This window comes from Phaseolus vulgaris, chromosome 6 (assembly GCF_051622355.1).
Source record: "Phaseolus vulgaris cultivar YP4 chromosome 6, ASM5162235v1, whole genome shotgun sequence".
Taxonomy (NCBI): Eukaryota; Viridiplantae; Streptophyta; class Magnoliopsida; order Fabales; family Fabaceae; genus Phaseolus; species Phaseolus vulgaris.
In genome coordinates, this window is record NC_143503.1 from 20,665,765 (window position 1) to 20,717,115 (window position 51,351).

The following is a 51,351-nucleotide window of genomic DNA, read 5'->3' on the forward strand; positions in this document are numbered from 1 at the left end:
TGCCTTGATGGACAAAGAAGAATCTTTTGTTGAATCTTTCTCTTTAGAATCCAGAAAGGAGGTTTGTCTTATGACAAAAGAAGAATCTGGATCAAGTCAAGCAAGAAGGAAAAGAAAGCAAAATAAAAAAGAAGCCAATCTGTGTTTGATGGCCAAAGAAGAAGATGATGCAAGTAATGTAAGTTATTGTCCTTCTTTAAAGGCTGAAAATTATAGTCAACTTCTTCAAGTTTTTAAAGAAACACATGAGGAAGCTAACCTTTTGGCAATCTTGAACAACCAGTTAAAAGGGTTGAATAACTGGCTTGAAAACAGAGTCAAGACACTAGAAGAAGAGTTGGAGAATTCAAAAACTGATTTTGAAAATCTAGAAATGCTTTGCAAGAACTCTTCTTGCAAGTGTGACTCACTTGTTTGTGAAAATTGTGAATCTCTTGAAAAGAAGGTTCATTACCTTGTGAAAACTGTGGATAGGCTTTCAAAGGGTAAATCCAACTTTGAGACTGTCTTGGCATCTCAAAATTGTGTTTTTGGAAAAGTAGGTTTAGGTTTTAATCCACAGAGCAAGAAAACTGAGTTTTCAAAGTCTTTTTCAAAACTGCCAGAAAAACAACTGATTGAAAAATCGAAACAACCGGTTGTTACATGTTTTTATTGCATGAAGAGAGACCACTCAGTTAGATTCTGCAATATTAGGAAGTTTTCTATTCCTAAATGTATTTTGAAATGGGTTCCTAAGGTTTCTGAGGTTCCTAAGACTTCTACTAACATAATTGGACCCAAATTCATAAGGGGACAAAATCTTGCTTCTTAATCCTCTCTTGTAGGTATCCTTGGCAACCAAGAATCACTTTTGGGCTTGAAGAATGACTGTCAAAGGGAAAAGCGACAAGAGTAAAGTCAATCTTTGTACCTACACTTTCAATTGTATATGTCTTGCAAGGTTCTTTGGAAGTTAAGAGACATCTTGGCACATGCATAATGGGTGCTTAAAAGAGAAACTTCAAGAATAAAGACAATATGTGTGTTTTCATTTCTCAATTTATGTAAGTGTGCCTTGTGACCATATGAACATATCAAAGTCTTCTTTTTAAGTGAATCTATTGGGGTTCTTTGTGCAAAGGTATGAACAAATTGCATACTGCATGTTCATCAATTTAAAAGGTAATTTTTGGTTATGAAAAATGTTCTTTTTGCTGTCACAGTAAAACAACCGATTGTTTCTGCGAAACAACCGATTGTTTTTCCTCTGGCATCTTTGTATAATGCTGCCAAGTTTGCTTATGCATGATTAAACCATTCCTCTTTTTCAAATCTTGCTTTTGGACAAATATACACTGAGTGTGCCTCCGATTTTGATAATAAAAGATTATATCCACTTGTTTTTTTGAAAGCTCTATATCATTTTCTATTCTTGAAATGTCAACATTGTTTGTACTGCTGGTCTACTATATTATCATTCTGATTTCTGCTTTGTACAACCCTTCTCATTGCTTATTTGTGAGAGCAAATAGGGGGAGTTGTTTATGCTTGATTTGATTGTATAAGATAGCTTTAAAACTGATGCATTTTTTTGTTGCTTCTTTGCACTTGAAATCACTTGATTACTTCAATTTTTCTGGTTTTTTTCTACTAATTTTGTATATGCAAAAAACTAGTTTGTGTGTGTCTTGTTATCTTGGTGCTATACTTGCTTTGTATATGCATCAATTCTATGTTACAGGACCTTTCAGGTACAGGTGCTATGATGAAAAATGATCAAAGTGATGCTTATGGTTCAAAAGCATATACACTTTACTCATATTCTTGACAAGTCAAAATTCATGACCTATGTAAAGAAACTTCAAGAATAAAGAGCTTGATCTGGTGTTGTTCATGGCTTATAATTGTGGAGGAGTCTGTCCATGTGGTGTTTGATGAAATCCTTCATAGTGATCAAAGTTCTACAAAGGTTTATGCAGAAGAAGATGAGAAGAACATCCCCTTGGAGAAGCGTGAATCCTGTCCAGAAAAACAACCGATTGATTTTGTGAAACAACCGGTTGAAATTGTGCAACAGGAAGAGCTGCCAAGGGAATGGAGAATTCTAAGGGATCTTTCAGTGGAGAACATCATTGGATGCAAATGGGTTTTCATAAACAAGCTGGATGAATCTGGAGTAATTACAAGGAACAAGGCAAGGCTTGTGGCTAAAGGTTATAATGAAGAAGAAGACATAGATTATGGTGAAACCTTTGCTCCAGTTGCAAGATTAGAAGCTATAAGGTTAATAAATTAGGTCCTTTGATATGGAGGGTTGGAGAAACGGAGGTAAAGGAAGGGATAGTTGGAGAAACGGAGGAAACAGAGAGGAGGGTTGGAGGAATGGTGGGAACAGAGGACGCTCAGTTCGACATGGAGACCAGGGAGCTGCAAAAGACTGTACAACTTTTTTCTTCTCGAATTTCCCAAGCGATTATGGGGAGCTAGATATGTTTAAGGTGTTCCAAAAGTGGGCAAGAGTGAAAGAAGTCTTTATCTCACGAAGACTAAATAAATGGGGGAGGAGGTTTGGGTTTGTGAGGTTCTTTGGTGTGAGAAATGTGGGTCGTCTGGAGAGAGATCTGGACCAGTTATATGTAGGGGATCGGAAGATGTTTGTGAATGTACCAAAATACCCTAAACAGCAATCTGAACCAAGCAGGATGGAGCAGAGGGTTCCACGAGAATCAAACAGGGAAAGGAAGGATGAAACATGGAAGCAAGATCAACAGGATACTGAACTCAGCCGAAAACAGAGAAGGGAGGAGAAGTGGGTGGAGAAGAGTGGAAACAGGTCCTACGCTGAAGTTGTAACAGGTGATTCCCAAGAGCAGTGGAAGGGTCTGACTATTAAAGTGCAACAACTAATCATGCTATGGATGGAAAGAAGTGTTGTGGGGAAGCTCAGAGATGATGTGGATGTTGACCAGCTAGGGGAGGAAGTAGTGCAAGGGAGTATGAATATGGTTCAAGTGAGGCTCTTAGGGGATAACTTAGTATTGCTTACTCCAAGAGCAGGGGAGAATATGGAGGACATTATAAAGCATTACAAGGAATGAGCTGATAGAGTTTTCGTTAGTTTTAAACCTTGGTCGAATACCATTGGCCCGAGCCACAAGACAGTGTAGGTGAGGTGTTACGGGCTGCCACTCTCATTCTAGAGTAGGGATTGCTTCACTAAAGTAATAGGAATTATGGCCCCATCAGCCACGTTAAAGGCCGTTGCTGAATCAACGGTGTAATGGGAAATCTTAGATTATGCTCGTTTACAAGTGCGTATTCTAAAACTTGAGAGTGCTAAGATGGCGAAATGTGTGCGGGTCAATAACCAATTGTGCAACATTCTTATAGAGGAGGAACCTCTGGAGCTGTATGGAGATAGGAGAAAGGATAATTATCCTTCCTTCAATTCTTCTGACAGCGTTTTGTCTTCAGAAACCTACATAGAAGAAACAAATTTCTCCGTGGTCAATGGCGAGGAGGAGAACAGACTATGGGACGCGGAGGGTAGCAGTTCGAAAGGGGAGGAGGAAGAAGATGAACAGTGCCCACATAAGACAAAATTGATATTTATGGGCTCTCTGTCGAAAAGTACAAGAGGATAGTGGAAAGAAGGAAAAGCTATAACGAAAGCGGAAAAAAAGGGGTATAAGGGAAAGGAAGGAGTTGACCTGCCCCATAATTCTGATTTTGGGGGTGGAGCAGCTTTGCTAGGTAATTCTGAACAAGCTGAGTTGGCAAAAGTGGTTATGGATGTTGAGTGTCAAAATAAACTATTAGAAAATGTTGGGGTGTTGGGCCTTGAGAAAGTGGAGGCCCGTGTAGCAGAGGGACGTAGCTCAACCCAACAAGTAGTGGAAGTTAGTGGGCCTGAGCTCAGGGCAGTGGAAGAGGTTTCCCGGCGGATAGACCTCTCTCGTAACACATACGTGATGAGTGAAAGCTCCATTGGAGGCACGAAAGGGGGTGATAGTAAAGCTGTACATTTGGCAATCTTAGAAGGCAGAATTGTAGGGGACTGTGAGCCAATGAGTGGATGGTTATCATGGTCGAGGGAGATCGACGGGGTGCAGTGCGAGAATGGAGATGGTGAAGATGGTGGAGAGGTAGGAGTCAAGTTTCCAGGTACGCTACCCTTACCTAGTCCTGTAAGAGATGACGGGGCAAAGGTGAGAAGTAAGACTTGTTCTCCACCACGAAGAAGGAACAAGAAAGGGCTCGCAGATTTGGGAGACCTTTTTCTCCCAACCGAGACAGTCGTTAAGGCTAATGGGTAGACGTATCCAGACGGTTTCATCGTCCAACCATAGAATCGAAATATCCTTAGCTTCTATCTCCGATAAGGATATTCAAAATTGCAATTTTCGCATGCAATCCCCGTGTGCCATGGAGGAATCACCTAATCTATGGGTTGGCCTGTCGAGAGGAAGAAGAGGAGGTTCTTAAAGAATATGGAAGTATGGAAGCAAGAGACATGGAGGTCCGAAATTGTTATAAGGAGGGTAATGAGAAAGGTATTCCATGATAATTGTCAACCTGAATATTAGGGGTATGGGGGGAGTACCAAAGCGAGGTACATGAGGCAAATAATAGCGTGTGAGGGAGCGAAAGTCGTATGTATACAAGAAACGAAAACTAAGGAGCTATCGGATGCTAAGTGTTATTCCTTATGGGGGGACAATAAAATTGGATGGTTACATAATGAAGGTGATAATGGTAGTGGAAGCTTGTTGACGATGTGGAGTAAAGAAGATTTTAGTTATGTGAGTCACTTGATGGGGAAGGGTTTCATAGTAGTTATTGGTATCTACCTCAAATCCAATATCACATGTGCAGTGGTAAACGTTTATGCCAATTGCAATTTGAATGATAAGAAGATGCTCTGGACGGAATTGTCTAATATCAAAGCTACATCACAGGTTACGGTGTGGTGCTTGTGTGGGGATTTTAATGCCACAAGAAGTCATAGTGAAAGGAGAGGAATTCAGGACAGAGATGATCACTCAAGTGAGATTAGAGGCTTTAATACGTTCATTGATTCTAACCTACTGATTGATCTTCCTATTGTCGATAAAAAATTTGCATGGTTTAAATCTAATGGGTCGGCAAAGAGCAGACTTGACAGGGTGCTTGTCTCTATGGAGTGGATGGACAAATGGCCCATGTGCAAACAGTATGTGCAACCCAGGGAAGTTTCTGATCACTGTGCTATAGTGGTCAAGTCATTGGATAAAGATTGGGCCCGAAGCCATTCCGTACCATCGATGCCTGGCTTACAGAGAGGGGCTTCAGTGAGCTGGTGAAGAATAACTGGAACTCCTACTCTATTCGGGGGAATGCTTTTGTAAGGTTTAAAGAGAAGTTGAAGTGTCTGAAGGGTGATCTAAAAGTATGGAATATGGATGTGTTTGGCAACATTAACACAAGAAAGAGGAGGATTTTACAAGAAATTGAGGATCTTGATTGTCAAGATTGCAATACAACCCTTACGGAAGGTGATAGGGTGAAAAGGCGTGAGCTGGTAATCTGCATGAAGGAACTTGATAAAAAGCTAGACTCTCTGATATGCCAAAAAGCTAGAGCAAGCTGGTTCAAGAATGGTGACTCCTGTACCAAGTTCTATCACTCGACTCTGAGATGGAGAGGAATTAGAAATGAAGTAAAGGGTGTTGAGGTTGGAGGCCAATGGTGCGAGGAACCTAGTACTATGCGGTTAGAAGCAAAGAAGCTCTTTGAGAATAGATCCAAGGCAACAAGAGATTTTGGAGTAAGACTTGATGCGGTGGAGTTCAAATCCCTATCGGCAGAAGAGAACCTGAGTTTGATAGCTAGCTTCACGGAGGAAGAAATAAGAGATGTTGTGTGGCAGTGTGAAGGCACAAAGAGTCCAGGCCCTGATGTATTCAACTTTAACTTCCTTAAGAAAACCTGGGAAGTCATAAAGGATGAAGTTGTGACAGTAGTGTCACTTTTTTATGAAACTGGGTGTATACCGAAGGGTTGCAACGCCTCCTTTATTGCTATGATACCCAAAGTAAGGGACCCCTCCAAGCTTGAGCAATATAGACCAATCTCTTTAGTGGGTGCCATGTATAAGATCATAGCCAATGTGATGGCGGAAAGGATCAAGAAAGTCCTCCCTTCTGTAATTGACGAGAGTCAATCAGCCTTCCTGAGGGGTAGAGGAATCCTTGATAGTGTTCTCTTGGCTAATGAGGTGGTAGAGGACTTAAGGAGAGGAGGAAGAAATGGCTTGTGCTTAAAAGTGGACTTTGAAAAAGCCTATGACTCAGTCAGATGGGAATTCCTTTATGATATGCTACATAGGATGGGATTCCACTGTAGGTGGATTAAGTGGGTTCGAGGATGCCTGGAAAGTGCAACAGTATCAATGCTGGTCAATGGAAGTCCAACGGAAGAGTTTAAACCATCGAGAGGTTTGAGGCAGGGTGATCCTCTAGCACCATTCCTCTTTCTTGTGGTAGCGGAAGGCCTAGCTGGACTAGTAAGGGAGGCTGTGAAGGCCAATCTGTTAACTGGTCTTAAGGTAGGAAGAAAGAAGATTGAACTAAGCCTCCTCCCGTTTGCAGATGACACTCTGTTCCTGTGTGAGAACTCCTTCACCAATGTGGTGACTTTGAAGGCGATCCTAAGAGGCTTTGAGTTAGCTTCAGGTCTAAAAATTAACTTTCATAAGTCAAAGTTAGCAGGTTTTAACGTCCTTAGCAGAGATATTGATTGTTACACCAGGACTTTTAACTCGTTTAATTACCTGGGCCTCGAGGTAGGGGGTAATCCAAGGAAGAAAAAGTTTTGGGAGCCTGTTCTGAATAAATTGAAATCAAGATTGAGCGTCTGGAAAGGTAGATTCTTATCTATGGCAGGTAGAATATGCCTAATCAAGTCTGTCATCACCGCAGTACCACTCTACTATCTGTCCTTGTACAAAGCACCGGAGTCCGTATGTAAAAGCATTATCAGTATCCAAAGGAGGTTTCTGTGGGGATGGGGAAAGGACAACAAACCGATTTCATGGGTTAGTTAGAAAAACATATACAAACCGAGAGAGGAAGGAGGTCTCGGCATCCGAGATATTTGAAAGTTTAATGTGGCGCTCTTGGCTAAGTGGAAGTGGCGTTGTATATCTGATGAGAAAGGGAAATGGAAATAGTGTCTCGAGTCAAAGTATGGCAAAGATCAGGATGCAGATCACACACCACTGAAACTTCAATCGTGGTGGTGGAGAGATTTAATGAAGGTCTGCAGGGAGGGAGAAGGAGAAGGGTGGTTTCAAAAAGAAGTTGGATGGAATGTTGGGTGTGGAGATAAAGTGAGATTTTGGGAGGATGTGTGGGTTGGAAATGCTAATCTCAAAACTATGTATCTTAGATTGTACTATTTGTCGTTGAACAAAGGCCAAAAGGTGGGTGAGGTTGGTGTGTGGGAGGAATCAGTGTGGCAGTGGAAGTTAAGGTGGAGACGTGAGAGGTTTGCGTGGGAGGTTCCCTTAGAAACTGACCTGTGAATGCATATATCAAGGGTCACTGTAATAAAGGATGAAAATGATATGCAGGTGTGGAAATGTGATGACTCTGGGAGTTTTACGGTAAGATCCGCTTACGAATGCCTAGAAGAGTCCGGAAGGGGCCCACAAATATTGGGCTTCGGGTATCAGTGGAAGATTAAGGCGTTCCCTAACGTAATGGTTACAGCATGGAGAGTACTCCTGGGGAGAATACCAACAAGGGAGTGTCTGAGTAGGAGGGGGTGATGATGAACTCGACAATGTGCAGCCTCTGTCAGACTAAAGAGGAATCGTGTCAGCATCTCTTCTTGGAGTGTGAACATGCGCTGTGCGTCTGGGCTTTGTGCTTTAGATGGGTAGGCATTTTTGTCTGTCCAACATAATAACCTTATGATCAATTTTGAGAGCTTTCATTTGATCCAGCACACCAATAAACAAAATCTGGTTTGGAAAGGAGTGTGGGCAGCTGTTGTTCGGTGTATATGGGAGTATAGAAACTCAGTTGTGTTTAACCAAGGAGTCGTAGATGCAGAAGAAGTATTCCAAAACACTCAGCTTAAGACATGGTTATGGATGAAACATAAGGCACACAATTTTAACTATTCCTTTACAGACTGGATTTTGAACCCTTTGCCCTGCATCGATAGTTCACGTAACTGATGGGAGGTGAAGGTAGTCTGTATGAGCTTTATGCAGGAGAAAGATGGAAACAGAGGTGAAATGTACTCTGTAAGCAGTGGCAAAAACAAAGTTGATGCAATTCTTAGGAAGACCTAATGGCTGTGACAAGGATGGGGGAGTCAACGGGATGTCAAAGGGGGAGCCTAGTCAAGTTGGAAAGAGGTGAAAAGGCCAAGGTGCTTCCCCAATCCAGAATCATGGTCATGCATATCTCACCTGATGCGTTGTTGGAACTGGAGGAGGGTATATGGTGCTGAAGGGGAAATGTGGTAAGAAGAGGCCATGAAACGCTGTAGGTACTCACTGATGTGTTCAGATGGAAATCCAGCAAGGTTGGTTGGCCTAGTTAAGCCCTGCCAGGATGCTTAAGACGTTTGGGGAATTTTCTTGATATATGCTATGCTGTTTGTAGTTAGAGTATGGCCTGGAAGGTGGGCTGGGTGGTTGGCAGTTATTGTTTGTAGGCAAAAGAGACCAGCAATACACATTGTCCACAATCTATTGCACAATCCTAGCTTATAAAGATTTGTGAGTAAAACGTAGTGCTCACGGTAAAGAGGAGGGTGTGTGCCAGACCTCGAAGGATACTAAAGCTATAGGGATGTCACTGAGAAGAAGGAAGAGTGCTGCAGGTCACAACCTTTTAGCAGCTAAAGATGGAGTTAGGATGCTTGTGGGAGCTGGTCTTATGAACCTTATGCAGGTGCAGGTTTCGGGGGTTTGTAGGCGTGTGATATAACTCACATGGAAAACAATTTATGGTTCTAGGGGAAGGACCTACTACATCTCCGAAATACAAATGATGAGCTTAACATGCTTCTATACAAAAAAAAGCTATAAGGTTGCTGCTGACCATTGCTTGTATGAGTGGATTCAAATTGTTTCAAATGGATGTTAAGAGTGTTTTCCTCAATGGAATCATCAATCATGAAGTCTATGTTGAACAACCACCGGGCTTTGAAGATCATCAACATCCTAACCATGTATACAAGCTGAAAAAGGCCTTGTATGGGCTTAAGCAAGCTCCAAGGCAGTGTGGTATAAGAGGCTTAGTAAGTTGTATATGTTCATCCTTTGTAAAGTAAGTTGTATATGTTCATCCTATGTTTTTGGCTTCATAAGACCAAATGAAAATCTAAACATGTTTGAGGTAATGCAAAGGTAAGAATGTATTTCATTATGCATTTTCCATTACTTTGAAAGATGATTTGCTTTGAAAAATAACATTTTTTTACTGTCTCGGAAAAACAATCGATTGTTTTCACGAAACAACTGATTGTTTTACCTCTGGCACATTTGAATAAAGCTGTTATGATATCTTATGCATGATTACAACTATTCCTTTTCTTTCATAACCCATTATGAGTCAAATATGCATTCTTTGTGCCTCTGAATTAGATCATAAAGAGATATATTCTTTGTTTTCCTTGAAATTCAAAGCCTTTTATGAATGGCAACCACATTGGTGGTCATGGGGTTGATGAATATTTGTGAATGTAACTTTGGAACGTCTGGAAGGTTTGCTCTTAACAGAAGAGAGAATATTTCTACCAAATCCACCTCTTGAGCAATCACTTGACCAAATTGAACTGTTGGATGAAGAAAAGATAGGGGGAGAAACTTTGGTCTCGTTGCTGAAATTTCTGGGATCTATGGTACTTTGATTGTACGCTGTCATAGCTATGATACACCATAGATTTTTGCTGCAATTTTGATATGGTATCACAGGTTTGTTGCTGCAATAGTGCAGCTACACATACTGGTATTCTGGTTTTTCTTAATCCTGATTTTATCCCTTCTTTCATTCTATTTGAGAAGACAAATAGGAGGAGAATGGTGTGGTTTTATGTGTTGCATTGTTGTTGCTACACTCTGGTGTTATCTAGTTTTATCATGGTTTAAATTATGTTGCTGCCATGCTCTTATTCACCATAGTTCTGTTGCACACAAGTCTCATTTTGGCACTGGTTTTTATGGTTATTTAACTGGTTTTTCTGCTTAAAGGCTTATGCAGAAAACTAGTTTTGTGTGCCTTCGTATCCTGCTCGTATACTTGCTTTGTATATGCACAAATTCTGTTTTGTAGGACCTTTCAAGTTCAAAAACAACAACACAAAGAAACCAGGGATTTGTCTTCATCAAATAGGGGGAGATTGTTGAACAAGATGCTTTGATGTCTCCAAATCCAAGAGGAAAGCTTGAAGCCTTGCTGCTGGGTGTGTGTGTTGTCTAGTTGTTTTGAACTTTTTAATTCACTCCTTAAGATGATCCAAGTTCATTTGAATCTTTACCCTTTTGAAAAGATGAGTTTTCTAAAATGCTATTAAAATTTCAACAGGTTGTTTTTTGAAACAACAGGTTGTTTTTTGAAACAACAGGTTGTTTTACCTTAGTAGTTTTTGAAAAGCTTGACTTTGCTGTCAAGTCAATTCAACCGATTGTTTTGACAAAACAATCGATTGTTTTCCTGAAAACCTTAACAGAATTATGTTAAGTGTTTTAATATGTTTAAAATGATCCTAAGTAACTTGACTCCTTTATTAAATGCTTTTGACCACTTGGTTGGTCTATATAAAGGTGGTTTTATGCTCCTAATCTAGTAGTAAGAGAAAGAGTTTATCAAAACAATTTTTCCAAGATTTGAAAGAGCTTTGGATCATTCTTAAGTGTGTGGAATAGGATTCACTAGTACAAAAAGGTAAATTAACGACGGTTAAAATCGACATTTAAAGACGGTTCCAGAACCGTCGTTATTACAGGCGTCGTTAAAAGGTATGAATTTTAACGACGGTTCTGGGAACCGTCGTTAAAAGTGGTTCCTATTCACTCAAAAAAATTACGTGACTTTCAACGACGGTTCCTCTAGGAACCGTCGTTATAAGTGTGCCTTTCGACGACGGTTCCTCTAGGAACCGTCGTTATATGTATTGATTAAAAAAAATGAAAAATTTTATTTTTTAAAAAATCTCAAATAACCTGCATAAAGTTTTCAATTCCAAAAAATAAAAACATTTCAAATCATAATTTAAATATAAAAATTACATACAACAAATTATAACATAATACAAAAAAGTTTGGTAATATATGAAAAAATTTGTCATTGTAATGATTTATCTATACTAGAGTGTTATACATGGTTACAAAATACTTTGACCATGTTGTTCTCACATACTCCAATGCTTCTAAATCTAGCGGGTGTTGGTCGTTGAACAACTGTGACATTTGAAATATTTTGAATTAGTGCATGATTAATAAATCTCAAATTTTAAAGTGTTTATTGTATTGAGGTATTACCTTATCCCAACCTTTCTTAATTTCAGCTTGCAAAATAGTCAACATCCACTGCATAACATAATAACCGCACTCATAATTTTGAGGTTGCCTGTTGGACTGCATGTGAAAATAAATGTATTAAATGAATGAGTGAAACACATTAAATTAAGTGAACAAATATACTTTAAATACCTTAAGGTACATCCAAGTGAGTTTTTGTGCGTTTGAAGTTCTCCTCCCAGACAACATATTATATCCAGAGTAAGCACTAAAATAATAAGATTTCATGTTAGAATACATAACATTATATAATATATAAGTAATAATAAATGTTAAATGAAACTGTCGTACCTATCTATAATGTTTTTAAAATAGGCAGGAGGTTTTTTATGCAAGGAGCAAAACCATGCAGCGGTATGATCTTGAACAGATATGATCAATAGTTGCCAATGACGCCTGTATAACAAATCAGTTAATTAGTTTCTCTTATTTCAATAATTTATTAAAACTTATTTAATAAATAAGAACTTACTCATGGATGTACAGAGCAAAATAAATGTGTTTTCCACCATTCTTTAAGGCAGTGGTGATGTATGTTTGTGTTTCCGACTTCTTGTTTCCAATTGATTGAGTGATTTGAGGGTCTAAAAACCCATATATATTATGTTTCCCCTCATCAAAGCATAATCCAGAAAGATACCTAAATTTCAATAAGTTAGTACTAATATATTTAATAAATCAAAAGTATAAAGAATTTAAAATTTGAACTTACATCATCCATAATTGCAGAACTGTTATGTTAATCTCTTGATCTCCGGATGCAAGGTCCAACAAATCAGACATGTGAACGTACAACAGTAGATTACTATGCCTTCCAAAAACATTGGCATCCCATGGAACCTCTAAGACGGTTGTATCTAAAGCTGTAGCAACTTCCACCAATGCCGCCAGAGGATCATCAATGGAGACTATTTTCTTCTTTCCCAGAGGCAAATTTGTCTTAGGTTCCTGCTACTCATCAAAACAAAAAATACTTAAATTAGTTAGAATGTAATATATCATAATTGTATTAGTATTAGTGCAAATATATACCATAGAGTCTATAGGTCTGACGAGATGTCTAGGCCAGGCAACGAAAGTATGTAATGCCTCTGCCACAATTGTCACCTCTGATGTCGGCACAGGAACTGCAAGATCACCATAAAGGACCTTCTCCACCGTGACCTTCATCAAATTAGAAGGAAGAGGCACATTGTGTAACATTGTGACCCCTTCATAACACTTACCCAAGGCAACGAATCGGGTCAAAGAATTACACTCAACATATAATTCACATTGGCTAGTTGAGCCAAAGTCATCCCCTGATAGATCAACTGCCGAACAACTCCCTTTAGTGCTGACTTTCTTAATAGGAGGCGGAGGTGGTTCATCTTCTACCATAGTAGGTGGTTGCTGTGAGTGTCCTAAACCCTCCAACCGCTTTTTGAACTCCATTTCCATTCGCGCACTAAACTTCTCCATGAAGCTTTCTTTAAGCTCTTGAGTTACCTCAGCCTTTAACTGCTCACGTAGTTGTAGTAAATACTCTTGGCTAGGTTCATTGGACAATTGTTCCTTGCTGTGTGATGGAGGTCCAAAGTTTGACCGAATCCCAACCCCATATCCAGCTACACGAACACGTCCAGGGTGTTCAGGTCGTCCGAGAGCAACATTAAGAATATCATTGCGACCACATGGTTTAAAAGTCCCCTGTGTTGATTGCTCATTAAGAGAATCCTAAAACAAATGAAAAGAAATTGACAAACTTCAACACATTGAATTTAAAATAACACATAGAATTTAAAATAACACATTGAAAAGAAATTGTCAAACTTACAATGCGTTCAACTGTTTGTTCTGTAGACTTAGAACTCCATGTCCCTAATGTGTTTATACGGGCACCCTTCCACATCTCATGTCGGAGTGGTGGGGATGGAGGTCTTAAAGAATCTACACTATTCATTTCCTCAATGGAAGTAGAACGTGCTTTAATCTTTTCTTCAAGCATCCTCTGCTCTAGCAACTTATAACCACCACGAGACAATAAGTGTGGGGTATCATTATGTGCCTTATTGGCTTTTGCTTTGTTTCGAACCTCCTATCATAACACTCAAAATTTAGTAATACGTTAATATAAACTATATTCAAATATAAAAGTGATACTAACCTGCCATTTTTCAGTTTGTCGAATATTGACAAACTGCTGCCAAGTTTCTTCATCAATGGATGCATATTTTGCACAAGGATTTTCTTCTTTCCTTTTCCCATATATATAATCTGTAGTCAATTTTGATTTAAACTGACGAAACTTGACACCCACATCTGAAAGAACCTTCGCTTTCAAGGTGTCCACATTCGGGATGTTGTAATGTGTCTACATTGTTTGAAAGAATTAGTTCATAAACAAAAACAAAGTATAAAAGAACTTTAGATTTAGCAAAGTAAAAACAGTTACATACCAGAATATCTTGCCAAATCATGTTTTTCTCGTGGTCAGTCACGTGATCCCAGGACTGAGTTAAGATAGAGATCCTTTCACGAGAAAGTACTCTGAGATAACTCCTATATTTCTTTGCATGTTGCCCAGTGGGCACACCAGTGTGGATATCAATAGACAAAGGTATTTTGTCATCTTTAGTTATCTTCTTAAACATATTCTTCAATCTTGTAGGTCCTCTACCAGTTTTTGAATGGGAAACTTTATCATCTGCCATGTTCCTGTTATCAAAAAAATATAATAAGCATCAAGAATATGAAATATAATGAAAATGAAATATATTGTAAAACTAAACATGAATCACATGTACATACAAATATATATTCCTTCATCATGATCATTTCGAGTTGCATGTACAACATCAGCAACATCCTCGTACTCTTTATTGATGGTCGTTCTTGTAAGTGATTCAATCTCACAAATGTCATTGTTTGTATCTTCTGGGTCATTATGTTGTTTTTTTCCATGTAGCACAACAGACCAGTGGTCAGACGTAGGATCTTGGATATAGAAAACTTGGGAAGCTTGATGTGCCATTATAAATGGTTCGTCATGATAACCTATCTTTCGAAAGTCAACCAAAGTCATTCCTGATTCATCAACTTTGACACCAGTCTTATTGTCAACCCACTTGCATTTGAAAACAGGTACAGTAAACTTGGTATAATTAACTTCCCAAATCTCTACTATGACACCATAATAAGGCATTGATCCCACAACAGGATTTTGATCCTTTGCAGTTGAAAACTGCATAGACTCTGCCTCCAAGGTGACTCCGCTATTTTGCACTGTACTCCTATCATCTCGAGACTTTGTGTAAAACAAACAACCATTTACTTCATAGCCAGAACAACATAAAACATCAAATTTGAGACCGTTTGCAAGCCATGTTAATGTTTCAGATGCTGATGGATCATTCATTATTTGTTGCTTAAACCATGACATGAAAGTTTTGTTATGCTCAATTAACACCCATTTTTCTGATTGTCTTGGATTTTTATATTTGACAATGTCTTTGTGTGTATCTAAGTATGGTAACACTTCATCAGTGTTATTCAAGATATACAAGTGTGCTTGCAGAACCTCTTCTCTAGATTTGCTTATGACATGTACACCTCTTGAAGATTTACTTATGAATCTACGAGAGTGCCAACCTTTTTCAGGAACTCCTATACATTTGGCTTTTGACATGTACTCAGAACAAAACTCAATAGATTCTTCTGAAATGTATCTTTCAATAATGGAAGCTTCTGGACGACATTGATTCTTCACATATCCCTTCAAAATCTTCATGTATCGTTCAACTGGATACATCCATCGCATATAAACTGGCCCACACAATCTGATTTCTCTTACAAGATGAACAACCAAGTGTACCATAATATCAAAAAAAGATGGAGGAAAAAACATCTCGAGTTGACACAAGATAACAATTATTTCTTCTTCAAGTTCATCCAACTTCTGAGAGTCAATCTCTTTACTACATATGGAATTGAAAAATGAACATAGTCGAGTGATTGTATGCCTAACATTTTTGGGCAAGATTCCACGAATAGCCACTGGTAATAATTGTTGCATCAGAACGTGACAATCATGTGACTTTAAGCCAATTAGTTTCAAATCATTCATAGATACAAGACTCTTCACATTTGAAGAGTAGCCTTGTGGTACCTTAACACCTTTAAGACATTCACAAAAACTTGTTTTCTCTTTCTTTGACAAAGTGTAACACGCTGCAGGCAAGTATGTACGTTTACCAACTTCTCTCGGTGCCAATTCCTCTCGTATATTCATTTCAATCAAATCTAGACGTGCATTCACACCATCCTTTGTTTTGCCTTTAATGTTCAGAAGTGTTCCTATTAGACTGTCACACACATTCTTCTCTACGTGCATTACATCTAGACAGTGTCTAACATCTAACTTACACCAATACGGAAGATCAAAAAAGATTGATCTATTCTTCCATATTTCAGTCACCGTTTGCTTCTTCTTCATTTTTCCAAAAGTCACATTAACATTTTTGATTTTTTCATAAATTTCAACACCACTTAAGGGAGTGGGACAAATGTCATGTTCTTAGTATCCGTTAAAAGCTTTTTTCAATCGACGATACGGATGATATTTCTTTAGAAATCTACGATGCCCAAGATACACGGTTTTTCTTCCATGTTTCAACTGCTCATAAGATGTCTTGTCTTGACATATTGGACATGCTCTATGGCCTTTCACACTATAACCTGACAAGTTCCCATATGTAGGGAAGTCATTGATAGTACAAAACAACATCGCATGCAATCGGAAAGATTCATTTTTAAACGCGTCAAACACATCAACCCCTTCATTCCACAATAATTTCAAATCTTCAATCAATGGATTAAGATAAACATCTATGTCATTTCCAGGTTGTTTTGGACCAGAGATCATCATAGATAACATCATGTATTTGCGCTTCATACACAACGCAGGAGGTAAGTTGTAAATCACTAACAAAACGGGCCATGAACTATGATTACTACTTAAATTTCCAAAGGGATTCATTCCATCAGTTGCCAACCCAAGTCTTAAGTTTCTTGATTCTTTTTCAAATTCAGGAAATTCTTTATCAATATTCTTCCACTGCAAAGAATCAGCAGGATGACGAAGTAATCCATCACATTTTCTATTATCTGCATGCCACCTAAGGTTTTTAGCGTCATCTGCATTTGCAAACAAACGCTTAAGCCTTGGAATTATCGGAAGATACCAAACAACCTTAGCAGGAGGACCTTCCTTTGTCAATTCATCAATTTCATCATTTTGACGAACTTTAACCTTATAGCGTGACAAACCACACCTGGGACATCTTCTTAAATCTTCATACTCATTTCTGTATAAAATACAATCGTTAGGACATGAATGTATTTTTCTATACTCCATACCCATTGGACAAAGTATTTTTTTCGCCTCATAATTTCGATTGGGCAAGGTATTTCCTTCTGGAAGCATGTCCTTAAGCAATTGAAGCAATTCTGTAAAACTTTTGTCGGTCCATCCATTCATTGCCTTCAAATTCATCAACCTTAACACTGCTGATAATCGTGTGAAGCTAGTTGAACCAGGATACAAAGGAGTCTCTGCATCATTAGACATATTTTCAAAAACTACATTAGCAAATGATTCTGCTCCCACATCACGAATCATGTCTTCTAATCTATCATCCATTGAGAAATGAACTTCCTCCGAACCTCCGTGCACACTTGGCAAGTCTAACAATTCACCATGCCACGTCCATGTTGTATAACTTTTCAAAAATCCATCACACAAAAGATGTTCTCTAATTTCAGAAACAGTCAATATCCTTCCATTTAAACAATTGATACAAGGGCACCTTATACTTACTCCATTCTTATAACTAACGACATTATGTTCTGCGAATTGTATGAACTCTTCCACCCCTTTTTCGTAAGTATCACTTATTCGTGATGTATTAATCCAACTCCGATCCATAGAACTGTTAAACTAAGAACCAATATTTTCAATATGTAATCATGAAAAAATAAAACAAAAGTGCCGAAGGTCGGACACCTCCAGACTCAGAACCAGTGCGTTCAATATGTCAAAACAATATATAATGACTGAAAATTGCCGAAGGTCGAACACCTCCGGACTCAGAACCAGTGCGTTCAATATGTCAAAACAATATATAATGACTGAAAATTGCCGAAGGTCGAACACCTCCGGACTCAACCAATGCGTTCAATATAAACAATTACTATCAAACTCAAAACGAATACTTTCAAAATATAGGTGATAATAAATAAGAATACACTAACCTCAAATGGATGGGTGGTCACGACAAGCAGTGGCACAACGCAGGGTTCACGGAGCGGCAGAGGCGCGGATTCGGGCGCGGCAGGTGCAGAGACCCAGCGCTGGGGGCGCGGCACGGCGCGGAGTCCTGCGGCGGGGGTTCGCGCGCGGGGGTCGCGGCGCAGGGGTTCGGGCGCGCGAGGGGGGTCGCGACGCGGACGGGGGTTCGGCGCGGCGGGGGGGGTCGCGGCGCAGGGGTTCGGGCGCGCGCGGGGGGGGGTCGCGGTGCGGTGCGGCGCGGGGGTCACGGGGCGGCGCGGGGGTCGCGGCGCGGTAGGGGTTCGGGCGCGGCGGAGGTCGCGGTGCGGCGCGGCAGGGGTACGGGAGCAGAGTCGCAGTGCGGTGGCACGGGGGGCACGGTGAGTTTGTGAGAGAAGGCAATGTTCTGAATGAAAGTGAGAGCGTGGCAAATTTCCAAACTTAAAAAATTTGAACGCTACTTTTAATGACGGTTCTGAGAGAACCGTCGTTATATCCCCCTGCGACACTTTTAACGACGGTTCCTGGGTGAACCGTCGTTAAAAATCCAAAAAAAATTCCAGAATATTACAAGATTGCCACCGCCCAGTTTTTAACGACGGTTATGTCCAAACCGTCTTTGAAAGGTGTCGTTATTGAAGTATTTTGTACTAGTGATTGGGTTGTAATTCTGAACTTTAAGATTTGTAATACCCAGGTGTATTCTATTCCCTTCTTCCTTGATTACTGTATTTCTGTATTTGTGTTGCCAAGGAGTGTTGTGTGTTCCTGAGGTGTTCAAGATCAACACTCTTAGTGTGGTTTGCCAAAGGTAGTGTGTTTCTTGAAGGATTCAAGGTCACTACTTTGGTGTGTGGTGTTTGTAATCTGGTTTTGATTGCATAGTGGATTACCCAGTGGTTTCTGGGGACTGGATGTAGCTCTTGGTGTAAGAGTGAACCAATATAAATTTGTTTGTGTGATTCTCTCTTTCCCTAATCTCACATATATCTGTTTTAAGTTGTTTTTATTAACTGCTGATAAAAACAACCGATTGTTTCGACAAAACAACCGATTGTTTTTCTGATATCATCTTAAAACAGGTTTGGGTATTTGTTTCCTTGATTCTTTTCTCTGTAATTCAACATTGAATTTAATTATACCTTTAAAGTTTACGAAAATCTGTTATAAACAATTCACCCCTCTCTTGTTTAAGGCCATATATTCTAACACAAAGCTTTTTTAAAACCTTTGAAAAACACTAAGTACAATTCAATTGGTTGTTTTGACAAATCAACTGGATAAAGAAACTTGTTGTAGTCACAAGTCCTTGAACATCAACTTTTTTAATTGATTGAAAGCTCAAAATAACTTATTAAAATTCACACAGGTTTTTAGAAAACACTTCTTTCAAAAGAGATAAAGAATCAAGTGAACTTAGATCAATACTAGATATGAATTGACAATTCAAAATCTACTAAACAACACTCACAAACACAACAACAGATTCTTCAAGTGTTCAAAGCATATTTGGAAGCATCAAATCACCTTGTTCAACAATGTTCATGTTTAATAAGTTTAATCAATACACAAACTTGTTCCTAGGAAAGGGTTTCATGAAGACATCTGCATGATTCTTTTGGTGTCAATCTTCTTCACTTAAATCGTATCCTCAATGCAAAGAAAGTGATATAATATGCTTTGTCCTACCATGATGCACAAGATCACGGGCCAAACATATTGCACCCAGACTATCACAAAAGATGACAATCTTCCTTGAGCATACCCTAAATATCTTATTAGACCCTTCAACTATATCCCTTCCTTAGCCACCTCATTCATTGTCATATACTTAGCCTCCATGGTCAACAAAGCCACTATTAATTGGATATTAAATTTCTTTCTAACTAGAGATCCATTATTAGTGAAAACATAGCTTGTAATGGACCAACTAATATCCAAGTGGGCAACAAAGTCAAAGAACCCTCCTAAAGTGCATTGTGAACCTCCCTTTGACACCATCAGTGGGAATCAAAAATCAATGTTTCAACCTTAAGTATGTTGAGATAACATCGTTAGGATCAATCACCACATTCGAGGTATTTTTCGCTTTGGAGCTTGGAGCTCTGTCACATTTTTCCTGAAAAGGCGCCAAAGAGGGTCAAAGGAGAAGGATGTATTTAAATTTTCCTTAGCCTCGACTCCTAAGTGATTGAGACTATTGGACGTATCGAAACAAGCCCCAATCGAAGGCTAATGGAACAAAGTTTCGTCTTTAGAACCTCATTTCGATCCCCACAGACGGCGCCAATGAGTCGACCTCAAGTCTGTTGAGATAACATTACTAGTGTCAATCACTGCATTTGAGGTATTATCAACTTTAGAACTTGGAGCTCCATTACGATTTTGTCCTTAAAAGGCGCCTTAGAGAGTTAATGGAGGAAGGTGTATTTAAATAAACCCAGACGGGACTAGGGGAGCCATTGAGAGAGTATTCTCATTGCCACAACGAGAGCGACCTGAAGAACCACCCAACCCGAACGTGTTCCTTCATCGGTTTGAATAGAGGGGCTTGAAAATACTTTAGTGAACATTTTATCCTTCACATCTTCTACATCCCTTTCAGTAGAGGTAGGATTCAGGGTCATTGCTAACCTTGACCATTTGGAAGGATTCTGGGGACTACCCGTAGGGTGGTTAACAACCTTAACATCCTTGGACACACCAAACATGCCCATCATCTTCATATCAAATCCTTTTTCCATGATCTTTGCCATATAAAAAAAAGTTTATAAGAGTTAAGCAACATAACATAGCAAACAAAGAAAACTCAATGTAGTTGAATGATACCTATAAACATGGTTGTAGGGTCCTCGGCCAGAGGAATATTTAAAGGTCCTTACAATTTATAGGCCTTGGAAGGGTCTTAATAAGTAAAATGTTATTCTTTTCCAAGGAAGAGAGGAGCTAGGGAGCTTTAGATTTAAACTTAGTTGGTTGTTTCCAGAATAATGGAAAGCAAGGCATAAAGTTTGGATAAGAAAACAAACTTTTCTACAAGTCTTGAGGAGCGCTTTTAAGTTTAAAAAACTAATCCTTAAAATTCTTAAATAAAGAGACATAAACGGTAAAAAGAGACCCATATTGGTCTCCGTTTAGAGATACCCAACCAACCTCGACACCATGCTTCAGTTGATAAAATACATGAAAGTGTTAACACTTGGCCTAATATGAAGATGACTACACAAAATTTGAAAGGTCTTCAGGTGAGCCCAACTATTGGGGGTGGAGTTGACTCAGAGGCACATTAATATTCGTCAATGATGACACTCAAAATCAGGCAAAGGAAAGGAAATATCCAGGTATTTAAAAAGTATTCATAAACAAAATTAAAGTCCTTCGCATCCGAGAAGGGTTTCATGTAGACATGGTCTGAAGGGCAACAAGGTTTGGCTACCACCAAGTCGGCCAACTCATCTGAGCAAATGTTAAAAGAAGAGATAAACTCTCCAATCTTAGACTTAGAATTAAACACTAAAAAATAATGATTTACTTCATTGAGTACCCAAGATTACTCAGGATCAACAATTGGGGAAACCTACCTTTCCTAGTCCCCTCCATTGTAGTAGTCTCAAGGATTTCCTTAAACTTTCGCGGGGGAAGCTTGACGTTTCCCCTTCGTCTTTTGGGTCAAGGGAATCCCAATAGGGATTTTGCTGAAAGGTCTAACGACATTAGCAATGACAATCTCAACCAGAGTAACTGGATGTGATTCCATCTCTAGAAGATCACACTCATCGAAGAACGACTCAAATGAAAAACTTACTCTGATAGGATTAATTTCCCTATCAACTAAGCAATTATCCCCACTAACAGAGTAAAATGGTGTTAGGTGGTCTACGGCTGAACCACTGGCCAAAGGAAATTAAGAAAAAAAATGAAGGAGAAGGAACAAGAGAGATTGAGGCAATTTTCTCATATACCTTTCTGAAAGCAAACATTACAATTTAAAGGGAAAACGTAAACTACTTCTAATAACTGTAAATGCTAACTAAATGAAAACGTGGCCTAATAACTGTAAATGGAAACGTGGGCATCCCATTATCTCCTTTACTTCAGCACAACTAATTCTAAGACTATTTCAAAGAAGTCCACCACTCATTAGTTAGCATCGTAACAATCCACCCCACTTGAAATCACCTTGTCCTCAAGGTGAAACTGAGGGTAAGTACGAAAAAAACGCCATTTATCTTCCCATGTCGCATCTTCCCTTGATTGACCAACCCATTTAACCAAAATCTCTGTTTTTGGCCGATATTTCCCTTTTTGCACGACTCGTTCTTCCAAGATCCCCTCTGGTTGAGGCGCCACCTGTAACTGGACAGGTTCGTTGACAGGAGGTGGTATCGGTTCCAGAACAGGGCCTTCCCTTTTCCGTAACAAACTCACATGAAACACATCGTGAATTAAGGAACCAGGAGGTAATTCAATCCGATATGCAACCTTTCCTACCTTAGCAAGAATTTTGTAAGGGCCAAAAAAACGCGGACTTAACTTAGCTGATGCTCGAGAGACCACACTTGATTGTCTATAGGGCTGTAGTTTAACATAAACATGATCCCCTACCTCAAATTCCAATTCACGACGGCGTTGGTCCGCAAAATGCTTCATACGGCCTTGAGCTTTGAAGAGGTTGGCTCGTAAGGTTTTCAGGATCAGATCACGGTCTTGAAGGTAGTCTTCGACAACTTGAACCTTAGTCGTTCCTGGAACATACGGCAAGATTTTTGGAGGCAGTCGTCCATAAACAACCTGAAAAGGAATCAGCTTGGTGGAAGTGTGAACTGAAGTATTATAGCTATATTCCGCCCATGGTAGCCAATCCACCCATTTTTTAGGCTTGTCACAAACAAAACAACGCAAGTATTGTTCTAGAATTCGATTAACAATTTCTGTTTGTCCATCCGTCTGCGGATGATAGCTAGAACTCATGCATAAAACCGAACCTTGCAGCTTGAATAGAGCTTGCCAAAAGGAACTTATGAAAATTTTATCACGATCACTTACAATGGTTGAAGGGATACCATGCAAGCGGACAACGTTGGCTACAAAATCCCGAGCTACACTTGAAGCAGTAAATGGATGCCGCATAGGTACAAAGTGAGCATATTTTGAGAGTCGATCTACAATCACCATTACCACTGTAAACCCGTTAGACGCAGGTAATCCTTCCACGAAATCCATGCTAATGTCTTCCCAAATTCTGTCTGGAACTGGAAGTGGCTGTAACAAACCAGCAGGTTGCATGGTGTCCGTCTTGGCTCGTTGACACTCATGACATTCCCGGATATATCGTTTCACAAAATCTTTCATGCCCAACCACCAAAAATTGTGCTTCACCTTAGCAAGAGTTTTATGAAAACCAAAATGCCCTCCTTCGGGAGAGGAGTGACACATAACCAGCACAGTGGATAAAATAGGAGAATTGGAGCTCAACAATATAGCATCATTTCTAAACCAAACTCCATCATGTTTCACAAGGTTACCCTTAACTTTAATAGGCAAGGATGAAGGTAAATTCAAATAAAAAGGGTCTGTGTGTACCTCCTTTTGAATGGTAGTCCAAATGGTGGAACAAGGATGTGAAACATTTAAATAATGAAACTCGGGCGTACGAGAGAGTGCATCTGCGCCTTGGTTCAAACTTCCCTTCTTATATTCAATTTTGTAGTCGAATCCCAAAAGCTTGGGTAGCCATCTGGACTGAGCTGGGGTAGTGATTCGCTGCTCCATTAGATACTTGAGACTGACATGGTCTGTTTTCACCACAAAAGGTCGACCCAGTAAATAGTGCCGTCATTTCCGAACTGCCTTTACAATAGCTAACATCTCCTTCTCATATGTAGACCAAGATAACATGGTTCCCTTTAAGGGAGCACTGAAATAAGCTAAGGGTCTTCCACGTTGAGTGAGAATAGCTCCTATACCCACCCCACTCGCATCACACTCCACCGTAAATGGGTGAGACCAATCGGGCAAAGCCAAAGTAGGAGGGGTTGTCAGGGCAATTTTCAACTCCTGGAAAGCCACTTCTGTCTTTTCATCCCAAATAAAAGGGCCTTTGCCAACTAGTTTATGCAAGGGGGCAGCAATACTTCCAAATCCCTTGATAAACTTTCGATAATAACCCGCCAACCCCAAGAAACCGCGTACCCCTTTTACGTTAGTTGGAGTAGGCCATGAAAGTACAGCCTTAACTTTATTTGCTTCAACCGCCACACCTCCCGATGAAATAACATGCCCCAAATAGTTAACTTGAGAAACTCCAAAACAACATTTGGAGAGCTTGGCAAAAAGTTGATTAGTATTTAATAATCTCAAAACAATACGTAAGTGTTCAAGATGATCATTCAAGGTCTTTGAATAAATAAGAATATCGTCAAAGAATACCAATATAAACTTACGTAGGTATGGCCTGAAAATGTCATTCATTAAGCATTGAAAAGTGGCTGGAGCATTGGTGAGGCCAAAAGGCATAACAACGAACTCATAATGTCCGTCATGCGTTCGAAACGCTGTCTTTGGAATGTCAGTTTCCCGAACCCGTATTTGGTGATATCCAGCACGAAGGTCAAGCTTAGAAAAGATCGTAGCACCATATAATTCATCAAGTAGCTCGTCTATTACTGGAATTGGGTACTTGTCCTTCACAGTGATGTCATTGAGAGCCCTATAGTCCACGCAAAAACGCCAAGTGCTGTCAGATTTCTTCACTAACAAGACCGGCGATGAGAACGGGCTATGGCTGGGGCGAATTAACCCATCACGCAGTAACTCTATAACTTGTTTTTCAATTTCCGTCTTCTGCAAATAAGGTTGGCGATATGGCCGAGAGCTCACTGGTTTGGCTCCTGGAATTAAAGGTATGCCATGGTCATGGAAACGCCTTGGGGGCAATTCTTTTGGCTCTTGAAAGACCTGCTCATATTCAGTTAAAACATGTTGGACGGCTGGACAAGGACTTGAGGTAGAAGAAAGCTCAGCTTCGACCCGATTAACCTGGAGAAGTAAGGCAATACCCTGTATTCCCATCAACTCGTTAGCCTTTAAAGCAGTCAAATCCGACCCCTGCAACCCTTGTAACTTATGTGCTGAACCAGCATGATGGAATCCAAGAGTGAGATTCTGGAAATTGATTTCAATAGGCCCCAAAGTCTTCAACCACTGAACGCCTAAGACAATCGGACAAGCTGCGATTGGCAGAACAAAAAAATCAGTGGTTATAGTGAAACCTTGAATAATGATTGTAAGTCCTCTCACTCGTCCCACACAAGCTAACTTGTCACGGTTTGCGACGACCACTTCCAATTTGACCCCATTATCCACCGTTAATCCGAACCGCTCCACTAATGATTGCTCCATGAAATTGTGGGTACTACCACCATCAATTAAGACCACCACATCTTTGTTATGAATTTTTCCCGGCAACCTTAAGGTTTGGGGAAGGATAGTGCCGGAAATTGCGTGGAAAGAAATCTCAGCGGAAACCTCATCAGGAGGGTTCTCATTGGCTTCATCCTCATGGCTGCTGCTCTCTTCAACATCATCGACTTCACTGATCATGAATAGTTGGGGCTTGGTGCACTTATGACCCGGAATGTAGCGATCATCACAGTAGTAACACAACCCCTTTTCCCGACGTTCTTTAGCCTCTGCTCCTGATAAACAGCGAACTGGGCTTGAGGCAGGTAAAGCTAGGCGTTGAGATGGTGCTGGGCCTAAAATTCCAACAGAGTGTGGGCCTTTAGGCAGGGAATTAAAACTGGTAACCCGAGTAGATGAAGTAACCCGTCGTTGCAAGTTCAATTTCTCCTCAACCAACCTGGACAACCCCATTGCATCTGTCATGGTGCGTGGCTTCTTGAGTTTCACCTCCAACCGTATCTCTTCCTTCAGCCCACCTACAAAACAGCCAAGTAAGAAAGACTCCGGTAGGTTATCAATACGGTGTGGCAATCGTTCGAAGGCTTCAATATAAGCTGCAACTGTGGTGATATGTTTGAGTCGATGAAGGGATTCTGAAGGGTCATCATAATCAGTCGGGCCAAAACGGCTCAGCAAAGCTGTGGTAAATTCCCTCCATGTCATCGGACCTCGTGATTTAGCAAACCACCGGTGCCACTGTAAGGCAATACCGTCAAGATGAAAAGAGGCAAGATTGACACGATCTGTATCAGCGACGTTCTGAAATTCAAAATATTGTTCAGCCTGAAATATCCACCCCGTAGGATCATCACCACTAAACCGAGGAAAGTGGAGTTTCAGGTAGGGTTTCCCTTCATTACCGATTGTGATTCCCTTGCCAGAGCCAGAAGGGTTATCAGAATCCTTCTCCTTAATGTCATGAACGTCTGTCACTAACTTGTGGAACATGGCAGTGAGCTTTTCGAGAGTCTCATTAGTGTTTTGCTGGAATTGTTCGAGAGATTGTTTACGTGTTTCCATTGGATCAACACCGCTCTGATACCACTGTTAGGTGGTCTACGGCTGAACCATTGGCCAAAGGAAATTAAGAAAAAAAATGAAGGAGAAGGAACAAGAGAGATTGAGGCAATTTTCTCATATACCTTTCTGAAAGCAAACATTACAATTTAAAGGGAAAACGTAAACTACTTCTAATAACTGTAAATGCTAACTAAATGAAAACGTGGCCTAATAACTGTAAATGGAAACGTGGGCATCCCATTATCTCCTTTACTTCAGCACAACTAATTCTAAGACTATTTCAAAGAAGTCTACCACTCATTAGTTAGCATCGTAACAGATGGCAAGGAAGAAGAAGGATAAGACATCAAAAGATACATACGAAGAAATAGAATGACTTTGACAAACTTGGAGGAAAGGCGAATTGAAGAACCCTAAAGCAAGGACAGACGTTGCAAAACCTCATAGAAGAAGATAAAGGTGAAAAGTCGTAAATAAAGTCAATAAAAAACCTTAAATAAAAGTGGGAATTCAAGAAACTTCTAGAAAGGGATAAGGCAAAGTTGAATGTTTATAAATTTTTCTTAAAGTGAAATGTCACAATTCCCCACTGATGAACCTACCTCAAAAAGGTATAACTAATCATTAACTTAAAACCCCTCGTTAATATATATCAGGCTTAGATATTTATGACATTAATGACAATCATCATTACATTTATTATAATTATAAAAAAATATGGACACAAAGTCAAACAAGCTCGATTTAAAGAATTATTAAGGTTGCTAAGACCAACCAGAGATAACTAATGTTTTCAAAAGCATTTATAGTTAGATTTTCAAACTTAGGGCTTGTGTACTACCCTATCCGTGGGTTATTAATATCCAATAAATATGGATATTATTAAGTCCATAAAAATCAGACTGTTAATATTTATTAGATATTAACCACATGCAAAGTATTGTAAAAAACATGGGTAGCAGCCTAAGGTATAGATATTTACTCTAACCTGCCATAAATCTTGGAATGTATCCGTAAAATCCGACATCTTATATATGTGGTTATAGAGACTCATCTTAGACTTTTACTATCTATAAAAACAAACTTTAGGGATCACTCAATCCATGATATTCACTTATTATTTAGAAATTATTATACCTTTATTGACTCGAAGGTCTGAGAGGTTTTTTTATAGGTGAAAGTCCACTCAACATTTTGTGTTAAAGCTCGACATCCTTCAAGAAAAAGCTCTATCTTCACCAACAACTTGAATTCCACACCTCGTCAAATCCGATAAAAAATAAATTTTATATATTAGATTGATATTGCATCAAATATTTTTTTTTTCAAATTTACGTATACAAAAGTTCACAATAGTAAGATGATTATGAACATCCCTAGATTTTTATAGCTTTACATTCATTTTCACTATATCATAACGATGGTATAAACTTATTTAAAGAACATGGAAAAGTTATGCTTCTATTAAAAAGTAAAGCTTGTGGAGATCATGCACAAAGGACTAACGCATTGCTGCTGTCTTTATTCTTGGTGTGGCTGGTATGGGGGAATGGTGCTGTCAAAGGTTATTCTGCTGCACGAAATTCTAAGTAGCCAAATACAATTTGTGTTTTTAGTGCAGACCTTGAGCTACTATTATTTTGGTTTATTGCGGATGTTGATAATAGTATTAGGAAAAACTGGTACAGAATTTACCTGTGTACACCAGTTTGGAATCATTAGTTGTAGGTTTTTGACATCTAAAGTTTCAGAACCTTTGGGTAATTGATTTTGCTCAATACCACAAGGAATGGAACTTTGTGATTGTGTATACGGGTTGGGTTACCCTGAAGTAACCCTCTAATTTAATTTATTCATTGCTGATAAAAAAAAAAAAAAAAAAAAAAAAAAAAAAATTAAAAAGTAAAGCTGAAAACAAAACAACTAGATCATAAACACGCACATAATACATATAGATCAATTAGAATCTGGCTTTTTAGTGATCTGCTCAGATATGAAACGTGAGAGGGTTGCTGCAACAAAAGGAATACCATGACAATGATAAGCGACACACTGAATGTTTTCCTTAGAGATTTCCACACTCTTTTCTTGTCTTGACAAACACTGCTTCACAAACTCCTTCAATTTGTCAGCATCCCAAGGCTTAATATGAATCAAATTCTCTTCATGCACCAATTTAGTAGTCACTTCCTTTTGTCTGCTGGTGACAATGACAGCACCACCAGTGTCTTTGGGCAAGGCTTGGGAAAAGAGTAATTTGCTCGTATCACCACCATTTTCATCAACATATAACAAATCATTAAACCAATCGTTACAGTGCCACACACCATCCAACACAATCAAGTACTTCTTCTGATCCTTGAGTTTATCATGAAGATTTTTCACCAGCCACTTATCTTCAGGTTCCTCCGCCAATAGATCAGGGTCATCGTCCAAAAGTGCCAACATCTCCTTAACAATCCTAATATCCATTTCTTCTTCGGATTTCAAGTCGTACAAACACACCCATATGGGCTTCTTGTACTTGTCTATGACACGTGAATCACTCAGAACCATTTTGGCAAGAGTGGTTTTTCCCGTGCCACACATTCCGTGAACACCAATGGCCTTGAACCCATCACTGGATTCAAGCAATTTCACAATCTTTTGGATTTCTTCATCGAATACTGGAAGTTTTGGTTCATCATATCTTGTGGGGTACCTGCATGAAGAGAATAAGGGGGAGGTTGGGTTTGCATCATTCCCTTTGGAGTTCCTCACTTCTTGGAGTTCTTTCTTGATAGTCTTCAACAACCCCTCGTTGATACGTTCAACTAGATCAAGACGTGGAAACATGGATAAGGTTTTCTTGTTTGCTCGACACTCGGCAATTGCATGATCTAGTTGGTACAAATGAGAGAGGCACTCAACAGGTGGAGGTGACCAGAATCTCGTGTTCTCTGTGAATTCATTTTCTATTTCTTTCAATAGGGAAGTGATAGTAGGTGATAGGTTTATGAATTCACTATCTTGGCAAAATTCCAAGAAGTTTTCTTTAAGGATTTCAGCAATGTCTGAGGCCATGATTGAAGGAGGGAGCTAGGATGGTGATGATGATTGAGAGTACAAATAATGATAAAGTGTTTTTCTTTCACTTTTGTTTCAAACTTGTGTTGAAAAGGCTACCGTTACTGATACAAAAGCCAATATTATTGTTTTCTTTGCCTCAAATCTCTATCACCAAGAACCATAAGCGTGGAATTAGATTCTTTTCTTGGAACTATAGAAATAGCATTTTTTCACTTGAGGGAAAAGAATGATTGCATTTCAACTTTTGAAAACCAAATTATATTTAAAGATTCTAGTCTTGAAACATGCAGTAAAAAGATGCTGTCGCAATGGAAACCATGCAAAACAAGGGACTCGGATCTTATATAATTGAGGTTTGAAATAAATAAAAAAATATTAGAAACTCTTTGAAATGTCTATTTTATATAGTTGGCAAAATATGTCTTAAACTCAGTAATAAGGTATATATGTATGAGAAATGGTTTGAAACTGAATCACACTATACCTTTAATTCATATATTAAAATGGTTGTTTTATAATTAGTTGTGTATTTATTGATAAATTCTAGAATATTGTTTTAACCCAAATTCAAAATTATATAAAGCAAGAGAAATTATTTTTATGATCTCCAATAGTCAACATAGTAGAGAGCCAATATGTTGGTTGTTTTCTGGATTTTGAAGACGGTTTCTCAATCCACCGCACAAAGCATCATCTATATGACATTGTTTTTGACACATGGAATGATTTAAAGAAAAAGTTTCTACAAGGAGACATGATTCGTATTTCTGATCTTGAAGAGATTATTTCTTCTTTCAAATAGGATGAGTTGACTATTACAAACTATTTCACCCAACTAAAAATTCTTTGGGATTAACTTGATCTTTTTCGCCCGCTACCTACTTGTTCAGGTGCCTCTAAATGCACCTGCTTGTGAATGCTTCTAAATATAAAGCATAAGACCAAATTATTAAATTTCTAAAGGGGCTAAATGATAATTATTTGATTGTGAGAACTCAAATCCTATTGATGGACCCTTTTCCATCCTTGAATAGAGTTTGCTCTCTAGTTACACAACAAGAGAGACAAATATTTGGTGATCAATCTCAGGCTGATTGCTACTTGCAAAGGAGGTTATAAAACCAATGGTATAACCTATGGAAGAGGTGCTGGTTATGGAAGAGGAAGCTATGGAAGAGGATATACTTCTAAAATTTGCAGTCATTATGGAAGGACAAGACATACCATTGATACATGCTATAGAAAACATTCCACTTCATTTCAAGTTTAAAAATCAAAACCATGATCAGAGTCATACTAATGCAGTTTTTCATAATACAAATTTTAATAATGATGAGTTGAATCATGAAGTTTCAAAGTAAGAAGTGCAATATCAACAAATTGATTTTACTTTTGAACAATATCAAACATTGTTAGCTCTTTTACAACCGTCCAAATCCAATGACAATGTTTCTAATCAAGTATTTGTTATTCTTTCCAACATGACAACACAAACTGGTAATAAATTTCTTTCTTCCTTCAGTTCTTGGATTCTTGATAGTGGTGCTACTGACCACATTTGTTCATCTTTAAATCATTTCACTTCATATCATCAAATTAATCCTATTTATGTCAAATTACCAAATGGAAATCAAGTCATTTCCAATTATTCTATATGTGTTTTTGTCAATCAAAATCATGTCATAGACAATGTTCTGTATATTCCTTCCTTCACTTTTAATCTTCTTTCAGTAGCAAAATTGATTTATAAACTATCTTGTGTTCTAACCTTTGACTCTAATGGTTGTCATATTCAGGACAATAAGTCCTTGAGGATGATTGACTATGCTAAGATGCAAGATAGACTTTATATACTTAGGATTGCATTCTATCATAAACTTCAAATCAAACCTATCAAATCTACACACACCATTAATATTGTTAATGTTAGTGCTAGTGATCTAGAAACCCTTTGAAATTTTCGATTAGGTCATGTTTCAAATAAATATATTTATGTTATCAAGAATAAATTTCCTTTTGTTAAGTATAACAATCTTTTGTTTGTGATGTTTGCCATTTTGCAAAGCAAAAAAAAAAAACTTTCATTTCCTATTAGTACATCTAAATCAAAAAAAATGTTTTGATTTGATCCATGTACATATATGAGGACCATACTCAATACCATCAATTCATGGTCATGAGTATTTCTTAACCATAGTTAATGAGTATTCAAAGTTCACGTGGATTTTTCATTTAAAACAAAAATCGGAAGTTATCAAGATTTTGGAAAATTTTGTTGTTTTTGTTCAAACACAATTTGGGACAACAATAAAAATAATAAGAAGTGATAATTAGATTGATTTTTTCATGACTAATATCTTTGTCAATAAAGGAATAGTTGATAAGTTCCAAATTTCAGTAATATTTCATATTAAAATACAGACACTTATGGATATTAATTGATAAAATAACTATAACATAAACCCTATTTTATGAATTTAACCTTTTTACATATTTTGTATTTATAATTTGAATTAGAACGATTTATTCACAAATTTCTGTTAATTTCAGGATTATAGGGAAGAATGGAGATGAAACGACAAAAGGAGAATAAATAAAGCTAAAAAGGGAAAGTTGGAATGCACTAACACTAACCCAAACTCGCCCAAGCGAGCCCAATATCGCCCAGGCGAGATGACTTCAGTGATGTTGGGCATTTTTCGTGCAACTCGCCCAGGCGAGCCCAATAACGCCCAAGCAAAAAGTCACTTATCCCAAGCCCAACTAGGTTAAATATGATGCTTGAGGCATAACCCTACCATCCAGTTGGGAGAATAGAAGGTGTTAGAAACCCTAGAGGAGGCATCCGTCAAGGAGAAGCATTTTGGATCTTCTTTTCTTGTTCTCCATGTTTGTAATAGCCAACATGAGTGACTAATTCTACCATTTGGGATTGGGAGTAATTTGTTCAAACTCTTATGTATTAAGATGATATTTAAATATAATATTTTGTTCTTGATTGATGATTGGCATTGTCATTTTATTTCTAATGCTTGTTTCTATGATCTAGATCCTTAGATTTGACTGGAAAATACTTATAAGTATATGACCCAAATGATAATGATTAATATATTTGATAGCTAGGAATAAATTTGAAATGTTAATTGCCATCAATGTCTAATCGTAATGATAAAAAGTTTTTATAAATATGCGAGAAATTGATATTTAGGAGACTTTCTTAATAATTTTATATGCGATGAATCAATATAAATGATTTTTATATGGGCATAAATATCAATCAAATGATAGAATATTATCATGTTATTCAAAATACAAAGAGTAAGAAGGATGAATCTCAATCCCAATTTTCGCAATTGAATTAACTAACTCTTTACTATTTTTTTATTTAAATTTGATGCAAACTATTGTCAATATCAAATCAAATCAAATTATTGTACATATTCTTATACTTAGTGAATGTTACTATTAGGATTTTAAACAATTGTTCTTTGAGGGTTCGATATATGTCCTTAGGGACAAATTATTTCTTAGGAGGTGTTTTTGTTTAGGGTTTATCCGTCCTTGTGGGTTTATTATTACTTCAGTCAGCTAGGTGTTTCTATTTGATATGCTTCGAAGGTTGGGGTTTCACAAGCGGTGGATCGCGTGGACCAGAGGGTGCTTAGAGTCTTCTTTGGTATCTATTTTGGTAAACGAAATCCCTACTTCTGAGTTTAAACCGACAAGGGGACTGAGATAAGGTGACCCCTTAGCTGCTTTCCTCTTTCTTGTGATTGTGGAAGGCCTAGCGGAGCTTGTCAGACAAGCAATCAAAGTGAATGTGTTTGAAGGTGTGAAAGTGGGTACGAGGGAGGTTGAGTTAAGTGTGTTACAGTTTGCATATGATATGTTCTTCATGTGTGAAGATTCATATGCCAATGTTTTTACTATGAAGGCTATCCTCAAATGCTATGAGCTTGCGTCAGAGCTCAAAGTAAATTTCCACAAATCTATGCTGGTGGGTATCAATGTTGATAGTCCATCTCTAGATGTGTACGCTAAAACCCTGCATTGTACAATTATGAGGATTCCGGTTAAATATTTGGGGTTAGAAGTTGGTGGTAATCCTAGAAGGAAAAGGTTGTGGGAACCTATCGTGAGTAAAGTTAGCGTTAAGCTAAGTGTCTGGAAGGGGAGATTTTTGTCTTTGGCAGGTAGAATATGCCTGGTCAAGTCGATTTTCACTTCGGTAACCTTGTTCTATTTATCCTTCTTTAAAGTCCCAAAGTTGGTGTGTGATAGAATCATTAGCATTCCGATAAGCTTCTTATGGGGGTGGGAAAAGGAAGAGAAATCTATCCCGTGGTTGAGCTGGGAAAATTTCTGCAAACCCCGAGAGGAAGGAGGGATGGGAATTAAAGATGTCAGACTTTTCAACGTTCTCTGCTGGAAAAATGGAAGTAGAGGCTCTTAAGTGAAGAAAAAATGAGGTGGAAAGATGTTCTTTTATCAAAATATGGTATGCAATAGGCTCATAGCAAGACAAATAGGAAAAACCATTCTTGGTGGTGGCGAGACTTATCTAAAAGTTGTGGTGAAGGACAAGATGGTGCACTGGTGCAGAAAGGTTTAAAGATGACGGTTATTTTCAATGTATAATGGCGGCTACATCGTCTTCTTTATTAGATATCATTGGTGTGAATGAACAGGGGTCACCATTTTCAATATCATTTATGGCCTTCCTTTTGTTTTTTCCCGTGTAAAACGACATACCAATGTTCTAACGTAAGATCTTTGACATAGAAAACCTTAGATTCTTGTTGAACCATTATAAATGGATCATCTCGATACCCTATCTTTCGAAAGTCCACTAGTGTGAATCTTGATTCATCAATTTTAACCCCACTTTTATTGTCAACCCATTTACACTTGAAAACTGGAATGAAAAACTTAGTATAGTCAACCTCCCATATCTCTTCTATAAACCCATAGTATGCCATTGATCCAAGTACATGATTTTTATCTTTTGAAGTGGAAAACTTCAAGAGTAACCAGAATTTTGAACTGTACTCTTTTCATCCATAGACTTCGTGTAAAATATACAATTGTTCACTTCGTACACCATACAAGAAATGGCATCAAACTTCAATCCAATAGCCAACCATGTCAAGGTCTCTGATGTTGTTGAATCCTTTAACACCTCGTCTTTAAACCAAGGCATGATATTAGGTTCCATCAAGACCCATTTCTCTGCTTGTCTTGGGTTATTTGCCTTCACAATGGCTTTGTGAGCTTTTATGTAAGGTATAACTTCATATGTGTTGTTCAATATATACAAATGTGCTTGCAAGACTTCTGATCGAGATTTGCTTACAATATTCACACCATGTAAACATTTACTTGTAGAACGCCTGTGGTGCCATGAATTAGCTAGAAGACATATTGGATTTGCTTTTGACATGTACTCTGAACAAAATTCAATACTTTCTTCAGTTATGTATCTTTCAATCATTGAAGCTTCTAGACGATAATGATTTTTCACATAACCTTTCAAAATTTTCATATATCGCTCAACAGGATACATTCATTTTAAGTACACTGGTCCACACAATCTAACCTCTCTTACTAGATGCACAACTAGATGAACCATGATGTCAAAAAAAGATGGAGGAAAAAACATCTCCAATTCACACAAGATAACAACAATTTTATCTTCAAGTTCATCTAGTTTTAATGGATCAATGACTTTACAATAGATGGAAGAGAAGAATGAGCACAAACGGGTTATGGCATGTCTAACATTTTTTTTGCTAAGATCCCACAAATAGCTACCAGTAGCAACTGTTGCATCACAATGTGGCAATCATGAGACTTTAACCCAATTAACTTCAAATCTTGCATTGACACTAGGCTCTTCACATTTGAGGAGTGTCGTTGTGGCACTTTCATACCCTTTAGACATTGACAAAAACTTACTTTTTCATCTTTTGACATGGTGTAATAGGCTAGGGGCAAATATGTACACTTACCCATTTCTATCGGTGCCAACTTGCCTCGTATGTTCATTTCAATCAAATCTAAACAAGCATTTAGACCATCCTTCATCTTCCCGTTAATGTTAAGAAGTGTACCAATTAAGCTATCACACACATTCTTCTCAATATGCATTACATTTATACAATGTATGACTTCTAACCTCGATCAGTACGGAAGATCAAAGAAGATTGATTTTTCTTCCAAATGTTTGTCACAAATGAATTTTTTTTATTTACCGAAGGTATTGTCTATGTTATTTACCTTTTTGTAAACCTCAACACCAGTTAATGGAGTTGGTGGACCACTAGTCTCTTGATGTCCATTAAAAGCTTTTTTCAACCTCCAGTAAGGATGATGACTTCTAAGAAACCTCCGATGCCGAAGATATATTGTCTTCCTTCCATGTTTCAATTGTTGAGAAGCAGTGTCTTCTTCGCATATTGGACATGACCCTTAACACTATACCCTGATAAGTTACCATATGCCGGAAAGTCATTGATGGTGCAAAATAACATTATGCATCTTAAAAGTTTCATTAGCAAATCCGTCAAATACTTAAACACCCTGATCCCACATTAACTTCAAATCTTCAATTAGGGGACTTAGATAAACATTTATGTGATTCCCTGACTATTTCGGACCGGATATCATCAAAGACAACATAATGTATTTTCGCTTCATGCACAATCCAGGAGGTAAGTTGTAAATAACTAGTAAAACATGCCATGAACTGTGACTCGTACTCATATTACCAAATTGATTCATCCCTTCTGTAGCTAAACCAAGTCAGATATTTCTTCATTAACTCTGGAAACCCATCATCAAATTTCTTCCATTGAATAAAATTAGTTGGATGTCGGTACATGCCATCACATTTCCTCTCATATACATGCCATCTAAGATTCTTAGCATCGTTTGGGTTTGCAAACAAACGCTCCATCCTTGGAATGATGGGAAGATACCACATAACCTTCATTGGGGGTCCATGTTTTCCTATCTCTTAATTAGTATCATCATATTTTTGTTTCAACTTATAACGTGGTAACCCACACCTCAGAAAACTTTTCAACAATTCAAAATCTTTCCTGTATAATATACAATCATTAGGACATGCATGCATCTTTTTATACTCCATACCCATTGGACAAAAAATCTTTTTGGCCTCATAATTACGATTAGGTTGAGTATTTCGCTCTGGAAGCATATCCTTCAACAACTGAAGCAATTTCGTGAAGCTTTTATCAGTCCATCCATTTATTGCCTTCAAATTCATCAATCTTAACACTGCTGACAACCGTGCGAAGTTAGTTGATCCAAGATATGATGGAGTCTTTGCATCGCTTGGCATACTTCCATATCCATTCACTTCTGCAAAAGACTCAGCTCCCACATCACGAATCATGTCCTCCAATTGATCATCATCTACATCATCATGTACTGCATCATCCATGTTGGACCCCACATATTCTTCAGTTACGAAAACACGTGGTAAATTTAATAATTCATCATGCCATGTCCAAGTTGTATAAGAACGAAGAAACCCATCACATAGAAGGTTCTCTCTGATTATCTTAACATCCAGTATCCTTCCATTCAAACAGTTAACGCACGGACACCTGATCTCTACTCCATCATGACCACTATTATTATGTTTTGTATAAATTCTTCTACTCCTCTTTTGTACTCATCACTTATGTGAACATAATTAATCAAATTTTAATCTATTATATTCTGGAATAGTCATTCAGGTGTTTTCTAATTAGTGTTTTATCTCACGCGTTTGTCGAGGGTCGAACACCCTCAGACTCAATACACACACGATAATTCTATTCTAAACTAACAACTAACATAATATAAACTAATAAATACAATTTATAATAAATACTAAATAACACAAATTAGAAATCATAAAATTAATTATAAATATTAAATAATATAAATTTATCTATCATCTAATAATTTAATAATGTTAATCAAGTGCTTTGAAGAATCCAAATCCAAGGTGTTTGATGAAAGCCTGGTGTGGTTGTTGTGTTTGGGTGGGATCTAGGTAGAATAAAGTGTGATTCACTCCTTTGTTGAATCTAAAACTGATGTGAATTAAAACCTTTTTGAAAATAAGTGTTTTTCCAACTGAATAAAAACAACCTGTTGTTTTGTCGAATCAACCGGTTGTTTTACTCTTAGGAGTTTTTGAAAAAGGTTGAAAGGTGTTTGGTTTGGTTGACTTAACTGTCAATCCAAAACAATCGGCTGTTTCGTGATTTCAACCGATTGTTTCTTTGAAAATCCTAACAGAATTCAGTTTTGAATGGTGAATCTGTTTTAAATGTTTTCTAACTGAATACGCTCCTTCATTAATTGTTTTGACCAATCTTTGGAAAATATAAATGGTTTGTTTATGTTTTTAAATAAGTAAGAAATATCTTTGAGAAATATAGTTTGACAGATTTGATTCTAAGATTTCAAGATTCACATCAAGCTTTGGATTTTTGATAGTGGAATAAGATTACAACTGTATTCAATTCAGATTGTACTGTGATAAGTTGTAATCCTTTCTAAACCTATTGTATTTCTGGTGTTGTGTTGCCAAGGAGTATTGTGTGTTCTTGAGGTGTTCAAGATCAATACTCTTGGTATGGTTTGCCAAAGGTAGTGTGTTTCTTGAAGGGTTCAAGGTCACTACTTTGGTGGTTTGTGTTTTGTAATCTGGTTTGATTGCTTAGTGGATTACCCAGTGGTATTCTAGGGACTGGATGTAGCTCTTGGTTTAAGAGTGAACCACTATAAGATGTTTGTGTGATTCTCTCTTACCATGAACTTTTTTTTAATTCTGTTTTAAGCTTAATTGATATAAACAACCAATTGTTTCAAAGAAACAATCGATTCTTTTTCTGTGTATTGCTGCATAACTGCTTGAGTTCTTGGCTTACTTGATTCCTATTCTGGATTTATACAAAGAATTTCATTAAACCTGAAAAAGTTGTCAAAAACCCCTTTTAAGCAATTTACCCCCCTCTTGTTTAAGGTCGTATATTCTAACAAATAATTCTATTATAAACTAAAAATATATATAAATTTTAAAAAATACAAATTATAATGAACAAAAAATAAACAAATTAATAACATAAAAATGTAAAAAATTTAAAACACCACCTACCTTGTGCGTGAACGAAACGGTAGTGGTAAATAGTGGCGCGGGACAGGCAACGACGACGGAAGCAAAGTCAACAACAATGATGTTAGGCGGAAATAGCAACGATGAAGACACAACAAAAAGCAAACAAAAACCTTCCCAATGAAATAGTGACCTTAACAATGGCATAAGACAAAACATAAGAGAAATAGAAAACATACAAAAATCAATGGTGAAGAAGAAGAGAGGAAGACAATGCTTACCAATGGCACGAAGACAATGCAAACAAGAGAGGAAGCACAGAATAGAGGACACACAGAAGAGCAAGGAAGCACAAGAGAAAGGAGAGTATGAAAACGTAAGTAGCACGCTTTTGAGGTAGGGTAAAAATTTTTACGAATACAACTATTTGTAAAAGCCGCATTCTTAAATCAAACGCTTTGATTTAAGAATGAGACTATTTGTAATAGCCGCATATGTAAATCAAAGCGCTTGATTTAAGAAATGCGACTATTACAAATAGCCGCATAGCCGCGTTCTTAAATCAAGTTAATTTCAAAATGCCACCGCATTTTGAAAGACAGTTTCTGACCGTAAAAATGCATTAAATAATGAGTCGTTGTTTTAACATTTTGTACTAGTGGAGGATGGTTCCAAGGAGCTATTCAGTGCAGAGTGGGTAGTAGGGATAAGGTCAGACTATGGGAGGATGTATGGGCTGGATGTTGTACCCTCAAGGTTTTGTATCTTAGGTTGTTTTTTCTAATCTCTTGATAAGGGTCTTAAGGTGGCAGAGGTACGGAAGTATGAAGATTTCGTATGGCATTGGAGGCTTAGATGGAGGGGGGAGAGGTTCCATTGGGAATCATCATAAGAAGTAGAATTGCTAAGGCTTCTTTCTAGGGTGCAACTGCTAACAGAGATGAAGGATAGGCAGGTATGGGAAGGCGATGAGTCTGGGGAGTTTTTGGTGAAAACTGCTTATGTGTTGATAAGTGTCTAATTTCATTATTAAATCTGATTAGAAAGTATTTTTATGGTTTTGATCTAAACAATAATACTAAACATATTTGAGTGTTAGGAATAGACTTGAAATGTTAATTGCCATAACTGTCTGAACTTGATTCTAAGATGTTTTTATAAATGTGCGAGGAATTGATATTTAGGAAACATTCCTAATAATTTTAATGCGAGGAATTGATATAAATAAATTTTATACGGGCATCAATTTCAATCAAAGAACATAATGTTACCATGTTAATCAAAATACATGAGAGTGAGAAAGATGAAACCTAATCCCTATTTTTCCAAATTGAAGCAACCAATTCTTTGCATGTTTTCTTATTGATCATCGTCAACATAACCACTTTCAACAAAGCTTTCATTATTATGTTTTATATTTAGCGAGTATAGTACTTGATAATTCAATTTTTCCTAGTGGGATCGATATCCATCCTTAGGGACAAACTATTACTTCTGACAACGCGGTGGTAAAAAGTCATCATGTGCATCTAGCAAATCACGTAAGAGGACCTCATCATGATATTTTCAGCCAATTGTGGAGGGTTAAAGCTTCCCCAAGTGTTTTGACAACTGCATGGAGGGTAATGGTGGACCGTATTCCAACAAGAGTTAATCTTGCTAAGAAAGGGGTGGAAATGCCTACACTGGTGTGTGTTATGTGCCAAGTCGTCAATGAATCGTCACAACATCTCTGCCTTCAGTGTAAGGTGGCCCAGTGTGTGTAAGATCGTTGCTTTAGATGGATCGGCGTTTTGTATGTTCACCATGTGGATCTGAAGAGACACTTCGAGCAATTCTACTTACCACAAGGTTCCTTTAACCATAATATGTTGTAGAAAGGTATGTGGGTGGATGTGATCTAAAGTATTTGGGAACAAAGGAACCTTATTATCTTCAAGCAGGGGATGTGGATGAGGAAATTTTTTTCATATGGCACAACTAAAATGTTGGCTATGGTTGAAACATAAAATGTGTGCCTTTAATTTTTCTTTTTCTAAATGGTGTATGAGTCTGATTCTGTGTATTCAGAAATAGTAGTGAGGGGGTTGGTGAAGCAAAGCAAGTTGGTCTGGATGCATACTCTGTCATCTTTGAAAAGCCCCATAAGTAGGTGGTCTGTGGTGAGTGGTTGGAAAAGCTGGGAATGGTTATGTTATGCGGGGGTTTTTCTATTTTGGCATTGTAGTTATGTGTGGTGCAGGGGTCTTCCGTAGCAGAAAGAGGAGGATTGGTTTTGATGCAAGACAAGTTCTATTTTCTTGTTTTGTATCCCTAATATACTTTGTTGTGTGCTGCTGGTGCGTGCTATAATATGTTCAGCAGCAAAGATTATCTTAGAAAGGGTGTATAGGTTCTGCTCACAAGGGTCTAAATCTATATAGCTTTTGGATAACGTTAGGAAGGGAGGTACCGTAAAAGCTAATGGTTGATGGTGAGGTTTTGTTGCACCAGTTTTCCCAGTCAACCAGTTGGAGTAGCTACTGGAACTGTTTTAGAGGTTGAAGTTTGCATCTCTCATTGGTCTTAGGGATTTATGCAGAAAATGATGAATCATGTTGCAAAATTTTCGGATGAGTTGAACTTTGAGGTTACAATATTAAGAGTTTTGCTGAGCCATGACCAAATTGGTCCTCCCTTGTTGATACCTCACATGCTTTCACACCATCATCCATCTACTAACTTGCATTCATGGCTCTTTGTGTGGCAATAGGTGCAAGGAACACTAGTTTTGTTGAAGAGTTGTCTAAGCCTATGAAGCAAGAAGACTGGTTAATGTCAATCTTTGAAGGGATTCTTGTAGCTCAATTAGTTGCTTTATCTGGCCAATACAAAGCATTAATAGTATGTTGGAAGGCAGAAGAAAGGAATGCACAGATGTATTATTTTTTTTTTGTTGCAGCTACAATCTGGTTTAAAAGGAACCTATGCTGGTTTTTTCCTTTTTGTTTTGTTGCATAGATGATGCTTAAATGTTGCAGTTTTGGTGCATAATTATGCAAATTTAAGGAGCCTAGGCACTAATGTATTTATGTCTAGTAGATGTTTGTATTGCATTGGTGGTTTAAGTTTTTGACCTAGTTTTTTAGTGTAGGAGCTTTCTATAGCTTATGTTTCTAATTTGTTAAAGCAAGTGTCAAAGGAATCTAGGCCTTTGTGCTTGTTAACTTTTTTGGAGTGGAAGATGAACTTTGTATAAAGGTTTGGACACTCCTAAAGTGTTCCCTTTAATTCATTTATTTATTGCTGATAAAAAAAAGGATTAATGTGTCTGAATAAGTACAAGAATAAAAAAAAGTTACCTAAGTACCTAAAGGATTATCATTGTAATTTTAATGTTTCCAATATATCTTTAAGAGTTAAAAAACGTAGATTAAATAATAATTAAATATATGTAAGCATTGCAATATACTACTAATCAACTTATACGAGCTTAAATGACAAATCAAGCTATTATTTATTTTTTGCAATATTAAACTAAAACGTTTTCATAATACTAGAACATAATTTTTTAATAAATTCTAAAAATCGTTATTTCACATCCAAATTAAATTATGCACATAAGTTTAATTCCCTATAACTTAATGTATACTATATCAATTTCATATGTTATAAAATATATCATATACCTAGTTCAACTATATATTTACATGAATGTTTTGTTTGATTGAGGGATTGGATTTTGGAGGATTGATTTGGATACAAAGTGAATGAAAAGTGATGTGTTTTCGGTAAGTTGAGTACAAAAGTTATTGATTTATGTGATTGATTTTATTGAATTAATGAAAGATAATAGTTTTTTTTTTTTAAGTTCAAAATTGTCTTTAGTGTATATTTTAAAATATAAACTTTTATTTTAAAAATATTAGTTGGAAAATTAAAAATGAATTATTTATTAAAAATAATTATATTATTAATTAGAACCAAAAAGTCATTTACACACAATACTAAAAAATTTCTATACTTTTTCTGCATCTCACACATATTCCTCACTCCAAACTTTTTGTACAAATCTACACCAAAAATCCAAAGTTCTTATAATTACATCTAAACCTTTATTTATATCGGTACAAAATCTCAATCTCAATCTCAATTTATGAAGACACTACATACAGACAGTTCCTATTTGCAGCAATAATTACTAAACCTTTGATCTTTATGTTCTGATCATTTTAATTAATGATTTTAGTTCATAATTCCAAAATCATTTTTTTACAAATTATTATATATTAAATTTTAATAAAATATAATATTCCATTTTAAAATTTTATTTTAACAAACATACTCTCAACTTTAAATTGATTGAAATATTATTTTATAATAATTATTTACTTTACATTCCTACTTAATCAATATTTGTTCTTACACTATACACTGTCTCCGATTCTTATTACACATAAAATGTTGGCATGACAGAAAATTATTTTCATTTCTTGATTGTAAATTACAAAATTGACAATTTTTTAACTTGCCAATATTCAAATTTATATAAATAATTTTTGTTATGTAAAGAAGCCTAAAACTTTTACCAAATTTGAAATTGTAACTGTTATTTTTTCTAAGACTCAATAATTGTATTATAATTATTTTTGGACTAAAATATTCTTAAATAAAAGAAAGAGACATATATATATATATATATATATATATATATTAGCAAAACAATTCTAAAAATAGATGATATTAACTAAGATAGTTTTGATAAATATAAAAATTTACAGCATTTATTACTCTAAACTAAATTAATCATTTTCTTTAATGATAATGAATTAGATAATTGAGTCTTATAAATAAGAAGAGACAATACAAACCACTTTCACTTGGACAAATGCTTCTTCATACTTCCGAAATGTTTTTTTTTTTTTACTTTTTGGATTGGATAATCCAAAAATTATTAATTTCTGTCATTTGACATTTCAAACGATTTGGAAGGAAAAAATGGTGTAAAAAGAATTTGATGGAATGCAGAAATTAATGATGTTAATAGGTTGGGCTGCTTTGGTTAGGTTGAAGTGATATTTTTTCAGCTACACTCTCCTTTCCTAATCATAAACCATAAGGCAAATTTTTCCTACTCCCAATCTTTTTGGACCTGTATCCTTTATTTCAGGAATGAAAATCTAGAATTGGAAATAATACATTATGAAAAAATAGATTATAAAAAATTATTGTGTTTCAGAAATAAAAATCTAGAAACAAAAATCAAAATCTCTTTCCAGATAAAAAAAATTCATAATAAAAAAAATTCGTTTTGAAAAAAAAATGGGAAACATATTTAGAAAAGGAGTTCAGAATGTATTTTTATATGTAACTCATTTTATTTAAGGAAATTTTTGTCTTTTTATACTGAAATTGGTTGCATGATATGGTGCAGTAATTGCCGCAAAATTAGTTCTCAAGAAAACATTATAGATAAGAAACTTCACCAACTTCCCATGCTCCATAACACAAATAATCTTTGTATCAGTTTTAAAAAAACTGCTTGAACTTGCCCATGGACAAAAGTTTCATCAACTTCACAAATGCAGATCACAGGTCCATCTCCTCTTTGGATATCAAAATCAATTTAATATATAGGTGGGTATAATCTTACCTTACAAGTTGACTATGCTTAAAATTAATTTTTTAAGATAGTTTTATAATTATTTACAATTTATCATAGCTGAGAGTTTTTTTAATCTATCGAGTTTTTTTAATCTATCGTGTCACCCACTCTTGGATCTCTATTAGAACCGCCACCCATAAATATTTAATCTTATGTACGAGTTAACATTACATCAATTAAAAATAAGATCAATTCATAGTATATAAGTAACTGCGAACCTTATCTTATAAATCAATTTTGTAAAATTATAAATCAATTTTGTAAAATTAAATTAAGTTTAAGATTCATTTATTAAGAATATGAAAAGGTTCTAGCTAATATTCTTCGTGATCCAAAATATTAAAGAAAGTTTAGTATTTCCAATAACAAGCAACAACATTGTGGTACAAAGAGATTGAAAAAGCCAAAATTATGTTTATATGTAATTCTAAACTATATTTTTATTGTAAATGAAAGAGCAAATTCAAGCATCACTCTACTCACTCCAACCACACAATGTCAACTCACTCAAGCATCTATCAATATAGAGTTACTCATGTCATAGAAAACAATACCATAGAAACAGACCACTAGCCTTGTACTTAATTTATAGAATATGAACTTAGATTAAATACAGGAAAAGATGTAAAGACAAGTACTGAAATATCACAGTTACTCACTCCAAGGACAAAACAAGGTGAAAACATTCAAGCTACTACTTTAGTGCCATTTACTATTATAAGCAATTGGCTCATGATTTGTATATACAAGACCAAACTCTTGCTAATCTGTTGTAGAGGAATAACAAGACCAGGGGATTCTAAGGTGTCATAAGTTTATTCCTAAGCTCATTTCTCTTCTGATCAACACATCCTGAGCTGATCAAAGAGGTTATCCAGATATCATCAGATTTTACTGGCTCATCATCGTCATTCCTGTGCCAACTCCAGAAAGCATGCGTAGAGTTTACAATCTTTAGCTCGCCGTGACCAAAACTGGCTTCACGGAATTCTGACCATATTGGCTGTGGATTTATATATCTGTCAACGAGCAATGATGTGATGTGTCCATAAAAATCGTAAGAATGACAGAAGAGAAAATACAAGCAGAATGCATGTTGAGTTTTGACAAATTGAGTTTAAAAATAATCTCTGCATAGATCCTTTGCGAGAACAAATGGTTAAGAGAAAGATTCATTTGGCTTATGCTGAATCAAACTTACTTATGAGCTAAGCCTTCTTTGTTTCCTCCATCGCCAATGGTTATGTGGACTGAACCACAAGGGTCAACTCTTCCATTGTATACACGTTTCTGTGAACCAGACAAAGTATAGTTTAAAATCCTAATAAAATTAAACTTGAAAGAAACAAAAACTCTTAAGCATGTAGCCATACCGAGCGTTCATAAGCATGCACATGACCTGCGAGAACTAAATCCACGCTAGCAGCATTAAGCAATGGCTCCATAGCTGCCATCATATCAGCCCCTTCACCTTGATGAGCTGTGTTACTATTATACCATGGCACATGAAATAACACAAGTAACCAAGGTGTCCTTTTCCTGTCCACCTTTGAAAGATCTTCCTACAGATCACAGACAATAACATTAGGTCTGTGTAGCAAGACAAGTTAAGATTCAAATGAAAATGTAAAATGTCTGGACATATTTATGGCTTACAGATTAAATGTAAACTGTTAAAATTATTATAACAGAATGTTAAAAGAATATTAGCAGAACACCCACAATAACTTTTGGTTTTGCTCTTTATTGCTCTTCATACATATATTGAAATGTGCAGCTATGTATAATGGAGGATATTCAACTTCACATTACTTAATATCTCCAATATCTGAGTTAAAGACATGATCCCAATGCTGGTTTTATGAAGCCTTCTTATTTTTAAGTAGGTTGTTTGCCAAAGCCATATGAAAATACAATTTATGCCTTTGTCAACTGGGATTTTGCATGCCAATGTGTGCTACATTAGGCTTCACGCTAAACTGTAAACAGTAAGAAATGAAATCAAGGAAGGAAGAAGCAATTGTGTCTTTAATTTCTTCATAATTCCACTGAGAGATTTCAAGCCAACAAGATGGAAGAAATAGAGATGCTAGTCATTTCTTTTTAAATGAATATTGAGTCTTTCTGACTAATGACAAGACACAACAATTAAGCCTTATGTCAGTTAATGGAATTGGCCATATGGATGAATTGACTTCGTTTTGAAAATCTTTAACCAGACAAATGAAGAACAATGGAAACAAGGGCATTGTGATGTTAAAAAGTAATATAACGTATAGCATATGAAGGCATGAAGAATACAGGAAAAACTTCTGTTCACAGGTATGACAACAGTTGTTTACAACCAAAAGCAATCTCTGCATATAAAGTAAAATAGAATTTCCAATGTATATATCAATGACATATTCTCTTTGGAAAAAATATGAAAACTAACAGTTTAAAATTTCAAAGCAAGGATCCTTCTACATGGCCATGATGAATCATCCGTTAACTATCCCAAGAGTCCAAGACTGTCACAGATCAAATTTAATTTTCCCCAGTGGATGTGATACATGCCATTCCTAATAATGAAAAATCATTCTGTTCTTCTAACCATTTCTGAGAATGCTTTCCATTAAAAAGTGTATACTAAAATCAAAAACTAGAAAATGAAAACCTAGCACAAAAGAAGCTTTTTGTTTTCCACATTTATTCTCTCCAAGCACTTGCTACGTAATGGTGGCAATAGATAAAGCAACACTTGTCAGAATATAGTAACTCCTAATCAATTAGAGAAATCAACTAACCTTAAGCCATCTATATTGTTCAGAGTACTCATCATAATCTGCATAGGACCCAAGCATGATAATGTGAACACCTGCAACTTCAAATGAATAAAAGAGATTTGAATTTGATCCGCTTTCCTCAAATGGCATTTTCCATCTGGAATTATAGGACACAAACCCATCCTTTAACAAAGGTATGCTCTCTACTTCATGGTTCCCTTGTGTTACCATCCATGGTCTTGCACTAGCAAGTGGCTGCACTAGCCTACCGAACGAGTCCCAGTGACGCTGGATATAATCAGCATATGCAAGGTCTCCTGGAAGTAGGTGAACATTATATTTACATTGGTCAATGTGATCCAATGTTGATTTAGTCCATCCAGTTTGACCCAAATCCCCAGCCACAGCAAAAGTGATTGGAAGTTGAGCTGGAGGAGTTCTGAGCTGGAACTCGGGACCTTGTTGACCGCATCGATAGTAGTACACAGAATCATGCTCCAAAGGTCCAATAACGGTATGGTGTATCTTTCCTGAGTTATAGAACATATAACTGTAAGAGGTGTTCTCTCCTTCAGCTACAGAGTCATATTGCCCTGGTGATGTTCCATATTCTACAATTGAAGGTGCAGAATTATCATCGGTAATCCAAGTAACTCTCATGTGCTGGTCTCCTGCTAAAGAAATGTGTACCTGGAATATAAACTTTGATGATAAGAATCTGAATCAACTGATACTAATTGAGTACCACAAAGTAACATTAACATGCTTACAAAAGATAGATATGATTGCTTATGCAAATATTCATGGTTCACACATTGTTCAAGAATTAGCAAAGAATTCACCAAGGTAAAGGAGAGCAGTTTAAGTTCAAATAAGAAACATTCAATGAAAGTGTTTTACAGAGTACAAGCATTACAACAAATAAAAATCACTACAAAAAGATATCATTTAAAGATTTCACATCACTTGTAAGACATCATTTTAAATGAGAAGCCTAATCACAAACGTATTGAGGATGTAGATTGAATACCATCCACGTTGCAACCAACCTCCTAAGGAAATTTTCATCATAACATAATCAAGATCAAACATGACTCCCATTACAAAAATGCTGCTACTCAACTAGTCTAATGTCACGGACCTCAACCAAGAAGTCACAAATCTAACTAGTGGGCCTTCACTGATTTTCACTTCATCACTCTCCATATATCACAATTTCTATTACCTAAAATCCATAAGGGAAAAAGTATCAAAGAAACATTACAGTAGCAGGGCCATAAACCAAAGAAGAACAAAGAATTACTTAATTAGGACAAACTCCGAAATACCTCATTCATATATATAATTCGCAAAGTAAAGGGAAAAACATCCTATGTTAAGACATACCAGAAACATAACACTTAGGGTATGTTTGATTCTCTTTTCACTTTATGAGATAAAAAAACTATTTTCTAAAACAATTTCACACTACTCACCAATTAATCTCTCTCATCAGAATTCTATTATTAAGTTTTGAAAATTATATCCAAATACAAGTGAGAAGTGATCTAAAATTCAAAAAATAGAAACACTTACATGCTTTCTCACATTTTTCTTCTTTTATTCTCTTCTTATTCAACCTCTCTCAAATCTACACAGTCATGTGCCTAATACCATCTTCACCAACTTTCTGAACAACCATTTTGCCGGGTAAGCATTGTACTGGTATAGATTATGCATTAGATTTGTCAGTGAGTAATCTTTATCTAAAAATCTGGTTAGGTCACTGGAATCTCTCACTCCAACTACTTTTATTCCATCTACCGAGATCACACTTGAAAGGCATCAAGTCCATTCCACCCAGTTTTAATTATGATCTTCTTCGTTGAACAACCTTGTTTACTTGCATGCTAAAAGTTAATAACAGTTTTTGAAAATAAAAATGAAACACACCCATATTAATCTTTCTTTCCATTTTTCCCTTACAAAAACCCAGATTCTGAACCAATAACAGAAGAAAACAAAGAATGGAAAAGAGTAACATTGATCAGCTATAAGCAAAAGGGTACATTAAAAAAGTGATTTAATTGAAGAATACAGAGCGATGAAGTGTGTGACCTGTTGAGGGTAAGAGGAGGGTTTAGAATGCCATGGAAGATGAAAGGCTTTTCGAGGCGGAGGTCGAATGTAATCAGCAGGCACAGTTGCAGACTGAATCAATAAAACCGTCAGAAGTAGTTTCAGTTCCATTTGTGTGTCAACACAAACCTCTGCAACAACGTTGGATCAGCACGACAACAATGTACTTCACGAATCTATCATCACTGTACACAAAGCCGTGATTCAGGTCCGTGGATTTTGGCAATAGTGAATCACTTTATGTTAATTTGTTTATAATATTCATTTATGTAACTTTTTGTTTCTTTCAATATACTTTTAATTTTTCTTCGAATAAACCATCTGCTACAGAGTTAATATCCTACAACAAAATTTCGTTCTGTTGTTATTTATCTATAAAATTCAAATTCATGCCACATGATTTTTAGATAAATTACTTTTATAATTTAGTACGAAATGTTCATTAAAGTTAAATTTATTTAAATGAATATATTTATGAACATCAAAATATATTTTTATCTAAAAAAAAAGAAGCCAAACTAAAGGACCTTGTAGTTAGTGTACTTTTTGTCACGTCCACATTAAGTATTTATGATCGATGTTCATCCTCTGTTCTAAAATAGTGCGTTTGCAACTATATACTTAAAGTTGAGTATGATAACGATGTATTTGAAAAAGGAGTAAAAACCTAAAATTTGAAATTGTAAAGATCAATTAAACATTTTCTACAATTATGTTTTGGTTTTAAAAAATGCGTTTGGTAGCTTTGATTTGTGGGATTGAAAAAGGGATCAATCCAATTTGTTTTTATTGAAGTCATAAAAAACATGTACACACTCATTTGGGATGCTAAACATGGAAAAAAAAAGGAATCAAAGGAATTAACAATTTAATTTGAATTTGAGTAAGGAATCCTATAAAAGATAAAAGAGAAAAACTAATAATAAAAAACTCTTTTATAATATTTTATTATTGAATAAAATATGGATATTATAAACTAATGAAGGGATACTAACTTTGAATGGATCTCTCTACATGGCATGAGAAGGAGACAAAAGCTTAAATTAATTTATTAACAAAACTTTATCATGCATTTTGAAATGATTCTAAAAAGAGGAAGTTCTTTTTTTTTATTATTAGAAATAGGCAATGGAGCAGGTTTGCAAATAGTAAATAAAAATTGAAGAAATGAAGAAGATAAGAAGTTCAATCTTTTAAAAGTAATATTGACGTGAAATTTGCTAAAATTGTAATCAATTATTCAATGATATTTTTTTTTTTATCTTTGAAAGAAATAAAACCAAATAATTATTTTTGTATTGTTTACATTTACGGGTTTTAGCTTTCTTTATTTCGTTTATGGTTCATTAAATTTGAGATTTATGAGATTTATCTTATTCTTTTTTAAATTCAGGTTATTTTTTAAAATTAGGCGTTTATTAATAATTTTATGTTAATAGTATTTTATCATTATCATATTATTTTCGTATGTATTTGTTGCCAAACACTTCAGCCTAACCTAACGAAGCAAGAACGAAATGACAACAATGTATTAAAATTATTTATTTTTTAATAAATTTTTTAGTCAATATAAAATGATGGAATAGTTGAGGTAATTCACTTTTTACAAAAGCTTATTTCTGATAAAAAAAAAAACCATTTTACAAAATATTGTAAAATTTATTTTTAATTTTTTTGTGAGTAAAAGTTCTTACATGAGATTTTCATTTTACTTAAATTGAAAAGTAATAATTTAAATAAACAGATTTATAATTAAATTTGTTTTTAATTTAATAAAATCCTAAATAAAATTTTCAAGAAAGAGCAGCTTAATTGTTTATAGATTATTGAAAGTTAATTAATGTTACTTAAATTTTTTTATCATTAAAACAAATGATGAAACACTTAAACAGGTTTTATAACTGCCTAGTAAAGTCTAGTTTTATTCTATTTCAGAACCATTGTTTATATAAACAAACTTGTTTAATAAAAAAAATTAAGTTTAAAATGAAAGAAATTAATAAAAAGTTGTTATATATATATATATATATATATATATATATAAGTTACAAAATTAATTTAAAGCACCCCTTTAGCAATTTTATCATTGAAATGAATTTTATTAAAAACATATTTTTTGTATTTTCCTAATAAATTTTCCCTTTAATTTCTTATCAAATCTTCTTAGAACAGATGTTAGCGTTCATTGTTTTGTTACGTCTACGTGGATTCTTACATTATGCATATTTATCGTTTTTTTTGGAGTTTTAAATATATCATTTTCCTAATATA

At 36.3% G+C, this 51,351-nt stretch overlaps 3 protein-coding genes across 3 annotated transcripts; all 3 read right to left on the reverse strand.

The window, feature by feature from the left end:
- Window positions 1-12,268: 12,268 nt before the first annotated feature.
- Window positions 12,269-15,947, reverse strand: LOC150027276 (uncharacterized). Its single transcript, XM_090303914.1, has 7 exons — window positions 14,358-15,947; window positions 13,999-14,052; window positions 13,860-13,913; window positions 13,377-13,637; window positions 12,902-13,060; window positions 12,593-12,832; window positions 12,269-12,508 (listed from the first exon to the last, which is right to left on the reverse strand). Exons 1-7 carry the CDS (start codon window positions 15,930-15,932, stop codon window positions 12,269-12,271), a joined length of 2,583 nt encoding a protein of 860 aa, XP_090160040.1. The 5' UTR covers window positions 15,933-15,947.
- A 12,360-nt stretch (window positions 15,948-28,307) lies between these two features.
- On the reverse strand, window positions 28,308-29,414 carry LOC137833414 (putative disease resistance protein At5g45440). Its single transcript, XM_068641766.2, has one exon. The coding sequence runs from the start codon at window positions 29,412-29,414 to the stop codon at window positions 28,308-28,310; it is 1,107 nt and encodes a 368-aa protein (XP_068497867.2).
- Window positions 29,415-44,753: 15,339 nt separating this feature from the next.
- Window positions 44,754-49,321, reverse strand: LOC137831171 (purple acid phosphatase 18). The gene is made up of 5 exons (XM_068638744.2): window positions 49,060-49,321; window positions 46,984-47,652; window positions 45,571-45,759; window positions 45,399-45,487; window positions 44,754-45,216 (listed from the first exon to the last, which is right to left on the reverse strand). Exons 1-5 carry the CDS (start codon window positions 49,189-49,191, stop codon window positions 44,997-44,999), a joined length of 1,299 nt encoding a protein of 432 aa, XP_068494845.2. The 5' UTR covers window positions 49,192-49,321; the 3' UTR covers window positions 44,754-44,996.
- Window positions 49,322-51,351: the final 2,030 nt, after the last annotated feature.

Excerpts from the sequence above, each read along its gene's own strand:
- LOC137833414 (XM_068641766.2), bottom strand. The coding sequence starts at position 29,414 with ATGGCCTCAGACATTGCTGAAATCCTTAAAGAAAACTTCTTGGAATTT.
- LOC150027276 (XM_090303914.1), bottom strand. The coding sequence starts at position 15,932 with ATGCACGTAGAGAAGAATGTGTGTGACAGTCTAATAGGAACACTTCTG. Across the intron at positions 13,061-13,376 it reads AACAAACAGTTGAACGCATT|TTAAAGGCTGAGGTAACTCA; the intron begins GTAAGTTTGACA and ends CTACGTGAGCAG. Across the intron at positions 12,833-12,901 it reads CTCCGCCTCCTATTAAGAAA|GAATTATATGTTGAGTGTAA; the intron begins GTCAGCACTAAA and ends ACTAGCCAATGT.
- LOC137831171 (XM_068638744.2), bottom strand. The coding sequence starts at position 49,191 with ATGGAACTGAAACTACTTCTGACGGTTTTATTGATTCAGTCTGCAACT. Across the intron at positions 47,653-49,059 it reads CCTCCTCTTACCCTCAACAG|GTACACATTTCTTTAGCAGG; the intron begins GTCACACACTTC and ends TTTATATTCCAG. Across the intron at positions 45,217-45,398 it reads AAAGAAGGCTTAGCTCATAA|ATATATAAATCCACAGCCAA; the intron begins GTAAGTTTGATT and ends GCTCGTTGACAG.